Here is a 72,089-nt window from a genome sequence, read left to right on the forward strand (position 1 = left end):
TTACCTAGTATTCTCTTCCACACAGAGCAGTGGAGATTCAGTCATTTAATGTCTTCAAGGCTGAGCTAGACAGATTTTCGATCTAAAGCAACATCAAGTGTTCACGGGATCAGGAAGAAAAATTGAGTTAAAGCCACAATCAAATCAGTCATGACTTTAGTGAATGGTGGATAATGCTTGATGGACCGAACGGCTCACTCCTGCTCTATTTCTTATAATTTCATGATCCAGGACACCAGTTATAGATGCCCAACCCTTTCACAAAATTGCTCCATGGGATATTTTATGGCCTGCTGAGAGGGCAGACCAGGCCTTACTTTAAAGTCTCATCCAAACAGGCACCATTGACAACAAACGTTCCTTCTAAGCTGCATGGTTGCATCTGGGCAGGCACGCCAGTGTTCCATCCACAGCGATTGCCACTGGCACACTAATCATGGTTTTGACTTCCGGTTCCAGAATTTGCTGCCATACACGGGCCTCAGAGATGTGTACAGCCAGGAAGAAAATTAGAGGAAATGCTGTTGACAGTCCAGTGCTTGAGAGTGAGATTTGATTTTTTGTTTAAGGCTCTGAAATGATTTCAGAAGCCCCAGTCATCTGGCTGCCAGGTGGGCATGCTACCAAATGATCCACAGCTGCTGCAAAGGAAAATATGGCCTAGAAATTTGCATCTGCTCCTATTGAGTTAAAATAGGTGTGTAAACATCAAAATACGCTTCTGGATTTTTGCTCTATATGATACACTAGAGGCAGTGGCATGGTGGCTCAGTGGTTAGCACTGCTGCCTCACAGTGCCAGGGACCTGGGTTTCATTCTTGCCTGTCTGTGTGGAGTTTGCACATTCTCCCTGTGTCTGTGTGCGTTTCCTCCAGGTGCTCCAGTTTCTTCCCACAGTCCAAAGATGAGCAGGTTAGGTGAACTGGCCATGCTAAATTGCCAATAGTGTTAGGCGCATCAGTCAGGAGTAAATATAGGGGAATGAATCTGGGTGGGTTATTCTTCAGAGGGTCAGTGGGGACTTGTTCAGCCAAAAGGCCTGTTTCCATACTGTAGGAAATCTAATCTAAACCCCTGGTCCACTGCTTACTTATGCCAAGCTAAAAGTGAGAACTTCTTGCATGTTTTCAGTGAGCAGCTGCTGCATTAAAACAAGTAAATGGATTTGACACACACAAACAATAAAATTCAAGTCACCCGCTTATACATCTGTGCAGCATTTAAGCAATTCTGAGTTTAGTTATGATTAATTAATCATTCCCTCTGGAAAACAAACTTCTGGTAATTCAGGAAATTCAAATATATGTACAAGGAACAAGAGCATGTCACACGGCCCTTTGAGCATGCTCTGACATTCGATAAGATCACGGCTGATCTGATTTTAACCTCCACTTTACATTCCTGCATATTCCTGATAATCTTTCATCCCTATGGCCATCAAGAATCTATCTAACTCTGTAGTAAAAAAATATAATTAAAGATTCTGCATCTGCTGTGGTTTAAGGAAGGGAATTCCGAAGACTCACAACCATCTGAGAGAAAAAAAACAATGCTGCCCCATCTCTGTTTTAAATGGGCGCTCCCTTATTTTCAGAAGTTGATCCCTAAGTTCAGATTCTTCCAGCAGAGGAAACATCCTTTCACCATTTACCTGGTTAAGTCCCCTCAGGATTTTATATGTTTCAATTAAGTCACCTCTGTTTGCTCTAAACACCACAGGAGCTAGGGCTTTTGCCCGAAACGTCAATTTCAAAGCTACTTGGATGCTGCCTGAACTGCTGTGCTCTTCCAGCACCACTAATCCAGAATCTGGTTTCCAGCATCTGCAGTCATTGTTTTTACCAGAGGAGCTAGGCCTAGCCTGTCTAGCTTTTCATCCTAAGGTAATTCCAGGTCTGATAAATTTTTTCTGAACTGCTTCCAAAGCATTAATATTCTCCGTTAAGTTTGGTGATCATTACTATTCACAGTCCTCCAGGTATGGTCTTACCATTGCCCTGTATAACAGGAACACAACTTCCTTACTCATGTATTCAAATCCCCTCTCAATAAGCCATAAGGTTCAATAGTTCTCCTGATTACTTGTTGTACTTACATGCTAATCTTCTGTGATTTGAGTACTAGGACACCAGATCTCTCTACATCTCAGAGTTCTGCAGCCTCTCACCATTTGAATAACATGCTTTTCATTTTTTCTACCATTTTCACACTTCCCCACATTGGACTCAATTTGCCAGATCTTTCTCTACTCACTCAGAGATAGGTAGGGGGTAAGTCTGGGTCGGGTGCCCCTCAGAGTGTCAGTGTAGACTCAATGGGCTGCTTCAAGTTGCAGGGATTCTATAACTCTGTAACTGCTGACAACATGACAAGCTTCCTGGCTTTGTGCCTGTGCTAAATGGGACAGAGGTAATATAAGCCATCTGAGGAGGCAAAGTACAAAAAACCAAGACAAGACATGGATGTTGTGATATGGATCTTGGTTAGTTTGGAATGAATGAGCACTATGATAGTGAGTGAGTTGCATACATGTCCCTATGCACTCAATGTCCTTACAGCAGCTTCACAATAATTGCTGATGCAATCTGTGATACAGTATTGAAATCTAAGACATCTAGCTGGTTTGGCATGTTGGTAAAGAAGGAATCTAAATATTAATGACATGAGTTGCAACATTAATAAGCCATTTAACTAGCAGTAATCTTCTTTAATTGGCTACTCACCAAACTTCTCATTTGACTCTGCCACAAATCCCATTTTAAGATTCTGCCCAAAATGCTCTTTAAACGAGCAGTTGAGTTTTAAAAGACTATTTGAGAGCATTTCAGTTAAGACAGCAGCTTCTAAGAAGGCTGAATTTTCAGAGCTGTAGCCTGCAAATTACAAGGTCATTGTGAGAGTTAGTCTCCCTAGAAGAAGTTATTGGAGGCAAATACCTTAGCAGAATATAAGCAGCCCCTTTCCTGACCTCTCCACAAAATATTCAGGCAACCTGAGTATTCAACTATATGTGGAACATGCCACTTGACTCAACTACTTTAAACAATGGAACCTGGCTGAGAAAGAACTCAATTAGCCATAATCTCTAAACCTTGGAAATGGAGTCAACTTGGGATGACAAGGCAGCTGGTCTGTTGATGAGAAAGGATCATGTGATGAGCCAACTTACTCACCTATTTTAGGTTTTAAGAAATTAATTTTCTTCAGACCGCGTAGAAAAAGAATGGCGTGGGAGAACTAGGTTCTCAAAGTTGGTGCGAAGATTTGTAGCTCGGGTGTTCGTTGTTGTGGTTCTGTTCGCCGAGCTAGGTTCTCTCTCTCTCACTCTCTCTCTTTCCATTCATCGTGCAAGCTTGAGTCCTGCCAGTTGTTTGACAATCCACACACCACAGGCAGCATTTTAAAAATGAATCAAGCATCTGCTGTCTTTAGAAGAAAGAAAAAATTGTCCTTCGACATCTTTAAATCATCTTGATGCAGAATCCAGAAAGATTACCAGGCCCATTCTGAAACTATCCAAAACCTCAGTCCGGCATGATTCTTATACAACTGGCCTTTACTGAACTTTAAAACTAATTAATCAATCCCCCACTTTGTAACTTAATTGTAGAGGTATGTCTGAAACCTTGAATACATGTATTTATAAGAGTTGGAACATTTTAGTTATATTTAATTAGATCAGGAGTTAAGCACGACAAAGACTATTTCATTACTTTAAAAATTTAAGTAACGATATCCATGTGTCTTTTACAGTCTGAATAAGTTAAATGCTCACTGAATGCACAAGCATATTTTTAAAAATACCTGTTGCAGTCAAAATTGGAGGGGTAAAACAGCAAAGTCATTCTATCCCTTCCATTTGGCCATAACACTGTCTCCAAGTTAAGGTAATTACTCAGGTATTATGCAAAAGTTTCTGTTGACTGGAAAGGCATCAAGAAGCATTGCACATGCACCAGCGATCACTGTGTGGACCAAGTATATAATGTGTAACAATTCCTAATATGGTATATAAATTAGTATGAAAGAGCAGCAAGCAAAGGAAAAAAAATGGCGTGTTAACTTTTAATACAAATGGATTGGAGTTCAAAATTAAGGAAGCCTTACCACAGAGTTTGGTGAGACCATTCCTGGAGACTGGGCTCTGTCGTATCCATAGTTTTAGTACTGCAGGTTCCAAATTGATATCTATCCCACACATGTAATAATGAACATAATCTTGTTGAGAACATTAATGTTAGCTGGACCCCTCACCCCACAGAAGGAGAATGGGAGGTAGGAAGGATCTATAAACTCGGGCATCAATCCAATGGTGCCTGTCCACTACTTACCTGCCTCCCACCTGCCACACTACAGTTTTATCAGCGGTAGTAGTGACTATTAAAAGAGCACTCACCCATGGACCAGTTTAGGCTGTGGCCACTTAATACCATTGATATTTTACCTACAATGGGGAGTTTAGCACCACATGTATGACTTGCCCACAGAGATCTGAGAAAGGGTAGCTACCTCCTTTTCAGACTGCTTCTGCCCATCAGAGTCACACCCCCAATGTATTTCCTACCACCCCTCTGCCTGCCCATCCCAGCCTTCTAGCTGGCCCTGATGTGGTGACACACTTACCTTTGTGCATTCTTTATTGTTTGTCATTTTCAATGGTTCCTTAGCATTAAGTGCCTGGGATGGCCTCAGTTCCAAGAGAATGCTGGCAATTTGATTGGAGTTCCAAACAGATCTTTTGCTTCTAGCCATGGGTATTGTTGTTATAATTCCTTTTTGACCACAGCATGAAAAAGTGATGGTGCAGACTTAACAGACAAACTGCTCATAGAAGGAGGAGGAGGAGTGCTCTCAGCAAGAGATCTTATCAAACCAGGATCTTCCAGGAGCAATCCCTTACCTCCAGGTAAGCCAGGAACAATGTATATGTATTGCCTCCATTGTACATGGGAGGCACACACAGAACTCTGCCACTTTTGTGCCACAAAGTGATCATGGCCCGATACATTGGGATTCATCCAGCTGAGAATCAGCAACCAATATACTGTCTCTTAGTTTTTTTTTTTATTTCAAAAATATACTTTATTCATAAATGATTTGATGGTCTGTACATTGGATCATGCCATACATATGTCCATATTTACAAACACAGATTCGACTTTATTCTTGTCCTTTACAATCCTGTGCATTTTTTCAATCTTGTATATATACATATATTTGGCTGAGGCATCAGCAGAGCCCAAAAAAACGTCTGTATGGGCCCCCTGTTCTTCTTTCGGCAGGCCGATCTTACACAGTGGTCTTTCCCCACCGCGCCTTGGCGGCAGCTGCCCCAAGCTTCAGCGCGTCCCTCAACACGTAGTCTTGGACCTTGGAATGTGCCAGTCTGCAACACTCGGTCGGGGTCAACTCCTTCAGCTGGAAGATCAACAGGTTTCGGACCGCCCAGAGAGCGTCCTTCACCGAGTTGATGATCCTCCAGGCGCAGTTAATGTTCGTCTCGGTGTGAGTCCCGGGGAACAGGCCGTAGAGCACGGAGTCCCGCGTCACGGCGCTGCTCGGGACGAACCTCGACAAGCACCACTGCATTCCTCTCCAGACTTCCTCTGCATAGGCACATTCCAGAAGGAGGTGTGTGACAGTCTCGTCCCCCCCGCAGCCACTTCGAGGGCAGCGTGCGGTGCGGCAGAGAGTCCGGGCGTGCATAAAGGATCTCACAGGCAGAGCCCTTCTCACCACCAGCCAAGCCACGTCTTGGTGCTTGTTGGAAAGTTCTGGCGATGAGGCATTCTGCCAAATGGCTTTGACAGTCTGCTCAGGGAACCGCTCAACAGGATCCGCCCTCTCCTTTTCCCGAAGGGTCTCAAGGACGCTACGTGCTGACCACTTCCTGATGGACTTGTGGTCAAAGGTGTTTTTCCTCATAAATTTCTCCACGAAGGACAGGTGATACGGAACGGTCCAACTACTCGGAGCGTTCCGCGGCAGCGAGGCCAGGCCCATCCTTCGCAACACCGGGGACAGGTAGAACCTCAGTACGTAGTGACACTTGGTGTTTGCGTACCGGGGATCCACGCACAGCTTGATGCAGCCACACACAAAGGTGGCCATCAGGGTGAGGGTGGCATTGGGCGTGTTTTTTCCCCCATTGCACCGGTCTTTGTACATTGAGTCTCTTCGGACCCGGTCCATCTTTGATCTCCAAATGAATTGGAAGATGGCCCGGGTGACTGCGGCGGCACAGGTCCTGGGGATAGGCAGCATAGCCAGTTCACCTACCTACATAGCTCAATGGGCAACTTAACTTGGTGAATCCACCTAACTTACACATCTTTGGATTGTGCGAGGAAATCGGACCACCTGGAGGAAACGCACGCAGACACGGAGAATGTGCAAACTCCACACAGACCGCCACCAGAGGCTGGAATTGAACCCTGGCACTAGAACAAGTTATTCGGAGGCCAGAGAACATTTCTGCTCCTGGACTATGCTTGATGAACTCTGCAGTCCTCAGTAGAGTACAGGGAGGGCAGAAATCTGATTCAATGTAACTTGCTGTATCCTCTACTTCCTGGTGATCATGTGAGAAACAGGAGCATGAGGAAGGAAGCAGCAACATATCTCATTTCCAGCCAAACCATGTGTAATAACCTCGTCTGTCATGGGGTCCGTTGAATATCAACCAAAATGCCCTTACTGCAAAGGCAGATTCTCAATTAATTTGTTTCTGGGATGTAAGTATTACTGGCAATTTATTTATTGCCCTTTTTACCCACTGTAATCCATGTGGTGTATGTGCACTTATAGCACTGAGATGATTTTAATGCAAGAAAATTTCTCTGTCAATGCGTATTACAGTGTACTTTCAATTATAATGTTAAAGTGAACACCATCATAAAACAACTAACTTTACCAAAGAAAACTGAGACTTCGCAGAATAGTCAATTAATCACAGTGCTTTCCCACCACTGTTTTGCCCAGCCTATTGTGCTTTTTAAAGTTCATTCACCGGATCTGGTGCACTGGCCAAACCAGCAGTTATTATCCATCCCTAATTGCCCATTTGGAAGTTAAGTGTCAACCACGTTGTTGTGGGTCTGGAGTCACATGTAGGCCAGACCAGGTATGGACTGCAGTTTCCTTCCCTCAAGGACATTAGTGAACCCGATGGGTTTTTCTACCAATTGTTTCATGGTCACTATTAGATTCCTAATTCCAGGTTTTACTGAATTCAAACTCCACTATCTGCCATGGCAGGATTCAAACCCAGGCCTCCAGAACATCACGTGGGTCTTTGGATTAATAGTTTATCAATAATAGCACTAGGCATCACTTCCCCTAACACTGTGCAATCCCACAGCTATGATTGTGAATGAGGAATTGACAGGGAATCATAATTCGATTTAAGGGAAGGCATTGCACACCTTCAGGGCCAATGAGAAGGAAGTCAGTAAGATTTGAGAGCAAAGCCATAAGCCAATCTCATTCAGATTTTGGACACAAAAATTTGATCTAATAATTTTCTTCCTTAATGCTTCCAAAAATGTTCCTGAGATTATAGAGAATGGTCAGTTAAAATGTGGACAGAACCACATGTGGAGACTGTCAAATGCACTCAGAATAGACTGCTGTGAATTGTTTAAAGAAAAATCTCAAATAACTTGCAAAACATTTGAGATGTTTTTTCATTCCAATACCTTTGTAAATATTATTAAATGAGTAGAAAGAATAATTATTTTGCTAATCTTTAATCTTTCAAATATTCCTCTGTACATTCATAACAGTTCATTTATATATGCTGTGAATTTTTTGAAAATATCATTTTAAAAATATTGCAATTAATGCTCTAGAAAAAGCAAAGAACAAATGTAATATTATCACAGAATATTTACTATATTTAATATTTACTCTTTACTATAAGGCTAAGAATTAGCCTATTCCTCTAAAGAAGTCAGATATAAAATGAAGAGACAAAAGCATTCCAGGAGAGTAATATTGATCATATTACTCGTCCAATGATTCTAAAATCTAGACAAATAATCCAGAGCTGTGAGTTCAAATACTACTTCGGCAGTTTGTGAATTTGAATTCAATTAATGTAACGTTATGAAGGGTAGGTGTGTACTGTACTTTTAACAGAGTTGAAAAGCCTGCAAGGACTGACTGCGAGTGCTGAAGAATTTAAAATGGAACATTTGACTGTGAAACCAATAGTGCAGCTGAGATTCCATGGTACAAAACCAATTCAAATTTGGCCAATCAGTTTAAATAATGCCCCAGATACCAAACTCCAATCGAATTTGAATTTTACTGTTTGGGATGATATCAAACCAGTGAAATGATCTGATGTTTTAGAGTATAAAATTGGACGTTTTGAACAGTTAGGGGAGGAACAACAAAAAGTGCCACAAACAGACTGCTAGCCATGTAGCTTTCTGAAAGGTATCTGTCTATAAGAAATTTGTTCAGCAGAACACCAAAGTTGACCTAGAGGAATCTACAGAGAAAGTTCGACATCCGAAGACTATACCTGGGTTTGAAATTGCTTTTGCTGTACATTCAAGAGGGAATTTATCAGACCAGTATTGTAGAGTGGGAGGAAAAGGATAGGTTTAAGAGAAAGGAGTTGTAAATAGTTATTGGTTTTAGTATTCTCTGTTGGATGTAAAGAATTAAAAGGTTAATTTTTACTTTAAATGGTGACCTCTGGCATGGTTCTTTGCCTCTAGAAATGTAACAGATTAGGGCGCGAGGTGAGCTTCGGTTTTCAAATTAGCAGAGGGGTTTACTCGTGTCGTAGCAGTCATAAATCTGGAATGGTAAAGCAAACTATTGGACTGTTATTAAAAACACAATTGCATCACTAATATTTTGTGGACAAGGAAATCAGCCTGTACTATATATGATTCCAGATACACAATGGAGGTGAATTCTTAACTAGCCTCTGAAATGGCTGAGCCAACCATTCAAGCCACTGCAAAAAGTAAACTAAGAAATAAAATGGACGGACAACCCAGCATTGACTGAGGCATCAGATTTGGCCATGAAAAAGGCAGACCTTGTTCCATCAATTCTACAAATTCCTTCTCATTTGAGGACTTCTACTAAAATTGAGGGATTAGTCCCATAGGCTAGTCAAGCTATAGTTACAGAATCGCATCAGTCAACCAAGGTCCCACATTTCACAATTTTGAAAGCAGGACAGGCCCAAAGGAACAGGGTTTATTTAGAATTTGTGCCAGTGGTACATAATTGGAAGCAAATGTCTCAAAGTACCTCATTATTGAATCCAGGCCCCATGAAGTTTCATTGCATTAGATCAAACATAGACAGGGAAACTGCCTGCTGATAACCATCTCCCCTTGACCGTCATTAGGATTATGGAGATTAACATTAACAAGAAACTGAATAAGACCAACACCATAAATACTGAGGCTACAGCAGGTCAGAGGCTGACATTCTGCAGTAGGTAATTCACCTCCTGATTCTCCAAGAGTTTTCACCGCTGACAAGGCATAAGACACAAATGTGACAAAATACTCTCTGCTTTCTTGGAGGAGCATAATTTTAACTACACTCTTCAATGTTGACAACATACAATACAATGCAGATCACATCAGTAATACCCTTCACCACATTCACCCTTTCCAACATCAGTGCACATTGGCAGTGGTATGTATCAGCTATAAGATGCATTGCAGCAACTCATCAATGTTTCTTCAATAGCATCTTTCAAACCCATATACTCTAACACCATCTTGGCACATACTGTTCCTTCTGAAGGCTGGATTAAAATCTCACAGCTCCCAATGTAATAGGACTGTGGGAATACGTTCTTCATGCACACTGCAGCAGACAGGCAATGAGATTTAATAGCATTTTCTTTTTAATTATGAAATATTTTGATATTACTATTTAAAATTGATTGAGGTATCCATGAGCACAGTGATCACTTTAAATTGTCTGTGAATAAACCATTCTTCTATCGTCATAATGAACAAGCTACAGTTAGTGTATTACCTCAACACTAACATAGCAATACTGCAAACACTTTAGATAACATGACAACTCTTATTATATTCAGTTCCATTTCATTTGGAAGTGTTGGAGTATTTGGCACATTAATTGGACTGCTTCATCACTAGTGTTATTTGTAATGATAGTCTTCATGTACGGATGACATGTTTGAAATTATTTTCTGGGAAGTGGTTTCACCTTTATTCCCTGCAGCTCACGATTTTCCTGCTCTTCAGATGAATGGGAGCAGGGTGAGGATAAATTGCAGGGGCTGAAGCTTGTCATTAATGTTATGTACAACTGGGCTGATGGAGTCACCAAGTGTATTTGTTTAAATGTCTTCAGATACAATTTTGAAGTTGTGTATTTTGTGAGGTGGAGATAAAGAAACCACCAGCTAATAAGGAGCACCTCTTGTGACAAGAGTTTATAATTAAACTCAAAACCAGCATGAGACTTTGGTCAGAAGATTGTGGGTTCAACCTGCACTCCTGGGATTTACAAACAGAAACTGAGCTGAAAATTCAAGTGTAATACTGGAGAAGTGCAGAAGTTGGAGTTGCTGTCTTTTGGATAAGATCAAGGTCCTATCCATGCTCTCTGGTGGACAAAACTGATCTTTTGTTACTAAAAAATAGCAGTCCTATCCAAACCAACATTTATCCTAAAGTCAACATCACCGAAACAGAGGTTTGATCATAGAGGGTGAGGGCCTGAGCGAAATAATGAGGTTGGTGTTAGAATTGCAGGAGAATTCTGGTGAGGCTTATCCAGACATTGGGATCTTGCTGCATATTGTATGCAACCAGTGAACAGCAATGTGAGTTTTAACACTAGATAGCAGATATTTGCCAATTAAAGAGGATTACTGCTTGTTAAGCCTGCTATTAATACCACAAATCAACTTATTAATGTCCACTTTCTTTCTTTTCAATTGTGTTGAACAGGCTAGACATTGATCATTTTTCAACATGGAAGTCACAGCAAGTATCTGATAACTTCAGCTTTCTGCTTTCTCTGAACCTCCATGTTCTACACCAAGCACTCAAATCTTGGGATATGTTGCATGCACTCCATATTCATGAACATTGGCATCCAACATATGGCAGCCTTTGACAACCCTCACAACATATCTTTGATCCATTTACTGTACACTTCTCTACTTCAATCCTGCACAGGCAACTACTATTCTAATGATGCTGCAAGGACACTGCAGTCAGGGAGACACACCCAGCTCATGGATTGGACCAGGCTGCATCTCCAGACTCTTCATTCATTGTCAGATTGGTTGCTCACTCTAAGCCTACCTCAATGCTCACATCATCCCTGCCTTGCATCACCTTGCCTTGCCTTTTTGCACTTTGCCCCCTCAGCCCGAGAACCCAGGCTCATATTACTTCTATCCTGCCATATGATTCAGCACAGACACAAAACAAGGAGGCTTGTCGTGGTTGTCAACAGGTCTCAGACAAGTCAAGGTGGATAGCCTTGATAGCTCAGAAGGTTCCCAATACAGTCAGCCTCTGAATCAAGGGCAGCCTCTGAAACCTGGGCAGCCAGTCCCACTGGGCAGTCAGAGTCAGGTTGCTCTCCACCTAAGAATTGAAGAGCTGAATGTAATGCATGCTTACCGACCATCTTCAGTCTTTCTACCCAATAGGCAGGCTGTTTCCTTCCTGGTATGAAAGACAGGCAAGTATTAAGGGAGATGCAAGTGGGTGGCAAGACTGTTACTCTTGGTGCAGCTGTGGGAGGGTGTTCTGGGTTGGTGAGAAGGCATGGCAGAAGGCATGCAGGATAAATGGTTTCAGGGGTTGGATGGGTGACAGCGAATGAGGGAAGATGTTGCAGGGACTAGCGAGTTTGGTTGGACATGAGCCTCGGTGGGAGGTGGCTACTGTAGCAGAGATAGAATGAGGTTTCAGAGAGAAGATAGTGATACTTAAGCTGATGGAACAGGGAAAGTCTCTGACATTCCTAAAGTGCCAGGCATTCCTCCAGACAAGATTAGAATGGTGCTGAAAAAGCACAGCAGGTCAGGCAGAATCCAAGAAGTAGGAAAATCGACGTTTCAGGCAAAAGCCCTTCATCAGACATAGTCTGATATTGTGGCCTCCACGAATGGTCCTGGGGAAAGACAACTCCCAGCATCTACAACATCTGGCCAGCAGGACCTCCAAGTCCCTGCTCACAAGCTGGGGTGCCAATTTCTCCTTGCCTGCCTTATTCAAGGCTAAATGTCAGGAACTTGTAGGGCATTTCTGGACTGACAATGCTTGGCCAAGTGCACAATGTGTTTCTAAAGATGGTACAGGCACAAGGGACTTTCTGACAATAGACAATAGAGAATAGACAATAGGTGCAGGAGTAGGCTATTCTGCCCTTTGAGCCTGCACCACCATTCAATATGATCATGGTTGATCATCCTTAATCAGTATCCTGTTCCTGTCTTATCTCCATAACCCTTGATTCAACAATCCTTGAGAGCTCTATCCAACTCTTTCTTAAATGAATCCAGAGACTGGGCCTCCACTGCCCTCTGGGGCAGAGCATTCCACACAGCCACCACTCTCTGGGTGAAGAAGTTTCTCCTCATCTCTGTCCTAAATGGTCTACCCGGTATTTTTAAGCTGTGTCCTCTGGTTCGGCACTCACCCATCAGCGGAAACATGTTTCCTGCCTCCATAGTGTCCAATCCTTTAATAATCTTATATATCTCAATCAGATCCCCTCTCAGTCTTCTAAACTCAAGGGTATACAAGCCCAGTTGCTCCAGTCTTTCAGCGTAAGGTAGTCCTGCCATTCCAGGAATTGACCTCATGAACCTACGCTGCACTCCCTCAATAGCCAGAATGTCTTTCCTCAAATTTGGAGACCAGAACTGCACACAATGCTCCAGGTGTGGTCTCACCAGGACCCTGTAAAACTGCAGAAGAACCTCTTTGCTTCTATACTCAATCCCTCTTGTTATGAAGGCCAACATGCTATCAGCCTTGCCTGCCTTGAAGAAGTTTTCCTCCTCTCTCTAAAAGAATCTCAGGGAGTCCCTCTCCCACTGCAACTCTGCCCTGAAGCTCTTCAACCATGTCGTGACTCTATGCTTCTTTCTCCCCACCCCCACCATCCTCTAGCTTATCTCTCCACGCTTCAGGCTCACTGCCTTTATTCCTGATGAAGGGCTTTTGCCCAAAACGTCGATTTCGAAGCTACTTGGATGCTGCCTGAACTGCTGTGCTCTTCCAGCACCACTAATCCAGAATCTGGTTTCCAGCATCTGCAGTCATTGTTTTTACTGAGTTGATTTTAACCCTACTGCGAATTGTCTTGCAAGGATGCCTGCCTTGAAGAAGTTTTCCTCCTCTCTCTACAAGAATCTCAGGGAGTCCCTCTCCCACTGCAACTCCCAGGTCATTTCCTCTGCCCTGAAGCTCTTCAACCATGTCGTGACTCTATGCTACTTTCTCCCCACTCCCACCCTCCTCTAGCTTATCTCTCCACGCTTTAGGCTCACTGCCTTTATTCCTGATGAAGGGCTTTTGCCCGAAACGTCGATTTCGAAGCTACTTGGATGCTGCCTGAACTGCTGTGATCTTCCAGTACCACTAATCCAGAATCTGGTTTCCAGCATCTGCAGTCATTGTTTTTACCTTCTTCACTACCTACTGTACCTGCATGCTTACCTTCATTGACTGTTGTACAAGAACGCCAAGATCTCTTTGTATTGCCCCTTTACCTAAATTGATTCCATTTAGGTAGTAATCTGCCTTCCTGTTCTTGCCACCAAAGTGGATAACCATACATTTATCCACATTAAACTGCATCTGCCATGTATCTGACCACTCACCTAACCTGTCCGGGTCACCCTGTAATCTCCTAACATCCTCCTCACATTTCACCCTGCCACCCAGCTTAGTATCATCATTTGCTAATGTTATTACTAATACATCATGAAAAATCCTTTGTAAAAGTTTTTTTCAAATTCAGAAATTCATAAAAGTTCAAGTCATGACGTTGAACTTGATAGCTAAAATCCAAATATATGAAGACACTGTTCATAGCTGTTTCAAGAGTTCAAGGTTATAACTAACTTAGCAGAGTAAGGGTTAACAGGCACACATTTAATTGAAGCACACTTGAAGGAAATGAACCAGAATCCAAAGGAAAATGTGCTTCAGGAAGGGATGTATGACACAGAAAAAGGCTTCAAAACCTAATGTTTCTTTATTTTTCTATTGTTTCCTTCTGCTTTTGCAGCTTTCCACTTAGCAGTTACAAATATTTCCCCTTACTTACGGCACAGCAGATTTGGAGGCCCCCTTTATGTATCCCAGTTCCTGAATGCATTTGTCATTAAAAGGAGGTGGAGAGAATGGGAGGGGTCAGTCAATAATTCAGTATATAATACCCATTCTCAAAGAGACCACACCAAAGCAGACTGTGTAATACTGAGCATTGAATTTACAGTGGAATCCACAAGAATCTACAACAAGAATTTAGCTTTTAAACTAAAATGTCTATCACGTGGAATTTGATTAACATTTCAAAAGGACAGCAGTTCTCCCTAATGTTGTGTGTGTTATATTTGATTGGTAAGTAAAAGTATGGAAATAATTGTTATTCAGTTGCTCCTGAGGAAATATGTGGTATTCATTCTCAAATATGATATGGATTATACTTTTTAAAAATATATTTCTCAAGTATTTCCTTTCTTCTAAATATAAAAATTTATTTTAGAAAGGGGAGAAAGGCAAATGCTAGATTTTTGAAAATCTATAAGAAATCTTTCTTACAAGAAAGTCTATTGTATTCATAACTAAATTAAAATAAATTTGATCATTAAGAGAATTAATGTATTGAAATTGCCACTTTTACAGCAAACTTTAAGCAGTTACTGATAAGATTTCTGCCCTAAAATTTGTACACCTTTTAAACATAGTAATCTAGAATATTGATGATAATTAATACAAACTTCATGTTGAAATTATGTGAAACGTTTATATATTCCCATATTTCTGTCAATTGCTCTATCCTTTTAAAACTATTTCAAGAAACCAAAACAACACTGGCCACTTCAACTGTAATACTTTTCTAGCAGGTATTGTGACAAAGTGATAAAAATTATTTCTGAAGATATTAATAAGTTAAATTGTTACACTCAACTATATCATTGATCACAAAGCCTTGACAGTATGCAAGAATGCGTACAAAAGACAAGTAAACAAATTGCAAGATTTAGATAACTGCGAAAATCTAAAAAAAGATTATGTATGGTAAAAAGAATGTGTTGCGATAGAGGAGATGGTGGATGTGGATAAATAGCAAATACTGAGGAAGATTACTGAATGAATGGACAAATTAATGAATGAACAATTGCAAGTGTGATACGTAGGAAACTGTCCGTGGAATCTATACTTCAGTTCTCATGTGTGAATAATTAAGAATTGCTGTTTTCAACTGAGTGGAAATAAAACAAAATTCTCTTACGCCCTCAGCTCCACCCTCAACAAGAACAGCCAAACTTAGGCATATTTTAATGGGGCTTTAAACTTGAAATTATGATATTGAGACATGGGAGAATTTGGTCTGGAGGCGGTGCAAGGTGATTTTTGCTTTCACACTTGGCTTCCCTCGGGCCAAAATAATTTGCAAGCACTAATATATAAGCATAGTTTGAATTTATTATTGCCTGAGTCTTAGCTAATTATTTTTTGTTAGTCACTTAGGCTTGTGATGAGGTATTGGACTCTCTAAACCTTCCAATTGAGAAATCCAAACAAGCAGAGTTTCTGCTTTCCCAATATAAATGTACAATCTCTCCCCGCAGTGTCATATTCCAGTTGTTGAGAGTCCTGGGGAATCATTGGCAGAGCTAAATCTCAGTTGATTTAACATGATAAATTAGCAGATCATGCCAAACAAACCACTGAGAGACATTCAGCTGTCTCTACAGCAGGAACCACAGTACTGTACCAACTTCTTTGCATATTTGGAACTGAATGGGAAGCATTCCAATAATAGGTAACTAGCCCACCACACAATCTTCCAGATTTCATTAGTGAAATAAGCAGGCAGGTCATTCATAAAAAGTATTTGATTCAAAAATCGGCTCTGAAAGTTTATTTGGTCATGAACGTCCACGGCCATGAAATCTTTGATCTACTCAAAACCTAAGGAACCTCAATCAGACAGTTCATCACCATCACTGGTTGGCCCTTCCTCAACTGATGAACAATGGTTTGAGCCCTAACATAACAGGCAGCCAGTGTCAAGAGATTCTTCTGAGCAGAAGTTGGAACAGAGTAAATTTAGGGTTTCAAATGTTTGACAACCCAATCATTGTAAAGCACCCTGTTCTGGATATAAAAGTCATCTTCATAGTATCTCAATTATCTGATTATGTCATGATTCACTGGAAACAGTGAAGAGGCAGGATCCAAGTATATCTCAGTTGGAATTGAATTGAACTGCATGTTGCCAACAATATTCTGAAATACAGTCTAGCCAATTGTATTGATGCTCCAGCTGTAAGATTACATACTCTTATAACCACCAAGCCCTAAAGTTTCCTCAGGGAAGAAATGGAATATAGAAAATCAAATCCCTACAGTGTGGAAACAGGCCCTTCAGCCCAACAAGTCCACACCGACCCTCCAAAGAGTAACCCACCCAGACCCATTCCTCGACCCTATATTTACCCCTTACTAAGACACACACTCCTAAACACCATGGGCAATTTAGTATGGCCAATCCACCTGACCTGCACATCTTTGGACTACGGGAGGAAACTGGAGCACCTGGAGGAAACCCACACAGACACAGGGAGAATGTGCAAAGTCTACATAGCCTGAGTCTGGAATCGAACCCGAGTCCCTGGCACTGTGTGGCATCAGTGCTAATCACTGAGCTACCATGCCACCCAGATGTATGTCCACAAGGTGGATGTAGTGTTCAATGGTTTGATTGATCTGTATTGAATTATATTCTTCATTTCTTTGAGGAGCTCAAGGAGTAAACCAATGGACTATTATTCTCAAACCACAGCTTGTGATTGTCAGTTCTTTAAGTTGCCAAATAAAATCCATATAATTTTTGATTCAGCTCCTGATGAGTAGTGGTGTTGCTATGCTGCTCATGGCAACTTCTTGATACTTTTTCTCCAAGTAGTCATGGCTCAAATCCAAATGCAGTACAATTTCCAAAAAGGCTCAGCTTTACAGGAAACTACATTCAAGTAGTGTAAAGGTAACAACATTTTGTGATAATGGTGAGGGAATCAGAGGGGAGATGACAAGAATTTATTTTACACAATGAATGGTTATGATCTAGAATGCACTGCCTGAAATCAGATTCAATAGCAATTCTGAAAAGGAAACATTTACAGGGTGACCAGAAAAGAATAGAGAGTGGGCCTAATTAGAGAGCTCTTTGACAGAGCCAAGGCAGGAACATTGGGCCAGATTACTTCTCTTTGTGCTGAATGGCTATGTCTTTACAATTAAATGAAGCCTTCACAAACCCCTGGAAACTATTTACAAATACTTTAAGTAAATGCAACTTTGAACTCCTGTTAATGGTCAGAAGATTCATGATCAGTGTAGCAGATGCTGACTGTTGGTGGTGAAAATTTGTTTCATGACTTGTCCGGTGCTATACCATCTTCCAGTTTTACACACAGTTTGAAGAAGAATATCATTCCAATGTTTGCCAGATTAATGATGTTGCTTCAATATTATATTCATCACTGGTTGGCCCTTCCTCAACTGATGAACAATGGCTTGAACCCTAACATAACAGTCAGCCAGTGTCAAGAGATTCTATTATAAACTGCACAACATTGCTTCCTTTGCCAGTATATCTAATCACATCAGTGACTTGTGTCTGAAATTTTCATACCTATTTTCTAGTTGAAACTTTATACTATGTTAAATATTTAGGAAATATGTGTTGTCACCCATCTGAGAGCCTATCAGAAAGTCAGATTTTACAGGTATTTGAACCTGCATTAATTTATTCGTACAGTGAGTTCTGTACAAATATGGGATCATGCAGAATGTTCAGAGATTACTGCGTTCTGTTTAAGATATAGTCTTTGCGATGCATTCAATGTTGTAGCTTTGTAACAGAGAAATATGATACAGGACCCCTTTATTCTAAAATGCAATAGTTTTATTTTGTATATTTATAAAAGCACAATTGATTAATCATTTTTCATTTTATTGACATTGAAAAGGCACTTGCCTGACATATCAACTGTTAGGCAGAGGACATTTGGAATTTAGCAGCAATGTGCAACTGAAGCACTTAAGCTAAATAGAGAACTAGATGATTCAAGGAGATAAAATGCTTGTCTCCATGGGTTGGAGGTGCCAGTGTCGGACTGGGGTGGACAATGTTAAAAATCTCACAACACCAGGATATAGTCCAACAGATGTATTTGGAGGCACTAGCTTTTGAAGCACTGCTCCACAACCACCTGATGAAGAAGCAGTGCTTTGAAAGCTAGAGCTTCCAAATAAACCTGTTGGACTAAAACCTGATTTTGTGTGATTTTTAATACTGTCTCCCTGGGAGCATAGTTAGAATTCAGCTCAGATTGATGAGTCTCATCTCTCTGTAATAATAAATGCAATAAGATCAGCATGAAACGGTCCTGCACTTTCTTATGCCCATGCATGACACCACAGCATAAGAATGTTCACATTTTGTACAGCTTTAATCAATAGCTGAGCTGGCCTAATTGCAGCACTGTATGGAATTGGTTCATGCAGCCAACCTCTGTTCCCTGTGTTTTAATTGCATGAAATCAGAGCAGCATCTATAGTTTCACAATTGACCTCAGTATTGCTGAGTGAGGTGGGTGTTGATTAGGGCTGCTCTAATCAGTGGCTCATGTGTCAGCACTGCTGCCTCACAGTACCAGGGACCCAGGTTCGATTTCAATCTCAAGTGACCATGTGGAGTTTGCACATCCTCCATATATCCGTTTGAGTCTGCTCCGAGTGCTCTAATTTCCTCCCATAATTCGAAGATGTGCAGGTTAGGTGGATTGGCCACAGGAGATGCAGAGTTACAGGGACAGGGTAGGAGGGTAGGTCTGGGTGGTATGCTCAGCTGAGAGTTAGTATGGACTTGATGGACAGAATGGCCTGCTTCCACATAGTAGGGATTCTCCGATTCTTGGTCACAATGAATCATGCTGAAAATGCATACTGGTGGATATTATGGGAGAATTGGATTGACAGCAGTTGAAATGTTACACGTTGGGCCAACATCTGCTGTGCAGGTTCACATGCACTGTACTATGGCTATCTCTTTGAGGTAAGATATATCAATCAATGCCAATGAATCAATGCTAATGGGAAAGAGGTAAATGACAAGAAAATAAGTATCAAACTTTGAGCATGATTTTAGCTCTACTTCCCTGCCTGCCTTGCTGAGGTCAAGGGAGTGGGCATTTAGAACTGCCCAAAATATTTACACACACTTGAGAGCTAATTGGTTCTGAATCTCTCTCAACACCAGAACATTGACACGGACATCTGCCCAAAGTTGGCGGTGTCTTTTTAATATCCTCCCATTGACTCCCAGTGACGATATTCAGGCAAACACCATATTTAATTGACAGCTTCAACAGAAATCAGCAATATGTTTCCTGTAAGCCTAATCCTGTGTTGAGTAATTATCAAAGTTAGAAGATGTTCAAAAATCAAGTTTTCAAATTTGATCTTGTTTTCCTTTAACTATGCCAAATGTGTTGTGAGAGTGAACAATATCATCCTATGTGGGTTCAAGGGTGAAACCACAGGCTACATCTGAATAAACATCACCTAACTGCTGTAATTTCTTAGTCTTATTAATCATGGTTTAAATGACACATTTATAGGTAGAAACTCAGTTCAGCCAGATTTTAAAGTGCATCCTGCCACCTCTTCATAACTAATGATCAAAGTTATTTCGTTCAGTCAAATATAAATTGTTTGTTTCCTTAGAGAGATTTTGTTTTTTAAGAGGCCAACAGAAAATTCTGGTCGAATGCTTCTGTCCCTTTGTGTATAGATTTGACACTAAAAGAGGTTATAATGTCACAACAGCCACTGCTAAAATGCTGAATCTTCAACACAATTACCTCCTTTCCAAAGTATTGGCAGTATCTTATTGAAATGAGGCTTTCATGGCATGTTCCAGTAACAAAGCTTTTCTGTACCAATCAGCTCAAAGAATGATTGTAACTTAAAGTACGTCTCCGCAACGTAAAAGATGTGATGACTGAGAACGAAAGAGGAACGAAGGAGAAGAAGTGTGAATTAGGTTCAAAGCATGTACAGCAGGAGAAATCAAAAGAGCCAAAGAAGTGTTAGACTAAGAGAAAAAGGAAAAAAGCAACGTTAAGTTAGATAAGGAAAGGAAGTTAAGATTTTACACATATAGGTCTCTTCCAATAATTTATTTTATTAAGCATTTAGGCTGCACAGTTTAAGTTGTTCTCTTTCTGATTTAGAGAACATATTGGCATTTTCTTAGCAATTACAATGTTGTTTAAAAAGTGCTTAGACTTTTACTTACCAGGCTTGACATTGTGCAGTACTTAATATCAATTAATAATGCACAATTTTAGTAAGGTTTTAAAAATAACAGAGGAGCTAAGGGAAGCATATTGCTTCTGAGAAGTAAACAGTTTGGAAGGGCATAAATTGACTGCCAAGTTCTGAAAATTTGTAGTTCCTAACACCTTTCTTAACTTGTTAGCTGGATTGTGTAACAATAATAAAGTGGTACTATTGTTTTTCAATATGATCTGACCCATCGTCACACAAACAGATCATGATATAACTTCTGCAGTGGTTTGTTACCATCTTCTGTTATTTAATTTACTGTTAACGCTGGAAAGGAGTGTTTGTTGTTCTGATGGATTCTACAGTTTAGGGCACTGTGTATTGGTAGTATCCCTACTTTTGGCTTAGGGGGCCTGAGTTTAAGTTTTACCTGCTCCCGAGATGTTCAATAACATCTCAAAATAGTTGATTAAAAGTACATATAACTTCTTTAGAGTTGTAGAATTCTCTGATTAGTCATAAAACCAGGCAATCACAAACTAAAGGATTCGTTTTACTTACAAAATTCATACATGCAAGGTTTTCATATGAAATTGTGTAAATTACCGACTAGAAAGTGGGGTCAGAATGTTACTGTTGTAATGGCCACTGCTCCTGGTGACACAGTTGGGACCAGTGTGCTGCTGGCCACTTTATTGACCAGCTTCTCTTTCAGATGAGGACAGAAGGCTTGATTCTAAACAAAATGCCCCAAGAACCATTAAATAACTACGGAGAAAAATTGACAAAGTGGGAGCGGTCTTTTTTTGGAGTCAAGGATGGGAAGTGTCAAGAGGGCTGGAGTTAGGTATTTTGGTGTTGTAATGTCCAGCTAAGGGCACCATTGCAAACTTGCATCAAGCACCTTCTGTCACTTCCTCAGCTCTTTTCCAAAATAGTATTCATGTCCGTGTTTCATATTCTATTCCCTTTACGTGCCAACTTGAGGGATTTCACTAAATTCTAGACATTGCATGTACTTGAGTTGTTGTCACAGAGAGCTTCAAACTTTATAATATGTCACCATTTCCTAACATTGGAAGAAGGTACTTTAGAAAACCTCAGCTTCCTCATACAAACTCAAGAGGAAGATCACATTTTAAATATAGCAATTAAGCATGGAATCTCTACTGTGCAGAAAGAGGCCATTCAGCCCATTTAGTCTGCACTGAGCCTACAAACAGCATCCCACCCAGACCCAGTCCCTCACCCATCCCAGTAACCCTGTATTTACCATGGCTAACTCACCTAATCTGCACATCTTTGGATACCATGGGACAATTTAGCATGGAAAATCCACCTAATCTGCAAGTTTTTGGACTGTGGGAGGAAGCCCATACAGACACAGGGAGAATGTACCATCTCCACACAGACAGGCACCCAAAGCTGGAATCGAACCATGGTCCCTGGTCGTGTGAGGTAGCAGTGTTAACATTAGCCACTGTGCCACCCATATTTTACTTGTTTAACATGTGATAACATGAATATTTCACAAAAAATGCTTTGTAGATGCAGAATTTTTTCATAAGTTCAGTTACGTTGTAGTTCATTTTGAAGTAGGAAAAATGTTCAATAATTTGAGAGTCAGTAACTGCATTTTTATGTAATCAAAGTCCCGTAATGTGATCAACCATTTCCTAGCTGTAATCCTACAGACCATGAAGTTATTGCTGTAGATTCAGTGTACAAAAGAAGTGCATGGGAACAAATTAATATGGAATACAGATGAGAGATGGATTGCTGCACAAAAATACAACAATTACACAAACCTCTAAATTGCAGTCTTCAATTTTGGATAATTGGTTACATCTGTAATTTATAAAGCAGATGTACTATACAAACATACCAGCCTTCAACATTTTCCACAACCCACTGTTTACCTTTCCCAAATTACTTGGACGTACTTGCACACACAAAGTAAAATATTAGCTTAAAGTAAGCCACCCGGACATCATAACTTCTGAAAGCATCTTCAGTATTTCTATATGCAAAAAATAATTAGGCTTGTCATTTATAGGAGCACAGTGCCAAGTCTGAATCGTTGATTAATACGCTGTCCATATTTCAGTTGTAAGAAATATAAACAACACACTTGATATCTTTCCCAATCTTCAGATCACATCGCTAATGACTCAGTGGCTGAAGAGCATAGTTTACATCTCCATATCCATTTTCCAGCTCTGTAATGTTAATGAGGGAGTGCTTGTGGAACCTGTGGATTACCCATTTTACTGATATTATCAGAATACTTCTAATTTCAGGATTTCAAATGTACTTTGCTTCTAACTGATTGTCCCCTATTAATAAAATAAATCAATTTGGCTCTTTGCCACTTTGTCCTGACTGTGCCAAATCATCGGTCGTGGTTCAACACAGATCATTTTCACCTGACAACTGGTGTAAACAAACTTTTGATGCCAGCTTTGTAATCAGCCTTCTCGTATCTATTCTTTCTGCAACCAATCTGCTCCATCCCACTAGCCAGATTACCAAATGAACCTTCCTGCTCCCCATTCCACAGCTATGATTCCATATTCAATCCAGCCACAGTACCCGTCCTCACCTTAAACCTATCAGCATTCCTTTACATTGGGGAAACAGACTGTAGACTGGGTGACCACGTGGCAGAAAACCTACATTCTGTCCACAAAAAAAGACCCTGAGCTTCCAGTTGCCTGTCACTTCATCTTGTTCCCTGCCCAACATCTCTGCCTGAGGCTCGCTGCAGTGCTCTAGTGAAGCTCAGAACAAGCTGGAAGAACAGCCCCTCACTTTCTGCTTGGGAACTCTATAGCCTTCTGGACTCAATATCAAGCTCAACAATTTTAGAGCTTGAAGCACCTTCTACCGTGTCCTTACTCCAATCTACACACACACACACACACGCCTTGTTGTCACATGGTCTGCTATTACTCACAACCCATTGTTAGCACTAATAGTCCCCATTTGGAGCAACTCATTCTGCTAGGATGATCGTTATCCACACTTTTATTGTCCAATTGTTTCTCTCACTCCTTGGACTCTGTCTCCAACTATTGTTTATTCCTTAACCCCTTGCCCAGCCCACCACCCTACCTTCTGCGTAAATACCTTTTTCTAGCTAACATAAGTTCTGAGACCCAAAACATTAACTCTGATTTCTTTCCACAGATGCTGCCAGATCTGCTGAGCCTTTCTAGCAATTTCAGTTTTGTTTCTAACATTTTCTGACCTCTCTCATAAACACCAGATGATTTTACATGGAACCTCCCATTAACTGATTTTGGCATAATTATTTTGCCTGTAGTCAGCCAAGTCTTTCTGTCACCAAGTAATCAATCATCTTTACTTTTCACCCTCCAACTCAGGCAGAATTCTAACAGGTAAACAAACACTGTGTGGAAACCATACCTTGAAAAACCTGTGAAAACAACTGAAGTACAGTGAATGTTCATTACACAGGCTGAAATATCAAGGTATATTTCCTTCAAACCGGCTATATCTAATAACAGATGTCTGCACTTGTTAACAACAATAAGGTGCACTTATATAGCACCTTTAATGTAGCAAATTGTCCCAAGATATTTCATGCTAATATTATCCTTGAAAATTTACCACTGGCAAGTAGCCAAACTCTTGGGCAAAATTTCTGAAATCCCCTCATAACATTATGATGTTCCCTAAAACCTGAGTAGCTGAAGCACAAATTATGAAGTGAAAAATGAGTATCCCTGCCAATCAATTGCTGAATTTAGGTCTATCTAGACTAGCTCTATCTACCAAAATAAACATTATCCTCACTTTAAAATTTTTTATTGATACTTAACCCTTGTCGTCAAGTGACAATGGGCTGAAAACAGAACGTTCTCATTTGTCCCACAGCCGGAGAAATCAACAGAAAATCAGCCAAACTAAATTAAACAGCAGCCTGCAGTTATGGGTTAAGACGAACAGTGAAGACCAAGGAGAAAGTTTAAAGGGAACCAGTTACAACCATTCCAAGGGTTGTGTATTGGAGAAGTGTCAATCAGATATTCTAGCATGGTGCCTGCCTGAGTATACGCGTGTCACACCTCCCTGCATGGCAACAGTGAAGGGTTTTGCTGTAATCCCTTTGGATGATTTGAACCCAGCTCTTGACCTCATTAGCTAAAGGCCAGAAGATCCTGGAAGGCCCAGTGTAAGGGCGGATGAGATCACATACATAGATGTCACCCCCTTGGTGAGGATGTAGTGAAGATCTGGCCAAGATTCACAGAGAAGACTTATAGCAGCAAACCATTCAGCAACCCAAGGAGATCCAGGCTGACCTGTGAGACCTATCTTTGTAAAAGAGGGTCAGCTTTAAAACATAAACTGGTCAAACTGTCTAAAACACAGACAACATCTATGTATTTCTATTTCCAAAGTGAAAGACCATATAAGGCAATTGAGATATTGGATGTATTAAATTCTATCCCTCAGGGCATAGTGAGTCTACCTACAGCATGTAGTCTGCAGTAGTTTAGGAAGTCATCTCACCACTATCTTCCCATCAGCAACTAGGGACAAGCAGGCTAGCCAGTGATGCCTATGTCCCATAAGTGAATAAACAAAAGTTGCCAAAGGCATTTGATATCTGTATGCACTGAAGATTGATAATGTTGGTGCATCAAAGGATGCCAAGGGAAGTAAGAATGTAAATTATATGAGCTACAATCTTCCAATTCATCTTAGGTATGGGAGTGTGCCAGAATATTGGAGAATTTCAAATGTTACACTCTTGTCTGAATGAGAATTGAATCATTATACAATGTGAAAAAATGCAGGGCTGTAGGGAAGCAGCATGGGAATGGGAGTAAGTGAATTGTTCTTACAGAGAGCAGGCATGGATTTGAGGATTCAAATTGCCTTTCTGTGCTGTGTCTATTCTATGATTTAATGAAATATATTTATTTACAGCTTAATATTTTATCTTGCAATCAAATATGAATAATTTCAAATTGTCATTGGAAAATTCAATTAATTTATCTACTGCACTGATTTATACAATGCACCATGCATTGTAGCTTTTCGATACTTATAATGATCACCTAATCCATTTCTAATAATTTTGTAAAAGAACACAGCTATTTTAAAGGCACATATTGAATTTTGTCTCTGGAGTTCGTGTACGATACAAAGATATTTATTTATCTCAGTGCAATGAGTGAGTCGTTTGTTTATTTCTATGTTTCATTTGTCATTCTAAAAAATCACAAACACCTTGTAAGATCTGTTCAATTTTTCATAAAATGCTTCAAATAGAGTAGTGCAAAATTCTTAATTATTTGCAGTTTTCAAAAAGTATTTACCAGATACCATCAGCAATTAAAGAACATTGTCTCTTGGAAAGTAGCCTAAGGCCAGAATTATATCCACTGGGGGCCTGAATGTGTAGTGAAGTAGAAACTGGCATTTCAATGCTGATGTTTACGTTTAAATCTCATCCAAAGGAATGAAAGGTTCCTCTGCTGTTGCATCTAACAATTCCATGCGATTTGTACTTGGCCATTGTTCAACCAGTTCCTATGGGGACATGGCAGAGTTTCCATAGCCTAGAGCTTTCCTTAATGACAACACATTTGGCATTCATATTGGGAGGGCACAAGAAAGCTGGTGTAAGAAATGGAAAACGTCACTTGCTGCCGTAGTAGAACAGAGCAAAGAGACCAGTCAATTTGGAACCTACCCAGTTTACATTCCATTGCAATCAATGGACTGGTGATGATCAACTCTGCCAGGTTACTGCTACGTAGTGAAGTAACAGACCTGTTCCATTGACTAGATAAAGCTTTAAAAACAAAACCCTGAAAAGACAGCATGGGACATTGATAGATGAAAACTAAGACTTTTTCCTGAAATTATCCACCTACTTCTGCTGATAATAAGAGTCCAAGAATCTTCCTGCAGTGAAGAAAAAGTGTCATTGTGTTGTAAACTGGGACCTTGTGTTCCTCTGTACAAGTTAATTATTCATTACTTTCCTTTTTCCCATGAGCTTAATATAAATTTCATTGGTTTTCATGCTTAATTGTATTTTTTTTAATTTGTCTACCCACCTTAAAAATTAGTTAAGATGACAGGAATGTACTATATACTGTATTTCAATCTTGAAATATTTGCTTGACCAACATTTGATACTCAGTCAATGAAATGTTACTTTATTATAACAATGATTTAACATTTGAATATTAGAAGGCCGATCAACCTGAAATGATAAAATGGAAACACTGATTTTCTCTCTAGATTTTCTCCAGCTAGTTGTTTCATGCAGAACTATACAATTTATTCCAGGGACATCTGTAACTTTATTATATCTCATCAATGGATTAAGATTTGCCAAGTATTTCCTGAGTACATTTGTTAAACATATTAAACACATTACATCAGTGCAATTAGGTAAGATTTTCCAGATTGCAGCTGGAAAACATAACAATCAAACCACTCTTAAGAGGCTTCTTCAATCCCAGTTGCAACATGTTAACTCTGTTTGGAATATAATGATATATTTTTCTTAAAAGAAGCATGCATCGTTCAAACAGAATCCTGAGGCCCTCAACAGTCCCTAACTTTTGGATCAGTAGCTATGTGTTTTGTTACATTGATTACCAAAGGTTTAGGGGGTTGGTTAACTGAGTTGTCTGGACAGCTGGTGAGTGAAGCCAATAACAAGGGTTCAATTCCCACACTGGCTGACATTGCCATGACAGACTCTCCTTTGCAGCCTCTCATCTCACCAGAGGTGTGGTGACCCTCAGGTCAAACTGCCACCAGCCATCTTTCTCTAATGAGCGAGCACCCTATGGTCCAGTAGGACTATGACAACCTGCCTTTAATCAAAGAGTTATCTGAAATGAAAACTGTTGCTATTTTACTATTGCATTGACAAGCAAATTCATTTACCTATTTTAACTATTATTTACTTATAATTATTTCTTCCAAGGAGTTAGATTCCGGTCGTGAGCCATGAAAATGTTAGGGTCTTGATTTTAAAAACTGGATGAGGGAGAACATTATAAATAAGAAGAGTAGGCATTAGTTTCTCAAGCCTGCTCACCCATTCAATAAGATCACGGCTTATTTGATTGTATCCCTAACTCCACTTTCTTGCTAGTCCCTCATAACATTTGACTTCTTAAATCGATCAAAATCTGTCTAATGCTGATTGGAAATAATCAATGACCCAGCTTCCTTTACTATTAAACATGGGACAACAACATATCCCCTATGATTCCACTATCTAATAATTTTGCCCTGATGTTAAAACTTTTCTTTTTAAGCAGAGGAGCAGGTCACATATTAGGAAAACAGCAGTATCCTCTTTTTAAAGAAGTGAATTAACATCATGAAGACCCACAGGCTGTTTAATTGGTGCTTGAGTGAGGAGTAATAGTCCTCAAATGTCCAGAAGAGGTGGGAGTTGGATTGGATCAGAACAGGCAGAGAGAGGTATATTATTAGATTTTATTTTAGGTTTCCTTGTAGGCAAGATGGAGCAAGACCGATCCCAAACCTCATAAGGGAGAGTTGGCCCTTTCCTTTCCTGGGTTCCCCCATTTCCCTCTCCATTTCCCCTTACTAACTTTTCCCCAAGTCCTCCTTCCCCTTTGACTGCCAAATATCATTCCCAGAGGCCTCTGGCTGCAACTTACTCTGACCAAATGCCTGTTCTTAATTAGCATTTAGTGAACTGGGTCCAACAAAATTTAAATAAATGAGACCCAGCCATTAGGTTTGGGCCTGGCCTTGATCTCTCAATTACCTTCAAGTATACTGTCTTTTCAGGGCTGACACACTCTATACATTCCATTGAAGTCAGGGCCCTGAATTAGTTAGTAAAGATTATTCGACCGATGATTTTCACCCATGTGTAATTTATTCTGTTATGCACCATGACCCACTTTAATTCCCTCAGTTCGCACTGGGACATGTTCCAATATTTTTCATGGTAACAGCAAAAGTGCAGAAAGAAACCTGAGTTGCCTTTGAAACCAAAGTTTTGCTGTTGAGCTGGAAAGAAATATATTTATTGAGCAGGAACTTGCTGGAAAAATAATGGGGTGTTAACAATGCATGTGTTACTAATGTGAAAATCTGCTGGAAAATTCAGGGGATTAAGAGATTGTCATGAGTTGCGAATCTCCAGAATTACTGTCCAATGTACACTGCTCTGCTGTTTGCTGTGTAAAAACATCTGACCCTTAACCTCACCATTATTAAGAAATTAATAAAGTTGCACATTGGCTAACAGACTTTGCCACAGAAAGTTAAACCTGATAATTAACAGCATAAATATCTTGTAAAATATGAATATCCCCTAAAGCAATGTCAAACAACTTCTCTGGCCCAGACAGAGAATAGCTTAAAATGTTCAATTATATTCTTACACGCAGTCAATTGTTAAAGATTTCATCAATGTCACATTTTGAATTTTATGTTTTTCTTTCTTATTCTGTTTCTTCTCCCACTCCTAATCCAATTATTTGTTTTTCTTTATTTCCTTTCTGGACTTGATTTGATTCTATTTCATCATCTTTCTCCATTGTTTCTCTGATTCTTTCTTAACCTTTATATCCATTGGTTAAGGAGATACATTATTGATCTTGCCATTCATTGAACTCTCAGATGTCCTGTTTGCTCATTGACTCATTATTAGCTTACACTCTCAGTTACAACGCAAAAACAGCATCAACTGAAAGGTGAAAATAAATATAACTGAGATAGCATAAATACCCTGTTACAACAAGATTCAGCCCATTATATTGGGGAATGGCTAAGTTTAATGAAATTTGCTGGACTCCACTGCTGCTAGGTCATTTGCCACTTTCTTTTGCACAAGATCATGAAATATTGCAGAATTGCTTGTGAGAGAAAGGTAGGACAAGTCCTAGTTTCAGGACTTTGTGTCATTTACAATTTCCAAACAACTCTTTGTATTATGTTTTACTGATATAAAAATATGAAGTGTGATTGAAACATGATGGCGTTTATACAACATAGAACATAGAAAAATACAGCGCAGTACAGGCCCTTCGGCCCTCGATGTTGCACCGACCGAAGTCTACCTAACCTACACTAGTCCAATAACCTCCATATGCTTGTCCAATGCCCGCTTAAATGACCATAAAGAGGGAGAGTCCATCACTGCTACTGGCAGGGCATTCCATGAACTCACAACCCGCTGAGTAAAAAAATCTACCCCTAACATCTGTCCTATACCTACCACCCCTTAATTTAAAGCTGTATCTCCTAGTAACAGCTGACTTCATTAGCGGAAAAAGGTTCTCACTGTCAACCCTATCTAAACCCCTAATCATCTTGTACACCTCTATCAAATCTCCCCTAAACCTTCTTTTCTCCATTGAGAAAAGCCCCAAGTGCCTCAGCTTTTCCTCATACGATCTTCCTACCATGCCAGGCAACATCCTGGTAAACCTCCTCTGCACTCGTTCCAATGCCTCCACATCCTTCCTATAGTATGGCGACCAAAACTGCACACAATACTCCAGATGAGGCCGCACCAGAGTCTTATACAACTGCAACATGACCTCAGAACTCCGGAACTCAATTCCTCTACCAATAAAGCCCAGTACACCATATGCCTTCTTCACAGCACTATTTACCTGGGTGGCAACTTTCAAAGATCTGTGTACATGGACACCAAGATCCCTCTGCTTAAAGATGTTGTTGGACATCTCCTTTTAATTGCTCCAAAGGCATATGATGTTCAGGACGAGGAATAACAGTGTTCAAAAATGTAAAAATTGTATCGGTCATCAGGCACTCAGATTTACTTATAAAACCTGAGAGAATTTCTCCTGTAAAATCTGCCTAAACTATTCTCAAGCTACCTACAGCAGTATATCATTTCAATATTTTCACATCAAGAGTGCTGAAATAATTTACTATCATTTGGTGATTTGAAAGAGACATTTCATGACAAGAATATTGTCATTTGAGAATTTAGTCCAAACCAGTTAGTACAATGAATGAAATTAAACTTGTTATCAGGAACAGTGGGCATAGTCTTGTAGGATTTTTAAAGATCTGGGTTAGGTGGATTTGTGTGAGAATCCTAAGATGTCTGCTGAGGCTTATCTCAACAATAGGGGTATCTCACGTGATCTTTTATGCTTTTGACAAGTTGCAACATGATGAGTTTCTCATTAGGCAGCAGTGAGTTGCCCATTAAGAGGTAATATGGCTTGCTAAGCACCTTATTAATGGTCCAATTCACCTCATTAACATTCAGCTTATGTGCAGTAGGATGCAAGTTGGAACAGGTATCTGGCAAATGAAGCTTGCCACTTGCTCAGAAAAACCTTCATGTTGGACACTGAGCACCGATATCTCAGGGTTTAGATCAGAGTGGTGGTGGAAAAGCCCAGCAGGTCAGGCAGCATCCGAAGAGTAGGAAAATCGATGTTTTGGGCAAAAGCCTTTCATCAGGAATAGAGACAGGAAGCCTCCAGGATTATCTCTCCACTCTGGAGGCTCTTTGCCTCAATTCCTGATGGAGGACTTTTGCCCGAAACGTTGATTTTCCTGCTCCTCGAATGCTGCCTGACCTGCTGGGCTTTTCCACCACCACTCTGATCTAAACTCTGGTTTCCAGCATCTGCAGTCCTCACTTTTGCCTACCAATATCTCAGGGTACATTCCATGGCCACAGGCCACATAGACATTTGATATGTGTCAGCCTCTAAGAACCCTCACACTACATCACCGATCCTGCACTGTACACTTCTGCACTTCAGTGCTGCACCAGCAAGTATTGTTGCAATGCTGCATGAGGAACACAGTCAATTAAAACTGTAAACCCAGCTCATGGACTTAACCAGGCTGCACCTTTGGCCTTATTGCTCGCTGTCACAGTGCTCACTCAAGCTTGAGCCTACCTGGATGCTCCAGGCATCTCTGCCTTGCATTGTATGGCCTTGCCTCTTCACTTTTCCCCCTCAATCATAGCTACCAGACTTATTTGACTTCAACCTTATTCTCCCATTTTGCACAGACACAGAGACACGATGCATGTCATAGTTGTCAGTAGGCCTCAGTCAACTAAAGGAGGATAGTCTTTACTGAGGGAGTCCTGGAACAGTAAGTCAAAGGGCAGCCTCACGTATGAGTCCAGAGGCTTGGAAATGGCCAGTCAAGGCACTCAGGTGAGTCAGGATGTTCTTTACATCAAGGGCAAGGAACTAAATATAGGGCAACCCCACCAACTGTCTTGACTCTCTACCCTATTGAAGATAGATTTGCACCTGGAATGAAAAGCAAACATGAAGGGAGATGACAGCTGGTACTTTTGGTCCAAGTAGGGAGGTTTCCTATGAGTAGCAAGTGGGTAGGCTGTGCAGATGGCATACAGGATCAGTGGTGTTGGATGTTGGGGTGGGCAATAGTATGCTAGCTAAGACGATGCAGCAAAGTAATAGGGCCTGAGGCTTTGTGGGAGATGGGTAAAGCAGCAGAGACAGAGTGAGTGTAAGATAACAAAGAGACTATATAGTACTTGCACTGGCAGAGTGGAGAAGGATATTGACCTTCTGTCTACAGTTTTGTGTTTTTCCCATATGCTTGACACTGTTCTAACCCAAATTCCAGCCTTGGACTAGTCTGGCATTATCTGGTTGCATGCCATCCACTTTCCACTGCTGGGGAAAGAGGAGGTCTGACCCCTACACCATTCCATCTAGTAGTAGCTCCAGTTCCCTGCCCTCTAACCAGGTGCTGATCTCCCTCGGCCTACCATATCCAGGACAAATGTCAGGAACTGTAGAGGGCAGTTTCAGAGCTTGTATGTGGACAACCCAGATGTTTCAAGGGTCTTCCCACTGGAAGCAAGTTGAACTTTCTCATTGGGAAGATCCAAGGGGTGGAGGAGGACAGGCAGGGTGGGCTGGAAGGTCCCACCACCACTGGGTTAGAGAGGAGATCTGCGGGTAGTCTCTCCTCCATCTGGCTACCTCCTGGCACCAGCTTGCCCTCTTGTGGTGAGCTTATCCAGGTGCTTGACAGCCTTTTCAAGCTGGCATGGGTACTAGTTAATTCCAAGATATCCCGGCAGTAACAAATTGTTCGGGAATAGCATGTGGTGAGATGTGGCTGGAATCAGATGTGGGATCCAGTCGGGGCAGGTAGGTAGTTAATGCAATATGGTTGGTAAAACACAGTGAGGGCGCTGACAAGACATCAAAACAAAGAAATCCTCCAAAAGACTTGACACAATTCACACTTTGCCATAGTCTCCTCTTCAGATATCCTACTATGGTATATCCACTATCTGATCACTAGGTAAGTCCAAGACAGAGCAAAAACATAAGTGGACTGACAGTGGTGTAGCATAACTCTTATCCAGTACTACAACTGGTAGAGATGGCAAATTATATTTGGGATGATAATTTGGGAAAATACCACACGTCTAACCCATTTGACAGTAGACTAATATTCTTGGGAGATTTATATATCACTTGCTCTCAAAAGATGTTAATCCCAGATCCCATGGAATTCACTGCCTGAGAGATAAATCTCAAAATGTAGAAGCCTCCAACAAAAGTCCTACTGTAGACAATAATCGTCATTCATCACATTCCTGCTGTGAGTACCGCAGTGAGACACAGAATCTGTATGAGCAACTTATAAAAGCACTAGAGAAATTTAGTGTGCCTCCAACATTTACTCTTGCATTACATAGGACAACTGTTGAAACATTGATGTCCTTCTGAAAGCAGTTTTACAAACATTCTGCCAAAACTCCTGGAAAAATGAGCCTCAATGGCTTTAACAATATATCTGGATGACCTAAAAATGTCTCCACAATCAAGTCCTGCTTCTTGAGCTCAAAGGGCCAACTTATGGGCAAACAAAGAAAACACTTCAAAGACACTCTAAAGCTGTACTTAAAGTATAGTGAGATTAATATGAATGGCTAGGAAGAACTAAATTGTGCATCAACTTTCATCACACTTCACGATGTTGTGACTTAATGATGAAGCAAAGTGATGGCACAAAAGGAAGCAAATCCTGCATTCCTGATTGTCATGGACCAATCCAGACCCCTTCAAAACATTTCTAGAAAGTAGCCTGGACCCTAATGTTGCTACTTGTTTTAAGCAGGTGTAACACAGATATTCGAGGAAGGATGCAGCTGATCAAACCACTTAGTTTTAAACAAACAGAATTTATCTACAAGATTACCAAATGAAACACAAACAAAAGAGAACAGAATAACCTAAATTATCCAAAAACCCAACAGATTATCCCAACTTCATGATGCTGTTCTAAATATTACAACAATCCCCATATACACTCCTTGGCACAAAAGGTAAAATCAAGCATAGGACCTCACAGGAGAGATGTCAGAGAGAGAGGACAATCAGCCTGTACCTGCTTCTTTGAATCCAGCAGCATCAAAAACAGCTAGGCTAAAACCAAACCAAACCAGAGAAAAGCTGAGCTGGGAGCACTGGCCACTCTGCTTTCATTGCACAAGTATTTTTTCAACTTGAAAGCCTTTTGCTTGAGGCACTATCTGTTAGTTATAATCAAACTGGCCCTAAAACTTATCCAAACCCAAAAGAGTCTGTATCTTTTACAAACGCTCTGTAAAAAAGGACAACATAACCTTATTAAAGGAGCAGCATTGTCACAAGGTTGTAATGTCTCATGGGACAGCCTGTCACATGTGCCCTAAGATCTATAGGTTGACTCACTCACTTGAAGACCCATAGCAGAAACTTGCAATCCCAAGTAGATGTCATTCTCAAATGACATCTGCCTGGAAGTCTGTGGTGAGTGGTGTTCCACAGGGCTCTGTCCTTGGGCCTCTACTATTTGTAATTTTTATTAATGACTTGGATGAGGGGATTGAAGGATGGGTCAGCAAGTTTGCAGACGACACAAAGGTTGGAGGTGTCGTTGACAGTATAGAGGGCTGTTGTAGGCTGCAGCGGGACATTGACAGGATGCAAAGATGGGCTGAGAGTTCAACCTGGATAAATGCGAGGTGATGCATTTTGAAAGGTCGAATTTGAAAGCTGAGTACAGGATTAAGGACAGGATTCTTGGCAGTGTAGAGGAACAGAGGGATCTTGGTATGCAGATACATAGATCCCTTAAAATGGCCACCCAAGTGGACAGGGTTGTTAAGAAAGCATATGGTGTTTTGGCTTTCATTAACAGGGGAATTGAGTTTAAGAGTCGTGAGATCTTGTTGCAGCTCTATAAAACTTTGGTTAGACCGCACTTGGAACACTATGTCCAGTTCTGGTCACCCTATTATAGGAAAGATATGGATGCTTTGGAGAGGGTTCAGAGGAGGTTTATCAGGATGCTGCCTGGACTGGAAGGTTTATCTTATGAAGAGAGGTTGACTGAGCTCGGACGTTTTTCGTTGGAGAAAAGAAGGAGGAGAGAGGGCCTAATTGAGGTATACAAGATAATGAGAGGCATAGATAGAGTCGATAGCCAGAAACTATTTCCCAGGGCAGAAATTACTAACACGAGGGGTCATAGTTTTAAGCTGGTTGGAGGAAAGGATAGAGGGGATGTCAGAGGCGGGTTCTTTACACAGAGAGTTGTGAGAGCATGGAATGTGTTGCCAGCAGCAGTTGTGGAAGCAAGGTCATTGGGGACATTGAAGAGACTCCTGGACATGCATATGGTCACAGAAATTTGAGGGTGCATACATGAGGATCAGTGGTCGGCACAACATCGTGGGCTGAAGGGCCTGTTCTGTGCTGTACTGTTCAATGTTCTATGTTCTATGAAAGGACATTTAATGACTATAACAGCTCTCAAGCAATTAAATCTCCATACATGATAGAAATTTTCATCTATACATTGTATATGTTGCATTACGTGATAAAAATGAGGGTGTCTTATTAAACAGTGGTAGCATTCCCACGTCTGGGCCACAGATGTTGATTCAAAACCTTATTTCAGGGCTTTCATGGAAGATGACATGTTGATCAAACAGGTTCATTCATTTCTTCCAATATTTCTGTTATCAGTCTGTAAGAATGGGAGTATCTGCTGATTAGCTAATTGCACTGAAAAAAGCAACACCAAAATTATTGTTACAATTTGCCAACTATGATTGAGTACAAATCCAGTGGAGGTTTACGGTCAGAAATATTTTCCTAGGCTATGATGCCTGAGGAGAGAAAGAAGTGAAGTAGCTCATATATAATGCCTAATGTAATGTAGCAACTGAAAAATTATACATCAGAAATTGCAGTACACAGATTGTCTGTTGAGATGAAGTAATCTCCTGAAATATCAATAACAATTTGTCTTTTATGAGTTTCAGCTTGCACCTTTTTGCAAAACTCTCCATATTTCTTGCATCTTTTCCATTACCTTAAATATTGCAATAAGGTCACCTCTCCTCTGAAGGTTGGAAAGCCCTGTTGTTTTCTAGTATTGCTTCACAACTTGGTCCTCTAACATGAGGATTCATGGACATGTTTTGTAGTCTTCAGGCACCATGGAAAGGAAAAAGGATGGAATTTACATTTTTCTAGAAATTTGAGGTAATAGCAATAAAATTCAAGTTTGATCACAATGTAAAACTTGTAATGTTTTAGCCAGGTTTTTCTATCTGCTGTAATTAGTTTTGCCCATTTGTACTCCTATCAAAGGCTGACTTTCACTGTGGAAAAGAAAGTGAAATGCAAAGGTAGTTTCAGTTTAATTAGCAGACCAAGGGCTATGACTTAACTAATGCCAGCTTGTTAACCAATTTTTGATGTTTCTTTTTTCAACGTAGTCCAATGGAATTGTCAATGTTCAGCAGAAGACAAAGTCACACAACCAACCATCACTGAAGCAATGAACAATAATGTAACAGGTGAGGTAAACATCAGCTTCATATGTATTTTATTGCATTGAATTTGCAATGCAATTAAACCAACTCAAAAGTTCTATATCTGAGCTAAATGACTCATTAATTGTTAAAGATATAGAGAGTAATTTTGTCACCAAAAGAGCAACTGGGCAAATTTTCAACTTATTATTAGTTATATGTTATAGGAACTGCCCTTCTACTGATTTTGACACCATGGCATAGCCCAGGTGCTAGAAGTGTAGAATCACTACAGTGCAGAAAGAGGCCACTCATTACATCAAGCCTGCACTGACCCTCCGGAGGGCATGCCACCCAGACACAGCCTCCACCCTATCTCTGTAACCCCACATTTACCATGGCTTACCCACATAATCTACACATCTCTGTTGGAGGACCCAGCAGAAATCCATACAGATACAGGGAGAATGTGCAAACTCCACACAGACACTCACCCAAAGTTGGAATCAAACCCAGGTCTCTGGCAGTAAGAGGCAGCAGTTCTAACCACTGAGCCACTGTGCTACCATCACGCTGATTTGTAAATCTGCTCCAAAGTCTTCAGGTTTAATTTCTGATGCCATCGCATTCTTACTGCCTTACACAAATAAAAACAGAAATTGCTCGAGAAACTTAGTAGGTCTGCAGCATCTATGGAGAGAAAGCAGAATTAATATTTCGGGTCCAGTCACCATTCTTTAGAACTGGCAAAATTTAAATGATAGAGTCACAGAGTTATACAGTACGGAAACAGACCCTGAGGTCCAACTAATCTGCACTGACCAGATATCCTAATCTGACCTAGTCCCATTTGCCAACATTTGACCCATATCTCTCTAAACCCTTCCTATTTATATATCCATCCAGATGCCTTTTAAATGTTGTAATTGTATCAACCTCCACCACTTGCTCTGGCAGTTCATCCCATACATACACCACCCTTTGCATGAAAATATTGTCCCTCAGTTCCCTTTTAAATCTTTACTCTTTCACCTTAAACCTATTCTCTCTAGTTTTGGACTCCGCTACCCTGAGAAAGAAATTTTGTCTATTCACCTTATCCGTGCCCCTCATCATTTTATAAATTTCTATAAGGTCACTCCTCATCCTCCAAAGCTGCAGGGACATAGAAGAAGGTAATCAGGCCCTTAAATTATTGAACTCGATCTTAAGTACTGAAGACTGCAGGGTCGCAAAGCGGAAAATGAAATGTTTATTTCCTTACTTCTTGTCTGTCAATGTTGCCATCTAGTTCAGTGGTAAACCTTTCCTTGAAATGAATGAACTGCTTTAATTTTATATCTGCAGGGTGTTAAACCTCAGCATAGACTTTTTTGATGATAAATTGGAAGTGAAAGATTGGATTGTGAGTGCGTTCCTTGGTTTTTATCTCTCACCCAATGCTCAGGGTTAGCATGAAAGTAGTTAAGATGACGCCTCTCCCCACAATGCCACCTCAAAACTTCCCATGTCATTCAGTAATAGTTTCAATCTGTCTGACTTTTTCCAAAGATCACCAGCCAAGGTACTGCTCAATGTACTTGTCTCACTTTGTCCAGTCTCAACAGTTCTGATTATCAAGAATTCCAGAGATTGCCATATCCAACCCCACCCCAGACATTTTAATTGGCGCTGTTAAAATCTATTTCCTCTTTAAAGAGCTTTATTTATACTCCCAGTACTTTTTACAACCTCCAAGCAAAGTTTCAATCTATCCCCTGCCTGCATCTCCCCAAGTGTGCTTTGTTCTGTGAGATACTTTGAAAGGTGCTGAAATTGTCACTTGACTCCTCCATAAGTTTCTGTTTGTGATTCTCTTTCTAATGGCAACATGATTACATGGTCATTCTTCTAAGCTGAGGTGTTAATTAGGTATTCCCCCTTTCCTCTTTAGCAGAACATACTACTCAACTTAGTTAAAGAGACATGTTGAAGCATCTTCATCTTGAAAAGTTCAATATCCATAACAGCAGATATTCACACAAGCACACACACCTCTTTTCCCACATACAGTCTCACACACATATTCCACCACAAACACATGTACTCTGATTTTTAATTTTAAAAAAAGGGTGTTGAAAGCCACATGAGCAGAAAGCAAAGTGGAATTGAGACCATAAATTGAACAGTCATGATTTTATTGAATAGCAGATTAGACTGAAAATGCCCAATGGCCTAGTCCTAGGGCATACATTTTTGTGTATGTCTCTCTGCCATTGTCCACGCATATACACAAACATGCACATTAACTCATTCATAGAATTCGTACAGTGTGGAAGCAAACCATTCGGAGTCCACACCAACCCTCCAAAGAACATCCTTCCCAGACCCACCTCATCCCTACAAACCTGCATTTCCCAGTCAGCTGAGGCTGGAATTGAATCCAGGTCCCTGGCTACCCAATACACAGGCAAGTATTTGCACCAAGGCACCATTCATACCCTGAGAGCTCATAACTTTCAAAAATAGAAAGGTTAACTTAGAAGACAACCAGAGTAAAATACTGATACAAAACATCATTTCAAAACTGAGATTTCATACTCTCTGATGCTTAATTTTCAATCAGATTTGTGATAGTAATTGTAGTCTGTGAATACTGGAAATCCCAGAGAAGTGGTGAGTTTTAGCCTTATAATGATTCAGCCCATTTGTATGCTCACAGATGTTCCTTCAACAAATGCAAGTGCACCGAATACTTCCACTGAAAGTTCAACAGGCAGATTAATAACAAATAGTCCGGTCAATGATAATGTGACACCAGATAGACCTGATCACGCTGAAACTACTGCAAGTCATTCAACAATTCTTTCCACTACGAAAAATGGATCAGAAAAAAGAAAGCAGGTAAACAGATCAAGTTGTAAACATTCTGTGAATGTGAAAAAATCTTATGTTGTAAATAAGACTATAATAATTGTTAAAACAGTAATATTTCCCTTTTTGTCCCTGTCTAGTGTGCTACTTTAGTAAGAAAGTTGAGTAATAGAGATTACAGCACAGAAACAGACACTTCAGTCCAACTCGTCCATGCCGACCAGTTATCCCAACCCAATCTAGTCCCACCTGCCAGCACTCGGCCTATATTCTTCCAAACCCTTCTTATTCACGTACCCATCCAGATGCCTTTTCAAATGTTGCAATTGTACCAGCCTCTACCACTTCTTCTGGCAGCTCTTTCTATACACGTACTACCCTCTGCGTGAAAAACTTGCCCGTTAAGTCTCCTTTATATTTTTCCCCTGTCACACTAAACCTATGCCATCTAGTTCTGGACTCCCCCACCCCAGAGAAAAAAAACTTTGTTTATTTATCCTATCCATGCCCCACATGATTTTATAAACCTCTATAAGGTCACCCTCAACCTCCGATGCTCCAGGGAAAACAGCCCTAGCCTATTCAACATCTCTGTTTAGTTCAAATCCTCCAACTTTCACAACATCTTTTCAAATCTTTTCTGAACCCTTTCAAGTTTCACAACATCCTTCCAATAGGCAGGAGAGTAGAATTGAATGCAATATTCCAAAAGTGGCCTAACTAGTGTCCTGCACAGCAGCAACAAGACCTCCCAATGCCTGAACTCAATACTCTCACCAATAAAGGAAAGCATACCAACACCTTCTATCTACTTGCGGCTCTACTTTCAAGGAGCTATGAACCTGCATTCCAATATATAATTAAAGTAAATCTAATAATGGTGTACAAACTTTATTTTCATTTTCCATTTATAGTCTGAAGATCCATTTGCATTAAAAGAATTGCAATGTAATATCAGAATTCAGCAGAATAAGAAGTGGGAAGCTTAATGATGGAAATAGTGTTTTGAACAAATCTATATTTCTAAAAGCTTACAAATTTAAAGAGCACCTTTCCAGCTTTGCTAAACCAAGTCTTGGATCAGACATTCTGCTATGAGCTTCAGATTTCAATATGTTTGCTTCAAAAACAGGAAGCATGCTTCCCTCCTTCTGTTTCCTCACCTCCCACACACTAACAATAGATCTATGGAACATTTGCATCCACTGATGTCTTACAAGAAGTAAATTGTTAACATCCTTTCCCAACAGAAAAGCAGTGTTTCCTGTGGCATTGATGATTTGCTTTTAAAACACATTTTGAAACAAAATGAATTACCCTCATTGTGAAAGTCCAGGAGCTGGTCACCGATCCATCCAAAAGACTCTAAACATTTCCCCTTTCTGTCCCTGTCTACTGTGCTATTTTAATGAGTGCCCCTAATGTCAATAACAACTTCAGCTGTAGCACTTTTACATAATTAAGTCAGTATACCTAGTTCCACCAGCACAAGTAGCCACCCTGGTAGGTAATGGACTGTTACAGCAGAACATAACAGGCCAGTTCTTCTATGTGTAGAACAAGTTCTCTTACATTAACAGAATATTTACTGTGTGTTATCAGTTTCATCATGGTGACTGAGTGGTTGGGTTGTGTGAAGGAGAGATAGGCTTTTAATTTCTGAAGGTGTGAGCTTCAAAGAATTGGTAGACAGCTGTGCAGGCTGCTTAGAAATGCTTTCTAAACTGCTAAGAGTAGCTATACAACATTTAAGTTCATTACTGAATAACATGGGCTCATGTTGAACATGACATTGGCCATCAGAAAGAGGTCACAAATATGGATTCTAGAATAAGTCTTCACTAAGAATATATCATAAAATGTTGCTGTAGGGGAATTTAAAACCAAATATAATCAGGAGAAAATGGAATATAATTAACACATTTTGACAAAATGAAGATCATATAGAACCTTGCAGTATAACTGTAGCTCATCGAGACTGCTAGCATTTTGTTGAAATATGCTGAATTCTTCTTTGTTTTAATTGGAAAGAGGTTTCTTATTACAAGCTTGGCAGAGGGATTTGTGCCCCAGTTGGTGTTCTGCCAATTAAAACTGTAGCACAATGTTTAGCGGTCTGATGGTTTTACAGCAGAATCTTTGCACAACAAACATTGTTGCTTTAGATATAGTCCAAAGCTGATTTTAATGTATTTCAGCACTGAAGGCCAGCATGGTGGCACAGTGGTTAGCACTGCTGCCTCACAGCACCAGAGACCCCGGGTTCAATTACTACCTCAGGCAACAGTCTGTGAGGAGTTTGCACATTCTCCCCGTGTCTGTGTGGGTTTCCTCCGGGTGCTCCAGTTTCCTCCCACAGTCCAAAATAAATGAGCAGGTTAGGTGAATTGGCCATGCTAAATTGCCCTCAGTGTTAGGTGAAGGGGTAAATGTAGGGGTGGGTTGCTCTTTGGAGGGTCGGTGTGGACTAGTTGGGACGAAGGGCCTTTTTCCACAATGTAAGTAATCTAATCTAATCTATGACCAAATAATACTGATTTCCTGAGGTTTCAATCACTAATCATGCATTGTGTTCTACATAAGCATACAAAAATCCATAATCAACTTGAAAATATCAAGATGTAAGCAGAAAGTTCTATAAATATTCAGTAGGTCTGGCAGCACCTTTGGAGAGAGAAACAGAGTGAATCTTTCAAGTCCAAAGTTCCAAAGAACTGTCATATCTAATTTAACATGTTAACTCAGTCGTTCTTTCTCCACAGATGCATCAGACCTGCTAAGTTTCGCCGGCAGCTTGTTTTTATTTGTTTCCACAAAATGCAAATTCTTCCTGCATCATTTTACTTGAGTATTAAGATGCCAAGCATTAAAGAAGTATATTCAATGTGTAAATTTCATTAGAAATCCTCTTTGTATATGTATATGTTTATACTCGGAGCACTTTTATCATGATATTTTTTGTTTTACTATTTCTGTTTGGCCCATCTGCCACTTTCATATGCCTCACTTTTCTTCAGAAGACTTAACGCATCGGTTTACAAATCTCATCATTCCCTAATACCCCTCTCCACTCCTAATCAAATCCTCTTATCCCCTTCCCTATTCTGCCAAGCAGAATCACAATGCATCCATCACAAGGCCACAATCCCATTTCCAGCTCTTCCATACCAATGCCCATATCAATCCTAAACCCTAGAATCACCCTCTTGATGCTACTAATCCTAATGCCTACCTGAATCCCCTGAATTACAACAAAAGGTTTATATCTGCAAGTTTGAAACACTGTCCTTTGTATTCTTTGGCTTTCAGAAAAGGTAAAATAAACTTTAGCTAATAGCAATTAGTATTAGTCATTGATTTATAATTTGTGTATAAATGCACACACGACCATGTAACTGCATCTTGAAAGCATAATTGACAGTGTTAGAGAAAACTAAAGAAGTCAAATTATGTGTTATTGCAATCATTACAAATCAGTGGCCCTAATAATGTATCTTGTTCCAGATTTTGAAGTCACTGTGAACATCACCAGGGGAAATACGCTTGTATTACATTCAATATCGATTTTTTATCTGTGAAATTAAGTCTGTATTTTGAGTTTAACCTTTTGAACATCAAATATTATTATGGGAAGAATTTTATCACTGTCATGTCATTCCCACATTTCCATTCTCTTGCTTTTTCGCCTTTTTTCCATTCCCCATGCACAAACAAAGGAACCTTGAAGTGCAGGTTCATAGTTTCTTGCAAATAGAGTTGCAGGTAGATAAGGCAGTAAGGAAGGCATTTAGTATGCTTGCCTTTATTGGTCAGTGCATTGAGGAGTTGGGAAGTCATGTTGTGGCCGTTCAGGGCATTGGATGGCCACTTTTGGAATACTGCATTCTGGTCTCCTTGCTATGGGAAAGATGTTGTGAAATTTGAAAGGGTTCAGAAAAGCTTTACATAGATGTTGCCAGAGTTGGAGAGTTTGAGCTATAGGTAGAGGCTGAATAAGCTGGGGCTATTTTCTCTGGAGCATTGGAGGCTGAGGGATGACTTTATAGAGGTTTATTAAAATAATGAGGGGCGTGGATAGAGTAGATAATCAAGGTCTTTTTCCCAAGGTGTGGAAGTCCAAAACTAAAGGGCACAGATTTAAAGTGAGAGGGGACAATTTAAAAGAGACCTAAGGGGCAACTTTTTCACACAGAGGGTGGTGCCAGAGGAAGTGGTGGAGGCTAGTGCAATTACAACATTTAAAAGGCATCTGGATGGGTACATGAATAGGAAGAGTTGAGAGGGATATGGGACAAATGCTGGCAAATGGGACCAAATTAATTTAGGATATCTGGTCAGCATGAACAAGTTGACTGAAGGGTCCTTTTTCCATGCTGTACATCTCTATAACTCTAATTGCAATTAAAAATGAAAGTGTGCACATGGTGGGCCATGCAGTTTGTTAGTGAAATCTGTTATCAGCTAACAATGCAGCAGATACAGGTGGGATATAAAATGTTTCTTGATTTGCATCACTGCTAAAATGTTTCTTCCCAACTCTATTGCCATTAATTCTTGAGAATGGACCCCACTCTCTGTCTTCACTTGGATCTCTCATTTACACTTTTGTGCATCGGTCAAGCTCCACCCATCCACCACTAATTCACACTTGCCAGCCCACGTTCCCAGGCAAATTTCCAGAATGCTCCCTGGTCTTGGACTGGAGAGCTCAACAAGGGAAACTGCTGACCTCAGACCCAATAGCACTAAGCTGATTGGTGCAATTCACCTTTAAGCAAACATGAACCACATGCAAAGAGATTCTCAAGCACCTCTGACTTTATATCGAAGGTAGAACTTCATTAAACAAAATGGCTTATCACAATTAAGTACTCAATGCCTGAAAATGTACTCGAGGCACAAACCTGTGACAGGCCTATAGGAGGCCCAATACAGCGCAAATGCCCTGCTGCCTTTATCTGTACATCGCAATTCGCCAACAAATCAAGATTTTACATCCCATCTAAGTCAGCAGTCCATGCTTAATGTAAAGCAATGCTACATTTCCCATTTTTGTATGATCCATAAAATCCCTCTTGTATTCCTCCAGTTCTTGGTCTTTATAACTTTGAATTTCTCAGTGTTCTTCAGTCTCATCAGTGTGTTGCAAATAGATGGACATACTTACAAGTTTTCATTTATAATATTCTTCAGATTAAATGGCAATTATATATTTTAGTGGAATACAGATATTTGAAGAGCAACGTTTGACTGCATTTGATGTGATATATCTAGCTGATTTCTGATGAATATATTTTGTGTTCTCAACATTTTATGAATACAGCAAAGAATGTAAGGACTGTTGTCTTTATTCCAAAGTACAAAAGATCACTTTTATTTATTCTTGTTAAGGGAAAGCAATCTGAGTGTTAATTCAGATTGAAGGAATATTTAAGTAAGCTGAAGTGCAACTATTATGAATTGACTGTTGTTCTGCGGCCTCATACAAAGATAATTAATCCTGACCTAGATGTAAAACCTCTTGGAACACATGTCCAAAGTTTGTCATGCTTCAAGTTCTGGGTATCTGTAAAGGAAATACTCTAAATGACAAGAGTTTCCACTGTGTAAAAATATTTACGTGGGTTAAAATATTCAGATCATATCCTGTTTGCTGGGCTTCTCATTATTTTCCCTGAAATAATTCATTTTCCATTAGTAGTTTGAGGTAAGATTTGCTATTATTCCTTGCAGTTTTCCCATAGACATTTCAACATTTTTAGTCCAAAAATGAAATAAATTTCGGATTTGCATTAATTCTTGGTGCCAAAAATTTTCTCTTGGCAGTCGCATTCTCTGCATGGTTCCTGACTAACTTTTACCTGGCTATAAAAACTGTAATTACTCAAAACTTATTCCAGTGACTTATTGACAAAAGGGATATCATAGTTGGTAGTGGATGCAGTGATGACATTACTGAAATAATTTATTCCACATTTTATTCTGAAAAAAGCCTTTGCCCTGAAGGTTTGTTGGCAGCAAAACAGGTTTGGGGAGAAGTGCAATAAAAGCTTCCAATGTTGTGTGTTGGGGATATTCAAAAGTTGATCATCTACCTGTTTTGCCACATTAAGAGCATACCTTCTTGGTACTTGGTCATCAAATTCTGGGCTGGGATTTAACCCTTCTGACTGAGAGGCAGGGATGCTACCAACTGGACCACAAAACCTCTTCCCATTGTTATGATTTAAACTCAACAAAAAATGTTTTGAATAAAAGACCAAAGTTGAAATACTTTGCCTCAACAAGGAGTTAAGTTGCTCTCTGTTGCCATATTCAGCCATTGTATAAAACAATTTACATAGCTTTGCTCTGGGCATTGAGTTTAGACTGTTAGAGCATAATACTAGTAGTACCACAATCATGAGCTCAATCCCCATGCTGGATGATTTGCTGATTGCCAACAGAAACTTCATTTCTTAAGCTGTTGTGAGGCAGTGGTTATGTCTCTATCTCTGAGCCAGGAGGCCTGTTTCAAGTCATGCCTGCTCCAGTGGTGTGTCATAACATCTCTGAACAGATTCATTAAAAATGTTTTTTTTTAAATATAAATTTACTGCAATCCATTCTATGTTACCATCCAATTTCATAGAAAATTGCTTTAGTTTATCTTGTATTTTTTAAAATTGGATTCTCCTTTTTTTTGCAGAAACACTTCTTAACATTAAGTTTCCCAACCCACTCCCCAACCACATTATACAGTTTTAAAAGATCCAGTGACAGATTTTTTCACCTGTTTCTCATATCCAGGAGATGTTTCATTCTAAGTGTTTGGTTCTCTTGGAACCTGGCAGACTTTGTGTAGCTTCTCCAGAATGGATGGCAAATAATAGATGACTATCGAAAATTCTTCACTGTTCTATCCCTTATCTTGTACTCTAAAAAGGTTATGCCCTGATGGGTAGCATAGAGCTAAAATTAAATATGTTCATCCTGTCTTTGTAGAGTGGGTTTAAACTGAACAGACGAAAGAAAATTAAAACTGCCTTGAATGTCCAATAATCTTAAAATAATCAATGCAGCAAAAAGCAAAATCCTTCAATTCCTGACCAAACAAAGTGATATTCGCAGGTCTTAATGCTGGACTTTTTATTGCTTTATCTTTCTAACTTTTCCTTAGAATTTGTACTTAAGAATCTGTACCTAGGTACGTTTGTACCTAAGATTGAGCCAAATGTGGCAACTTGTAAACTTTTCACTGTAGTCATGTGAATACATGTGACAATGAAGCTAATTCTAATCCTAAATCTAAAGCAACGGTTGTGAGTAGTACTTTAAATAAACTTTCTATTAATGTAAATTTGCAAAGGAAACCATTTTTTATTCTTGTCTAACTGCTGGGACTATATGGATCTAATCTCTCCCTTGTGTGTTCATTGAAAATAGTTGGCAAGAATGTGCATTTACCACAGACATTTTGATAGGCACCTCAGAGTTTTTCTGAAGTATTTATGACTGTTACTTATTCTAATCCTGTTCCTGAGGAGCCACTCATTTATGTTGTTAGTTTTCTGCCAATAGACATGCAATATTTGTTGTATTAGGTAACAGCCTTGGCTCAATCCTAACACTTTCACCACCAAGTCAAAAAATTGTAGTTTCAAACCCCATTCTGTCAAAATTAAGCATATAATCCAGGTTGACACATCAGTGCTGTACCAAGGAAGTAATGCACTGTCAGATATGTTCAGTTTTAAATGAAATGTGACATTGACATCCTGTTTACTCTCTTAGGATGGCATAAAAATAACTTGTAACTGTTGAAAGAAAAGCAAGCTTTCCTAGAGTAATATTTAATATTTATCTATCAGCAAACATCAATAGAATAGCTTTCTGATTATGGATCTCACTGCAGCTTGTCAAAACATGTTGTTCACAAATTATTTTCAGTGTTTTCCTATGTTTATATGTTGACTACAATTCAAAAGTACTGCCACTATTTGAATGTAAGGGAACATGGCACAAGAGTCATTGAGTCATAGAGATGTACAGCTTGGAAACAGACCCTTCGGTCCAACCCATCCATGTCGACCAGATATCCCAACCCAATCTAGTCCCACCTGCCAGCACCTGGCCCACATCCCTCCAAACCCTTCCTATTCAGATACCCATCCAGATGCCTTTTAAATGTTGCAATTGTACCAGCCTCCACCATTTCCTCTGGCAGCTCATTCCATACACATACCATCCTCTGTATGAAAAAGTTACCCCTTAGGTCTCTTTTATATCTTTCCCATCTCACTGAAAACCTATGCCATCTAATTCTGGATTCCCCCACCCAAGGGAAAAGACTTTGTCTATTTATCCTATCCATACCCCTCATAATTTTGTAAACCTCTATAAGGTCACCTTTCAGCCTCCGACGCTCCAGGGAAAACAGCCCCAGCCTGTTTAGCCTCTCCCTATAACTCAAATCCTCCAATCCTGGCACATCCTTGTAAATCTTTTCTGAACCCTTTCAAGTTTCACAACATCTTTCCGATAGGAAGGAGACCAGAATTGCACGCAATAGTCCAACAGTGGCCTAACCAATGTCCTGTACAGCCGCAACAGGACCCCCCCAACTCCTGTACTCAATACTCTGACCAATAAAGGAAAGCATACCAAACGCCTTCTTCACTATCCTATCTACCTGCGACTCCACTTTCAAGGAGTTATGAACCTGCACTCCAAGGTCTCTTTGTTCAGCAACACTCCCTAAAACTGTGAAAGGTATTTTTTTTTCTTGTAGTGGATGTGAGCAATGTTGCCCACCCCTAACTGGCATGAGCAGATGGTGCTGAACTAGCTTTTGAATCATCAAAGCCTATCGGGTAATCTATTGGTTATTTAGGTTTGTTCAAATTCAACAGTTAGAGTCTGAAACATGGATTTTGTTGTGTCAAATGTAGTTTTGAATTTAACAGACCACTTCACTTTGGGTAAAATTAAGTGCCTAAAAACAACCAAAAATGCTTTTTCCATCTATTCCATCATCAGCATTCTGCCTGCATCTTTTAAGGTATTGAATAATCCATCCTTATCTCACCTGTAGAGTTGACTATTTCAAAGCATTTCTTGCCAACATCCTGCATTCTACTCTGACTTGAGCTGACCAAATATCCTGCTGCCCACGTCCTTCCTTTCACAAGTCCCATTCACCCATCATTGCGCTTGCTAAACCACAGTGAAACGTTGCCTAAGCTGGAGCCAATTTTAAATTCCTTTACTTTGTTTTTAAACACATCCATGGCCTCAACTCTTCCTTTCTCTGTAATTTCCTCTAGCCCCACAAATACCTTCAAGATACCTTTCTTCACTTAATTCTCCCATCTTGAAAAGCTCCAGTTTGTATTGTTGCACTATTGGTGGCCATGTTTTGAGCTGTCTTGGTTCAAAGCTCTGGAATTTCCTCCCAAAATATCTCAACCTTACTTATAAGATGCTCCTTAAAACCTGTCATTTAGAGCAATGCTTGGCCTTCTGCTCTAATATGGCTTGGAGTCCAATTTTGTTGCATATAGCTGTCGAGAAGCACCTTGCTAAAGGCACTACTTAAATATGCAATGTTGCTGTTGTAGCAATGTATCCACCCATTCCCACTTGCTCCACTGATGAATTGAAACTTTACTGCCCAACCGTGTGTCTTGATGGCAGGACAAAACCTGAGGTTTCTGAGGACTACAAAGGTGGCTTCTCGTGATTAGAGGTTGAACATTCCAAAGGCTGCATCAGAGCCATGATAGTGATTGCTGTTGTCAAGACACCACTCCTGAAAGGAAATTCCCCACACCCTCACCCACCCTTCCCCTTCAGAGGGTATGGATACTGTGGATTTTCCATTCCAGCTGGCAAGCATATCACCCCATGGGTGAACCATTGCAATGTCCAGTGAAATCATGAAGTAGACATCAAAAGGACAGTTACTTGGATTATATGAATCTTATCTCTGGTCGGCATGTGGCTGAGGTGCTACCGTTCCTGCCTTTGGATATATTCTTTAACAACAGGATCATACCAGGTTACCATCCGTATTCCCAATGCCATTTTACCAACTGCCTCACCTCCCAGCCTGTCTCCAGAAGGCTGGTCAAATTCAGTCTTTCTTTAATAACAGTCATAAATTTGACAGTGCTTGGATACATTTATGGCAGTAAATATCCAAGGCACTTACTGCAACATAGATATATAAAGTCTCTTAATGCCACCATTAGTACTTAGTAATTGAAAATTTTTGATAGCTCATTGCTACTCTTTGTAGAAAATTCATGCAAGTTGTATCACAAACAAATGATATTTCTTTCTTTCCAGCCTGCTGAGAAACATTCGAAAACTGGCTCCCCGAAGGTGTTGATCTCATTACTTGTCTGTGGATTGCTTCTTGCTGGAATAATTACAACTGCATACTATCGGATGAACAAACAGACTTGGAGCCCACAGAGCAAGAGACTGGTAATTGTCTAAACTACAGACCTTTACTGACATTCTGTAAAAATAAAATTGGAATCATTATAAGAGAACATATCTATTGATGTCAGGGTGTCTTGCTTTTGATAAGAGTGTATATGTGCACAGAAAAGTGTGTGTGGCATGTGTGGGCAGACAACAATTTGTGAAAAATTCATAATTTCCTAACTTGTCAGTGTACCCAGGGGAGATTCATCTGCTGAGTGTCAGCCTCACTCAAAGCTTTGTTTTATATTATGGTTTTTTAGGGCTTGTGTTGGTTGCATGTAAACCTATCAATACGAACAGAGCTATTAAACAAAATCAATTGTTAAGCGCCAGCTAGCTGCAAACTTGTTAAAATGTGAGACAAGAAATTGGTACAGAAGCAAATTTTCCCTTTAAAAGACGATCGACCAGATATCTACTAATTATGGCATCAGGCACTCCCTTCAATGAATCAACAAATTTAGCTCAAAACAATTTGAGACTTGAATTATTTATTGCACATTACATGAGCCACAAAATTGAGATTTTATAGACAGACAGAGAAGGAAATATTTGCTTTATTTGTGTTTTAATAATTGCAGATTCAATTTTAGTCTAGAAAAGTAAATCACAGATTGCTTTGCTTGGTAAATATAGAGTATGATTGGAAGGTACACGTTTTGGAAAATAGAGGTGTTTCTGAGGCAGCAGATGTGACTCCAGGTTGGTGTGTTGCCTGCCTGAGGCCAGAGTCAAGACATCTCTGAACAGCTGCAGGGCATTCTGTTGGAGGAAGGTTAAGTCAGAGGTCATGGTTCACATTGATGCCAATGATATGGGTAAAAAGAGAGATGAGGCTCTGTATTACAATCACATGCGCATGAGTATAAGAATAGGCAGATAGAGTGTATGAATGTGTGGTTGAAGAGGGGAGCATAGGAGGATTACCCAGTCTGTATTTGGGAAAGATGAGACTTGTACACTTCTGGTGGTTACAGCCGAACATTTTGTGGGGAGGGTTTACTATTGCTGTTGGTGTGGGTTTAAACTAATTTGCCAGGGGAATGGGACATGGAGTGGCAGTACAAAAGCAGGTGATACTAATTCAGGTACAGAAGAAAAACCAAGCCAACCTGGGAAGCAGAGCCAATACAGTAAGAGAATACAAGGGAGTGTGGCAAATTTCAGATGCATTCATTTTAATGCAAGGAGTCCAGTGAGTATGGCAAACAGGTTGAGGACGTTGAATAACTCATGGCATTACGAAATCATTGCTTCACGGAAATATGGTTGAGGAAGCATCAGGACTGGAAGTTCATGTTCCAGGGTGTAGATTCTTCAGGCAAGACAGGGTTAGGGTGTAAAAGAGGAAATGATGTTGCAATATTGATCAAGAAGTCAATTACTGCAATAAGAAGGATGACATCTTAGAAGGTTCTTCAAGAGTGAGGTTGTAAGGGTACACCATAAAATAAAAAAATCACATTTCTTTAAGTGTATTATAGACCCCCAAACTTTCATGGAGAGATAGCAGGATTGGTATACAGGAAATTTTCAGAGAAATGTCCTCACCTACACACCTAGTCACCTCTACAAAAAATTCAATCAAGTTGGTCAACCTTTTTCATCAAAATCATGCTAATTGTCCTTGATAAATGTCCACCTCTCCAAATGCAGATTTATTCTGTCAGAATTGCTTCCAATAGTTTCCTGGATACTGAGGAGGGAGGAAGTAGACAGGCAGGTATTACCCTTCTGTAGTTGCCAGGGAAGGGTGGCATGGGACTGTGGGGGTGAATGGAAGTGAAGGAAGAGTGGGCCAGGGGTGTCACAGAACGAACAGTCCTTGCAGAAGGCTGGCAAGGGAGGAGAGGGGAATAGGTGTCTGGTTGTATCTAAGGGCCCAAACAAACCTTCCAGATGAAGTAGCACTTTACCTGCACTTCACTCAATCTAGTCTACTGCATTCACTGCTCACAATGTGCCTCCTCTACATTGGAGAAACAAAACAAAGACTGGCTGACCGTTTCACTAATACCTATGTTCTGTCCACAATAAAGACTCTGAACTGCCACTTCAACACACTACCTTGTTCCTTGTCCAACATCTTTGTCTCAGGCTTGCTGTAGTGCTCCAGCAAGCTCAGCGCGAGCAGGAAGAATAACACCTCATCTTTTGCTTGGCAACTCTACAGGCTTCTGCACTCAATGTCAAGTTCAACACTTTTAGGGCTTGAGGCACCTTCTCCCATGTCCCTACCCTAACCCCCACACACCAGGCCTTGTTATCTCATGGTCTGCTATTACACACAGCCCATTGTTAGCCACTAATTGTCCCCATTAGGAGCTATTCATTATCTTATACTAGGCAAAGGTTTTATCCCTCCACCCTGGAGGCTTCCTGCCTCTATTCCTGATGAAGGGCTTTTGACCGAAATGTTGATTTTCCTGCTCCTCGGATGCTGCCTGACCTGCTGTGCTTTTCCAGCACCACTCTGATCTAAACCCATTACCTTACACTGATAATGATCTACTCCTTTGTCTGTCAAACTGTTTTTTTCTCTCTTTGGGCTCAATCTCCAACTATCATTTACTCCTCCCCCCCTCCCCCACCCTATCTTCAGAATAAAAAAGCAACCTTTTTCCTAGCTACCATCAGTTCTGAGAAAGGGTTACTCAACCTGAAACATTAATTCCAATTTCTCTCCACGGATGCTGCCTTGTCTAGCAATTCCTATTTATGTCCTAAGCAGGGCACTGCATTGGTCATTATCATTCCTGGATGTCAGAAAGTCAAATGAGACTGCTAAACCCATTGATTCACTTTGCTAAACAACATCATTACTAAGAATGCCATTGCTGATAGTGTTACAGCACTATTTGAAACTAATGTGGGTTAGTAACCTAGGAGAAAGTGAAGACTGCAGATGCATCGCAGGAGAATCAACGTTTCGGGCATAAACTCTTCATCAGGAATGTCAAAATGTCGCTTGTCCAGCTCATGGGATGCTGCCTGACTTGCTGTGCTTTTCCAGCACTACACTCTCTACTAGATTAGCCAAACCAAAATCATCATCATCTTTTGTTAAGTAACTTTTTTTTGACCAAACTCCATTAAGACTCCTCGACTGTTATTAACTGTTAGTCTGAAATCCATTAGGAAACCAAACGAAAAAGTGGGTGAAAGAAAACCAGAAACTGATGGAAAAGCTCAGTAGGTCTGGCGCCACCTGTGGAGAGAAATCAGAGTTACCTTTCGGGTGCAGGGACCCTTCCTCAGAACTGTTTTTGTTTCTGATTTCCAGCGTCCGCAGTTCTTTCGATTTTTATTAAGAATGTGAGAGACTCGGATTAGTCTTTAAACTAGGAGAAAGTGAGGACTGCAGATGCTGGAGATCAGAGCTGAAAAGTGTGTCGCTGGAAAAGCGCAGCCGGTCAGGCAGCATCCAGGAAACAGGAGAATCGACATTTCGGGCATAAGCCCTTCTTCAGGAATGTCCATTCTCCTGCTCCCTGGATGCTGCCTGACCGGCTGCGCTATTCCAACAACACATTTTTCAGCCTTAGTCTTTAAACTGTAAAAACTAATGAAGCAGAGGGAATCTTTGGTTAGTTTGCCCTATTCACATCCTGTCTCTATTCTAGCAATCCCAGTGTAGATATGATTTCTTTCAACATTAAATTGTGCGCACCAGTCTTAAGACTAAGGGTCGGTCGCCTGAACAGGGAGTGAGAGCCCTCTGGCGGCTTCCACTGAATTTGTAGATCACAGTCAACAACAATCAGTAAACGTTCGCTGTAAGGGTTCATTAACTGGAATGCACAGTTTTGACATTGATGCCCGTAAATTTGTGTAAAGTAAATTGGGGACCAAAAGTCCACTTTTAGAAAATTGCCAGATATTTATTTTTAAGAGGTCATTAGCCATTAAGGTCTAAAATGAAGTCGCATGATTGTCAGCGAGCGAAAGGCAACATTTCCTCCAACATTCTGCTTCCAAATTCTTGTCTTGGCGAAAGGCAAGAGCCCTTCAAAGTATAGCAGTCCACGCAAACACATTAAATTCCCTTTATAAGGTTACAGGTCACTAAAGTCCAATGGCTCAGTGTCAGCGATTTTGAGGCAGGGTGAATGTACAACCTGGGCTTGGCAGCTTTGTGCGCTGGCAACAAATTCAGCTTCTCCTTTCTCTTTTAAGGATGAGGAGCCCGATGCACAGGATCATGACAGCACAATGTTTTCTGTTGCTCCAGAGGACCAATCAGATGCGCATGAGAAGCCAAAACTGAATGGAGAGGCACAGGAGAATGGGGAGAGCCAAAAAGCTGCGGCAGGAGAGCCAACAGGGAATGGTCACCAGAGAAAAAAAACAGATGAAGCAGACACAGAACTCTAATGCACGATGGAAAGAAATGAAGGTGTCACTGTCCGATTCTCTAAATTATGACCCCATGCCAGGTACTATACATTTGGCTTACAGAACTGAAGATAAGTCTTCTAATTATAAAAGTAAATTAACAGTTGAACTCACAAAGAAAAATGCCAAGACTGTCCTTGTATTCTGTGACCTGGTTTACAATTGGCTGTCCATAAAAGTGACGTGCGAATTGACTTTTCAGTGATAGCTGGTGAATCCTGCAGTTTAAGATCAACTTGAGCCAAAGATAACATGCAATTAATGGTTTGCTGGTGGGTAATAAAAGGCAGGATATAATTAATTAGGGTAATGTGCAGGATGAATTTCTACATTGAGCACTGATTCAAAACAGTCACTAGATGTAAGTTCGTGAAATATTCTGTTTCCCCATCACCTAGATACCTGAAATTTATGAACATACAGCATTTCCAGTTGGAATAATGGCTTGTCAAATCACATTATGTGCATTCAGATACAAACATAAGTTAATCAGATATCCGTTCAATGCATTCAGTCAAATAACTGCTTCCCTGTTGTACTTGGAAGTCAAATCAATAACATTTCATTGTGGTTATCCAATGATATACTTCCCACAGATCCACACATTTTGAAAGGGCGGCCCCAAACCTCATCAATTTATTTTTCCTCCTTAACTCTTCCGATCTGATCACACAGTCCTTCGTAGTATCTGTACATAGGAAAGTTGCATTGGAGTGGTAGCCACGTTTTGTTATCTGTGAGGAGTCCGTTCCCGTAACCGCGGTAATGAGGATGAGTGTATTGAAATTGCCAAATAGACATTGTAAAGAAAAACGTTACTTCTTACAATCAATATAAGCATTAAAAAAGCATTTTATGGCTTAAAGTGTAATGTTATAGTTTCACCTTCACCCCCTCGCCCCTCAAGTACAGCATTCCCATCGTTGTCACCATTCCTGCAATAAAGTGTCGAAATTGTCTCTTGGTAGTCATAGCAAATTCACGGATTGTGTGGAAACATAAACAGTAGAGAAATGCAATTCTCTTAATTATATGGATAGGATAGGCTGAATGGCCTCCTCCCTGCTATAATGATTCAAAAGTTTTAAGTACTGTTTATTTGAAATGTTTGAGTAATGAGTCCGTTATTCATGGATGTAAGAGAAATTACATTAAGATCCAAGAAATTCTGCGAACACATAAAACCATTGGCTGCACCCTCATTCAAGTGACTCGATTCTGTAAAAAGGTTTCAAATGTCATAAAGAAAAAGATGCAAGAGATGAAAGTGAATGGAATACTGGCTGGATGACAACTGGAAATGAAATGGCTTAATGAGGAATTCACAATAGTCAACTAGGTACATTCTACATATTATTACGTGACATTTTACTGTGCACAGTGCGTTAACTAGATTTCAAATAACTTTGTCCCCAACAATCTTACATTAACTATGCCTTTTCAACAACTTCACTGCAAATATTATTTGAACATATCTGCCGTTCTGTAACATTGACAATTACAGGGAATCCGCCTGCTGTGTTTACAGTCTCACTTACACCATAAACTTTCAACTTAAATCTTCATTTATCCAAAGTGCTGGCAGCTTCAGGAAACTTGTAAAGGGTTCACCTCAGTTACTTCATTGCATTCTGCCAAAATATTTATGCATTAATGTCAGAGGATGTTTGTGCCATTTTTCTGGGTCCCCAAGTTGATGGACTCATTAACTAATTTCATTGGTTTACAGTACATTAAAGCTGCCTCCAACAGTGGGTGACCCATGCTTCTGGAAGTTGTGACACAAACTTTCCACTGTCACTAACACAAAGAAGGATTTAGAGAGACCTGTTAAATTTGTTTTTTGAGTAAAATGTTTTACCAAAAACTCATCTCATTCTGAGAGCTGACCTATAGTACCAGATCTTGTGACAATAAGTAGATTGGAACTGAATACTTTCTACATATAACTGTTCATCGTGGAGCCATAATTATGTGTTCTAATATACTGAAAAGTTAGATTCTAACCATCAATTTAGAATATTATAGATTAAGTATATAAGATAACTTAATGATCACAATATATTTTTCTTTACTATGTTAATACTACACAATGTGATCATGTAACCAATGGCATTAGTTATATTCAATCTGATCTAGGAGAAATAAATAAAACAGATGGTTAGTACCTGCATCAATTAACTATATTTTAAAATTGTGAATTTATTTTCCTGAGCAGATCTGAAGGGGAACTAAAATCCTAACATAACTGACTTCTTGTACAGGATTTTTAGTATCCCTCAAAACTGAAAAGTGGAATACAGTAAAGTGTTAGTACTTTTACACCTTGCTACTAACACCACATACTTTGGACTTTTCAGTAATATATCAATACGTGCCTCTAAAATTTGACTTTTAGACCAGATTTTGTAATTTTAACATATGAAATACCCTGTGGAAAATATTTCACTTGGTGCCTTTTTTTTAAAGCATATCACTTGCATGTTTTGATTAAAAATGGCAAAACATTGTTTAAGGAAAAATAGTGTGTAAAATCATGTTCATACGTTTTGCCTCAGCTTGCAGTTTTTTCTATGATTGCTGTGTTAAGATTACTAACATTACAGTTCACTGTGGTAAGATGTCCAAAATGTTAACATTTCTCTGATATTTATGATTTCTACTTCTAATCAAAAATAATAAAAATGGTTGAAACAATTTAAGTTTCTGGTCTCGCAAAGAACCTTTTTTTAACTATCCCAGCATATAGTAATATTTAATAAAGTCACTATGAGAAAAAAATTATCTTTAGCACTGCAACATAGGTATTTCACACCATTGTTTATTAAAATACTTAATAGATATTTTTCTGCAATGCCAGCACATTATTAATTGATGACCAGCCAAATATCTGCTTGGTTCCTATACCCTATTTACATTAGAGATGGCAAGCAGTGCGTTATGCATGAAAACACAGAACATGATGATCTTTTCCACTGCTAGCCAGTATGGATCTTCCCTGATAGTGTGGGCTGGGTCAGCAACCACTAAAATGAAAAAAAAAGTACTTGGAAACAATTGTCGGCATCAAATTGCTTCATCTGTTCAAATTACTATATGCAATATGAACAGGGTTAATTTCAGAGCACTAACAATAAGCACGTGGAATTACTAAGAGAAAGGGAATGAAATTGGGTAGCACATTGACTCAGTGGTTAGCACCACTGCTTCATAGCACCAGAGACCCGAGTTTGATTCCAGCTTCGGTTGACTGTGTGTGGAGTTTGCATATTCTCCCAATGTCTGCATGGGTTTCTGCCAGGTGCACCATTTCCTCCCAAAGTCTAAAGGAATGTTGGTTGGGTAGATAGCCATGCTAAATTGCTCCATCATGTCCAAGGACATGCAGCCTTGGTAGGTTAACCATGATGAATGTTGGGTTACAGGGATAAGATGGGATACTCTTCAGAGGGTCAGTGGGAACCTGATGAGCCAAATAACTTCTTTTTGTACTGTAGGGATTCTATGGAAGTGTTTTTAAAAAGTGTTTTAAATTAGCCATTGCTTTGGTTACTTTCTTTTCAACTCTGAAATGGCCATGAAATTCTTCTGGCTCTTAGTTAAGACTGCATATTATACATAAAAAAGGACTTGATGATTTCACTGAGGAGCAAGCCAAAAAAAAATCCAGTCAGATAGTATGTGAGTCCTCTCTCTGATGTTTATTATGTATCTTTAGTCAAACAAGTTTTCCAGTTCCAATCAACAACCATGATTCACAACGTAAAAATAGCCTTAAATGTTCCTCAAAGTGTTAATAATGATTTGGATTATACAATTTATGTATTAAAATAATTTTTAACATGACTCTTTGTCTGTTGTTATGCAGGCAAAGGGACTAAAGACTGCGTGGACTGATTCGCTGCAAGTGATTGTAAGCTCCAGAGATACTTCCACTTATGTGAATCAGTTTCTTAGCTTACAAGTTTTACAATTACAAAAAAATGCGATAGCTCAGCATATTCAGTAATTACACTTCCTTTGTTTAATTTAACAACACAGTTAACAATGCAGTCAATTTTTGTTTGCCGAATGTCTGTTAGTACTTCCAGATCCTGTGCAGGTTTTGCCAAGGATTTCCTGTGCAGGTTTACAATATTTCCTCTGGAATATCATAAATTAAAATACTTCAATGAAGTATGGAAACATTAACATTTTTGTGCTGCTCTGCCAATGTACGCACTGCATGTTTCTCAGTGCATAGGTAATTAAAGATAAGCCTTTGAAACTTGGTCTTTAACACACAAGACATTTGATGCTTTAGTTAATCTCAAATACAATGAATGTAAATGTCAAGATGTTTGCAGTTGTACTAAATGTTACTGTTTTATCTGCCTAAAGCCTTTCACCTTTTCACATTGCAATAGGAGAATCAAATGGATGGAGAAGTGGAATAAGTGAATTCATCTTTATGTTGGATTCCTTATTTAACAAAAATTTATTTAAGATTTTGTGAAACTTGAAAGGGTTCAGAAAAGATTTACAAGGATGTTGCCAGGGTTGGAGGATTTGAGCTATAAGGAGAGGTTGAATAGGCTAGAGCTGTTTTCCCTGGAACATCGGAGGCTGAGGGGTGACCTTATAGAGGTTTATAAAATCATGAGGGGCATGGATAGGATAATTAGACAAAGTCTTTTCCGTGGGGTGGGGGAATCCAGAACTAGAGGGCATAGGTTTTGGGAGAGAGAGGAAAGATATAATAGAGACCTAAGGGACAACTTTTTCACACAGAGGGTGGTACGTGTATGGACTTAGCTGCCAAAGGAAATGGTGGAAGCTAGTACAATTGCAACATTTAAAAGGCATCTGAGTGGGTATATGAATAGGAAGGGTTTGGAGGATGGGCCGGGTGCTGGCGGGTGGGACTAGATTGGGTTGGGATATCTGGTCGGCATGGACAGGTTGGACTGAAGGGTCTGTTTCCGTGCTGTACATCTCTCTGACTCTATAACTCTAATGAAAGGTGACATTAAGAACAGTGGTATTATGCTGTTAAGTTGCATCCGGTTTTAGCATGGAATAGACAATCAGTAAAACTGCAGCAGCTTGCCAGAAGATGCTAGTGCAGACAGTTGCAGATTTAGCATTGAAATGTGGACCAGATGCAATTTTCATGAAGCTGACTATGTGGGCTCCACTCACCCATTTCCATTGAAGATATGGAGAGCTTTGTCGAACACATTGCAAGTTCCAGAATAGATCAGAGACTGTGTGAATGGGTGCACAGGTTTCCAGACTTGTAAAACATGTTGTCATCATAGGAAAGACTCAGGGAAGGAAGTATCTTCCATACCCACAGGAAATATAGAGACTATCATACCCTCCTGTCTCCCTGCCCTGCCGCAACAGATCCCACTCCAATTTCCCCAAAATCTTCCTCCCTTACACAATGTCAATGACCAGACAGTTCCTTGCTCCTGTTAAGTGTTCAGTAAGATGGAGTAATGCAGAATTTTTGAAGGTGTTGTCCGAAAGAACATTTTAAAAATTAATTTAGATAGCATGTTGGTGATGTTTTATCAATGTTCCAGAACATTCCCCAATTATCTTTTCAAACCTCTACCAGAAATTGAGCAGTACCCTCTTACATGCCTCATAGAATCACTCAAAATCCTTTGCAATGATTTGCTCATTCTCAATCATCAGGTCACTCTTAGAAGGTGTCATGCCAAGTACTACCCACTAAAATCCCTCCGAAGAGTAACCCACCCAGACCCATTTCCCACTGACTAATGCAACTAGCACTTTGGGCAATTTAACTTGGCCAATTCACCTAATGCACATTTTTGGACTGTGGGAAGAAACCGGAGCACCTGGAGGAAATCCACGCAGACATGGGGAGAATGTGCAAACTCCACACAGACAGTCGCCTGAGGCTGGGATTGAACCTGGGACCCTGGTGCTGTGAGGCAGCAGTGCTAGCTACCATACCGCTGTAAAAAGCTCAGTAGGAATAGAACCTGAACCTAAACCAGGAGTCCATAAATCTAGCTCCTTAGTTTCAATTGGATATGATTAGGTATTTTGTCTAATCCATAAGATCAAGTACCATGTTTTCGTAGTAGCTCTGTCTCTCAGTAGACGAAAATTGTGTGCACTCCCAAACACTCTTCAAATGTATTGCTCTCACATAAAAACAGAAATTGCTAGTGAAACCCAACAGGTCTGGTGTCATCTATGGACAGAAAGCAGAGCTACCATTAACTCCAGAAACACTTCTTCAGAATTACTTTGTTAATTCTGCTTTGTCTCCACAGGGTATAGAGTCATGGAGTCATAGAGATGTACAGCATGGAAACAGACCTTTTGGTCCAACTGATCCATGCTGACCAGATATCCTAACCTAATGTAGTCCCGTTTGCCAGAACTTGGCCCATGTCCCTCTAAACCCTCCCTATTTATATACCCATCCAGCTGCCTTTTAAATGCTGCAATTGTACCACTACTTCCTCTGGCAGCTTATTCCATACACACATAATCCTCTGTGTGAAAAAGTTGCCCTTAGGTTCATTTATATCTTTCCCCTCTCACCCTAAATCTATGCCCTCTAGTTCTAGACACCCCCATCCCAGAAAAATACTTTCCCTAATTATCCCAACTCAAAGTTGAGTCCTCAGGACTGTAGGCTACCCAGGCGGAAGATGAGGTGTAGTTTGCTGTCTGATTCATTGTGGCAATGGAGGAGGACAAGGATGGTCATGTCAGAAGAGTAGTGAGAAGGGGAATTAAAATGGGAGGTGACTGGGAGATCAGGTCGGTTCTTATGGGCCTGGCTGTGATGCTTGGTGAAACATTCCCTTTGTTTATGTTTGGTTTCCTCAATGAAGGGAATTCCATATCGGGAGCACCAGATACTGTAAACAAGGTTGAAGGAGAGGCAGGTGAACCTCTGTCTCACCTGGAGGGTCTGTTTGGAAGGCTTGGATAGAGAAGAATTTGTTAAATGTGTACAAGAAAATTTTCTTATTCAATATGTGGATGTACCTACTAGAGAAGGAGAAAAACTTCACCTTCCCTTGGGAAATAGGGCAGGGCAAATGACTGAGGTGTCAGTGGAAAGGAACTCTGGGGCCAGTGGTCATAATTGTTTAAGTTTAAAATAGTTATGGAAAAGGATAGACCTGATTAAAAGTTAAACTCCTAAACTGGAATAAGACAAATTTTGATGGTATAAGGTAATTATTTTCAAATGTTGATTGGGAGACACTATTCGCAGAAAAGGGACAGTTGGAAAGTGGGACACCTTCTAAAATGAGATAACGAGAGTTCAGATGATATGTTCTTGTTAGTGCAAAGGACAAGGCTGATAGGTGTAGGGAATGCTGGACAACTAGAGAAATTAAAGCTGTGGTCAAGAAAAAGAAAGGCATATGTCAGGTGTAAACAGTTGGGATCAAATGAATCCTCAGAGGAGTATGATGGTCGTAGGAGTAAACTAAGGCAGGAAATCAGGAGGGTGAAAAAGAGACATGACATAGCTTTGGTAGATGGGATTAAGGAGAATCCAAAGAGATTCTACAAATACATTAAGAGCAAAAGTGTAACGAGGGAAAGAACAGGGCCCCTAAAAGATCAGCAAGGCCATTTATCTGTGAAACCACAAAAGAAGGGTGAGAACTAATTGAGTATTTTGGGCAGTATTTACCATGGAGAAGGATGTGGAAGCTAGAGAACTTGGAGAAATATATAGTGATATCTTGAAAAGATATTACAGAAGGAGGTGCTGGATGTCTTAAAATGCATAAAGGTGGATAAATCCTTGGGACCTTATCAGGTGTATCCTAGAACTTTGTGGGAAGCTAGAGAAGAGACTGCTGGGCCCTTTGCTGAGATAATCATTTCATGGATAGCCATGGATCAGCAGCTTGAAGACTGGAGGTTGACTAAGATGGTGCGATTATTTAAAAAAAGGTAGTAAGGAATGGTCAGGTAACTGTACACCAGTGAGCCTGACACCAGTGGTGGGTAAGTTCTTGGAGGGGATTTGGAGGACCAGGATTTACATGCATTTGAAAAGGCAAGGGCTGATTAGAAATAGTCAATACAGTTTTGTTCATGGGAAATCATGCATCACTAACTTGACTGAGTTTTTAGAAGTAGTAACAGAGAATTGATGAAGGCAGAGTGGTAGACATTGTCTATATGGACTTCAACAAGAGTACAACAAGGTTCCACGTGATAGAATGGTTAGCAAGGTTAGATTTTATGGAATCCGGGGGAGGCTAGCCAGCAGGATGCAAAATTGACTTGTAAGTGGGAAAAGAGTGTGGTGGTGGAAGGTTGTTACTCTTTTGCCCTTAATGTATTTATAGAATCTGTGTGGATTCTTCTAAATCCTATCTACCAAAACTATGTATACCTGGGATTTTGATGTTGTTGCCATTTCAGAGACATGGCTAGAGGAGGGACAGGAATGGACAGGAATGTTGCAGATTCTGGGATTTAGATGTTTCAGTAAGAACAGAGAAGATAGTAAAACTGGGGTCGCATTGTTAATCAAGTGTAGTATTACAGCAGCTGAGATAATGTTTGAGGACTCATCCATTGAGGTAGTTTGGGCTAATGTTAGAAACAGGAAAGGAGAGGTCACCCTGTAGGGAGTTTTCTATAGGCTTCCGAATTTTCCAGGGACGTAGAGGAAAGGATAGCAAAGGTGGTTCTTGATAAGAGCGAGAATAACAGGGTAATTGTTATGGGGGACTTTAAATTCCCCAATATTGACTGGAAATACTATAGTTCAAGTAATTTAGATGTGTCAGTTTTTGTTCAATGTGTGCAGGAGAGTTATCTGACAGAAAGTAGACAGGCCAACAAGGGGCGATGCCATTTTGGAATTGGTACTGGGGAATGAACCTGGCCAGGTGTTAGATTTGGAGGCAGGTGAGCACTTTGGTCATAGTGACCACAATGCGGTTATGCTTACAATAGCAATGGGCAGGGATAGGTGTATACTGCAGGGAAAGAGGTATAACTGGGGAAAGGCAATTATGATGCGATTAGACAAGATTTAGGATGCATAGGATGGGGAAAGAAACTGCAGGGGATGGACACACTTGAAATGTGGAGCTTATTCAAGGAACACCTACTGCGGGTCTTTGATAAGTATATACCTATCAGGGAGGGAGGTAGTTGTCGAGAGAGGGAGCCATGGTTTACTAAAGAAGTTGAAGCTCTTGTCAAGAGGAGGAAGAAGGCTTATGTGAGGATGAAACGTGAAGGCTCAGTTAGGATGCTTGAGTGTTATAAGTTAGCCAGAAAAGATCTAAAGAGAGGGCTAAGAATTGCCAGGAGGGAACATGAGAAGCTGTTGGCGATAGGATCAAGGAAAGCCTTAAGGCCTTCTATAGGTATATCAGGAATAAAAGACTGATTAGAGAAAGATTAGGGCCAATCAAAGAGAGTAGTGGGAAGTTGTGTGTGGAATCTGCGGACATAGGGGAAGCGCTTAATTAATACTTTTCATCAGTATTCACATTGGGAAAGGGCAATGTTAGTAAGAATATGGAGATACAGGCTGCTGGATTAGATAGGATTGCGGTTGACAAGGAGGAGGTTTTAGCAATTTTGGAACATCTGAAAATAGATAAGATCCCTGGGCCAGATGGGATTTATCCTCAAATTCTTTGGGAAGCCAGGGAGCAGACTGTAGAGCCTTTGGCTTTGCTCTTTATGTCATAATTGTCAACAGGAGTAGTGCCAGATAGCAAATGTTGTTCCCTTGTTTAAGAAGGGGAGTCGGGACAACCCTGGTAATTATAGGCCAGTGAGCCTTAGTTTGGTTGTGAGTAAGGCATTGGAAAAAGTTATAAGAGATAGGATTTATAATCATCTGGAAGGGACTAATTTGATTAGGGATAGTCAACACAGTTTTGTGAAGTGTAGGTCATGTCTCACTAACCTTATTGAGTTCTTCAAGAAGGTGACAAAACAGGTGGATGAAGGCAAAACATATGATGTGGTGTATATGGATTTCAGTAAGGCATTTGATAAGGTGTCACATGGTAGGTTATTGCACAAAACACAGAGTTTCAGGATTGAAGGTGATTTAGCGGTTTGGATCAGAAATTGGATAGCTGAAAGAAGACAGAGAGTGGTGGTTGATGGGAAATGTTTATTCTGGAGCTCAGTTATCAGTGGTGTGCCACAAGAATCTGTTTTGGGGTCACTGCTGTTTGTCATTTTTATAAATAATCTGGATGTGTGCACCATGGGTTAGTAAATTTGCAGATGACACTAAGGTAGGCAGAGTTGTGGATAGTGCCGAAGGATGTTATGGGTTACAGAGGGTCATAGATAAGATGCAGAGCTGGGCTGAGAAGTGGCAAATGGAGTTTAATGCGGAAAAGAGTGAGGTAGTTCACTTTGGAAGAAGTAACAGGAATGCAGAGTACTGGACTAATGGTAAAATTATTGGCAGTGTAGATGAACAGAGAGATCTCGGTGTCCAAGTGCATAAATCCCTGAAAGTTGCCATCCAGGTAGATAGAGTTGTTAAGAAGCATATGGTGTGTTGGCATTTATTGGTAGGGGGATTGAGTTTTGGAGCCACGAGGTCATGCTTCAGCTGTACAAGACACTGGTAAGGCCACATTTGGAGTATTGTGTTCAGTTCTGGTCACTGCATTATGGCAAGGATGTGGAATCTTTGAAAAGGGTTCAGAGCAGATTTACTGGGATGTTGCCTGGTATGGAGGGGAGGCCTTATGAGGAAAGTGTTGGTAAAGTTGGTAAAGTGTTGGTAACGTGTTGGTAACAGTTCATCTACTTTACCAACACCTTCCACCCCGACCTCAAATTCACCCTTGGACCATCTCAGACTCGTCCCTCCCCTTCCTAGACCTTTCCATTTCTATCTCGGGCGACCGAATCAACACGGACATTTACTATAAACCGACTGACTCCCACAGCTACCTAGACTACACCTCTTCCCACCCTACCCCCTGTAAAAAACGCCATTCCATATTCCCAATTCCTTCGTCTCCGCCGCATCTGCTCCCAGGAGGACCAGTTCCAATACCGTACAACCCAGATGGCATCCTTCTTCAAAGACTGCAATTTCCCCCCAGACGTGGTTGACGATGCCCTCCACCGCATCTCCTCCACTTCCCGCTCCTCCGCCCTTGAGCCCTGCCCCTCCAACCGCCACCAGGACAGAACCCCACTGGTCCTCACCTACCACCCCACCAACCTCCATATACAGCGTATCATCCGCCGTCATTTCCGCCACCTCCAAACAGACCCCACCACCAGGGATTAATTTCCCTCCCCTCCCCTATCAGCGTTCTGAAAAGACCACTCCCTCCGTGACTCCCCCACCAACCCAACCTCCACTCCCGGCACCTTCCCCTGCAACCGCAAGAAATGCAAAACTTGCGCCCACACCTTCCCCTTTACTTCCCTCCAAGGCCCCAAGGGATACTTCCACATCCACCACAAATTCACCTGCACCTCCACACACATCATTTACTGCATCCGCTGCACCCGATGTGGCCTCCTCTATATTGGGGAGACAGGCCGCCTACTTGCGGAACGTTTCATAGAACACCTCTGGGACACCCGGACCAACTAACCCAACCACCCCGTAGCTCAACACTTCAACTCTCCCTCCCACTCCACCAAGGACATGCAGGTCCTTAGACTCCTCCATCGCCAGACCATAGCAACACGACGGTTGGAGGAAGAGCGCCTCAACTTCCGCCTAGGAACCCTCCAACCACAAGGGATGAACTCAGATTTCTCCAGTTTCCACATTTCCCCTCCCCCAACCTTGTCTCAGTCAAATCCCTCGAACTCAGCATACCTGCAATCTTCTTCCTGACCTCTCCGCCCCCACCCCACTCCGGCTTATCACCCTCACCTTGACCCCATTCCACCTATCGCATTTCCAACGCCCCTCCCCCAAGTCCCTCCTCCCTACCTTTTATCTTAGCCTGCTGGACACACTTTCCTCATTCCTGAAGAAGGGCTTATGCCCGAAACGCGATTCTCCTGTTCCTTGGATGCTGCCTGACCTGCTGCGCTTTTCCAGCAACACATTTTCAGCTCTGATCTCCAGCATCTGCAGTCCTCACTTTCTCCCCGTGGTGAAGAAGACGTATAGAATATTTATCTTCATTGGTCAGTGCATTTGGTGTAGGATTGGGAGATCATGTTGCAGCTGTACAAGACATTAGTGAGGCCACTTTTACAATATTGTGTTCAATTCTGGTCTCCCTGCCATAGGAAAGATGTTGTGAAACTTGAAAGGGTTCAGAAAAGATTTACAAGGATGTTGCTGGGATTGGAGGGTTTCAGCTATAGGTAGAGGCTGAATAGGCTGGAGCTATTTTTCCTGGAGTGTCAGAGGCTGAGGGGTGACCTTACTGAGGCTTACAAAATCATGAGGGGCATGAATAGAATGAATAGCCAAGGTCTTTTTCAAGGGGAGGAGAGTCCAAAGCTAGGGTGCATAGGTTTAAGGTGAGAGGAGAAAGATCTAACAATAATTTGTGGGGCAACTTTTTCAACAGAGGGTGGTGCATGTATGGAATGAGCTACCAGAGGAAGTAATGGAGGCAGATACAATTATGACATTTAAAGGCATATGGATGGGTACATGAATAGGAATGGTTTCAAGGGATATGGGCCAAATGCTGACAAATGGGATTAGTTCAGTTTAGGATACCTGGTCAGCATGAACAAGTTGGACTGAAGGGTTTGTTTCTGTGCTGTACAACTCAATGACTCTATGAGGTGAGATTGTGTGGCAATAGAGTAAGTAGGTCTCATGTATTACTTAGCATTTAAAATACAATAAATGCTTTGTGAAACATTTTATGAGTACAGGAGATTTTCTGGAATTATAGTTGATGACTAATTGTATTAATATGTATGATGGGCCTTTATGATATGAAAACTGAAGTATGCCACTTTACTAGAAGTCTTGCCGTCTGCATGCAATTGCTGCTGTCCCCTCACACAATTCCACTGCATGCAATCATATAGCATTCTCTATGGAAAGTTTGCAGGTGACTAAAAGCTGTTTTGTTCAACTCAACACTTTCTTGCTGTCAATCAACACTACTGAGCACTTTGAACAAGCAACTTAAATGAATACACAGTCCCTTGACATAATTATAGACCAAAAAACATTCTGTGGTAATCTTCCATCATTCTGAGCTACCAGAACAATACAGTTATAATGAGACATTGGGTCAAAAAAAACCTGTAGTAGTATTTGGCATCCTGCAATAAATGATCCAGAACATATAGGAATATATAAAAAAAGTTAATGAAGCTTGCTAAATGATCAACTACAATATCTGCCTCGATTTTATTTGTTGTTGTATACTGCCCATTCATTTAAAAGCAAGCCTTCTAAATCTCTTTGTTGAGATTAATCTGCAATGCTCCTTTAAAAGGGTTGATATCTGCTAGGTCTGAGTGGGCACTGCTGGGTTACTGCCCAGATTGGAGAGAACATTGGACCATCATCATCCCCCGGCAGAATGCACTGGCGCAACTCAAAATTAGTTTGATCACATAGCCCACCCTTTGGTCCCCACTAATCATAAGGATAAAAGCAAGGCAACAGTACCACCATCAAGTTGCAAGTCACCTTCACATAGAGGTATATCTCTACTGAGTTTATATCTTGGAATCCCCTAACTAAAACTGGTGTGGAAATATAATTTCCAAACAGGCTGCACCAGCTCAAAGAAGATGCATAGGATTAGCTTCTCAGGATAGTTGGTGTATAAAATGTGGCCTTTCGAACACCAACCACATCCTGAAAACAAATTTTAGAAAGTTGAAAGACATAGTAGCCTCACAATGTTTCAATAATTACAGGCATCAAGCAATTTAATACTAGCTATGCTGTGTGAAAAGTACATGTTCTGTATAGTTAACATGTTTCCAACTGGAGTAACAGCTGAAGCACCAAAGTTGGCTCAATACATTCAGATGAAGGAGCAGAAAAATAAATCAACTAGAGGTCCCTTTTCTGGACATGAGCATGTGTGTTATTTGCCTCATGTACCTCTAGATGCAGGAAGCCCTTCCAGGCGTTATTCATTGATCCCTGTTGAAGTATGTAAATGAAGTTTGAATAAGTATAGACTCAGTTTCATCTTTGATGATCTTTGTGTCGAAGAATCAACTTGCTCCCAGTTAATACGTGATGATGATTCACCATTCAGGTTGTTAAGTTTCTTTCGACAAATACAGAGGGCTGGATCAATCATACAGGTAGTTCAAAGTAGGACTCGAAATGTTAGCTTGCTCTCTCTTCACAGATGATGTCTGAGCCGCTGTGATCTCCAGCGTTGTTTGTTTCCACGCAGGTAGTTCAACAATGTAGCAGGCCAAGAATTGTTAGATTGGAATCTCCCAGGATGATTACATTGATTGAAGGGAATAGGAGCAATGTAAGAACCCATCAAATACTCCAAAACTGATGTCCACCAGCCCAGTTCAATCCACTCAACAAGACTTTGTTGAGAAAGCAAAAATGTCTTTCCATCAGTTGCTAGGGAGAAATGGACGTGACACCAGAGGAAGGGAAAATTAGGTTTAGTTCTTTTTCTCTGTTCTCAATAATCAACCTGGAGGGTTAATTACTAACACTAGCTTCCATCTACTCTGCCCCATGCCATTCTACAAAGCCAGAAGAAAAGGACACAGCACAAAGGAGGTGAGATCCCAAACTCAGTCACTATAGGAGAGGGTGATGATTAGAGTGGTGCTGGAAAAGCACAGCAGGTCAGGCAGCATCTGAGGAGTAGGAAAATTGACGTTTTGGGCAGGAGCCCTTCATCAGGCAATTATTGGAAAGGACCAGAGATTCTTGAAACTTAACTCCAGGATTGAGGGATTTCATTCTTGCGGTTCATTTCCTTGATCGCTTTCATTGCACCTTCTAGGTTTAAAATGTTGATATCTTATTCCTACACCTGACTATTGTATGCTTTACATTGGTGGAGGTGAGGTTGGAATTGGCAGATAATCTTCGATCCTGAGTCAGTCAGCACTTCAACAAGGTTAAATCTAATTCCCCTTCGGTGACAATAGAATGGGAACTGCCTAAACTAGTGCAGAAACAAAAACAGATGTTGCGAGAAAAACTCAGCACATTTGGCAGCATTTGTGAAAAGAAATCAGAGTTAATGTTTTGGGTCCAGTGACCCTCAGAACTTTTGACCTTAGCCAGATGTTCTGAAGAAGGTTCACTGGATCTGAAATGTTAACTCTGGTTTCTCTTCACTGGTGCTGCCAGACTGCTGAACTTCTGTTTTTGTTTCTGATTTACAGCACTCGCAGTTCTTTTAGGTTCTTAACTAGTGCAGACTGGGCTGTTACCCCTCTGGATTGGAAATCATAGTTCGGAGAGCTGCCAGATAATCTCAATGGCTGAGCAGCACTAGAAGAGAATAGTTGTCACCACTGGGACTACAGTAGGTCCCCACAAAGCAAAGATGGACATCTCAGTTATGTCCTTAAAATGCACAGCCTAGGTTGAGTGGAGGGTGCAGTTGGATGGATGGGGTTTCAGTTTAGAGAGGCTGATTGGGGTGAGGGCATGTGCAAGGAGCACAAAAAAAGGTATAATCAAGGAAGGAGGAGGCATAGGGTATGTGAAAACCCTTTCCAGAGAAGATACCTTCCTTTCTGTAGGACAGTAGGGCAAGCTGTCTGCCTATCTTCCCACTTGCTTCATTCTCCCTCTCACAGGTTGACTATATTTAGCTGAGGCAGGCTGAGGCCTTTAGTGACTGTTAAATGTTCATGTAAAGGCCTCAGCCTGCCTGACCAATCAACCTGATACCACCCATGTAATATGGGAGACAGGGAGATGGGTGCAGTTGGACGACCCTCTATTTTCCAAGCTCTATTGGTAGGAAGACAGTAAAATTCACCACATCCTTTTATTTCAATCCTTTAGTTCCTGCAATGGGACTTCCAAGTAAGACCCAGCCAAGGGTGGGGCTTGTAGATTGCTGTGGCTCCTTCCCAGTTCTCTTCTCCAATCCTTCTCCAAGCCTCAGGAACTGATGTCCAGTTCACTTACTGACCCATGCAGGATCTGTAACTGGAGACGTTTCCTTTGACAGGTTCAGCACAGCATTCCACCCTGCTCTCCAATTAATTGGGGAACCTGGGAGTATGACATTAATGATATTTCACAGGCGGCTGAGTCAAACACTTTGCAACCTGCTAGCATCCCTCTGGCAATGTATAGGTCCAATCCTCCTCGCAAGATGTCATCCATCCAACTGCACCCTCCACTCAACCTAGGCTGTGCATTTTAAGGACATAACTGAGATGTCCATCTTTGCTTTGTGGGTACCTACTGTAGTCCCAGTGGATCTGAAAGGAAAAGGCCTGGCAAATGAGATGCAGTAGGAGAAAGAGAGGATTGCAGATGCTGGAGATCAGAGTCAAGAGTATGGTGCTAGAAAACCACAGCAGGTCAGGCAGTATCTGAGGAGCAGGAGAATCAATGTTTTGGGCATAAACCCTTCATCAGGAATGAGGCTTGTGGGCTGGGGGCTGTGTTGGGGGGAAGGTAGCTGAGAATGCGACAGGTCGATGAAGGTGTGGGTGAAGGTGATAGGTCGGAGAGGAGGGTGGAGCGGATAGATGGGAAAAGTACTGGACAAGTCAGGAGGGCGGTGCTGAGTCAAAGGCAAGGGGATCGGGATAATGTGGGGGAGGGGAAATGAGGAAACTGGTGAAATCCACATTGATCCCATGTGGTTGCAGGGTCCCAAGGTGGAAAATGAGGTGTTCTTCCTCCAGGCGTCGGGTGGTAAGAGTTTGGCGCTGGAGGAGGCCCAGGACCTGCATGTCCTTAGCAGAGTGGGAGAGGGAGTTGAAGTGTTCAGCCACAGGGTGGTGGGGTTGGTAAGCACAGGTGTCCCAGAGGTGTTCTCTGAAATGATCCACAAGTAGTCATCCTGTCTCCCCGATGTAGAAGAGAGCACATTGGGTGCAACGGATACAGTAGATGACATTGGTGGAGGAACAGGTAAATTTTTGTCAAATGTGGAAGGAATATTTGAGGCCTTAGATGGAGGTGAGGGGAGTGGTGTGGACACAGGTTTTGCACTTCTTGCGTTGGCAGTGGAAGATGCCAAGAGTGGGGTATCGGCTGGTGGTGGTGGGGGGGGTTGGATCTGACAAGTAAGTCGCGGAGGGAATGCTTTCTCTGGAATGCTAATAGGGGTGGGGAGGGAAAAATATATCTGGTGGTCGGGTCTGTTTGTATGTGGCAGATGTGGCGGAGGATGATGCAATATATGTCGAGGTTGGTGGGGTGGAAGGTGAAGACCAGAGGTTTCTGTTCTTGTTACACTGGGAGGGGTGTGGTTCAAGGTAGAGGTGCGGGAAGTGAAGGAGATGTGCTGGAGGGTATTGTTGACCATGTGGGAAGGGAAATTGCGATCTTGGAAGAAGGAGACGATCTGGGATTTTCTAAGGTGGAATTGGTCAACCTGGGAAAAGGTGCAGTGGAGACAGAGGAATTGGGAATAATGGATGGCATTTTTACAAGAGGTATAGTGGGAGGAGGTGTAGTCTAGGTAGCTGTGAGAGTCAGATGTCCGTGGTTAGTCGGTTACCAGAGATGGAAATGGAGAGGACCAGGAAGGGGAGGGAGGTGTCCGAGATGGTCCAGGTGAATTTGAAGTTGGAGTGAAAGGTGTTAGTGAAGTTGATGAACTGTTCAACCTCCATGTGGGAGCATGAGGTAGCACCAATACAGTCATCGATGTAGTGAAGGAACAGGTGGGGGTTGGTGCTGGTGTAACTGCGATAGATGGACTGTTACATATACCCAACAAAGAGGCAGACATAGCTGGGTCCCATGCAGGTGCCCTTGGCTACTGTTTTGGTTTGGAGGAAGTGGGAGGATTGGAAAGAGAAGTTGTTAA

At 40.8% G+C, this 72,089-nt stretch overlaps 1 protein-coding gene across 2 annotated transcripts; it reads left to right on the forward strand.

Moving 5' to 3' along the window:
* Nucleotides 1-14,435: 14,435 nt before the first annotated feature.
* cd34 (CD34 molecule) lies at nt 14,436-56,840 on the forward strand. 2 transcript variants are annotated; one of them, XM_072563602.1, is made up of 5 exons: nt 14,436-14,606; nt 36,382-36,462; nt 39,119-39,300; nt 49,600-49,740; nt 53,920-56,840. In XM_072563602.1, exons 1-5 carry the CDS (start codon nt 14,528-14,530, stop codon nt 54,115-54,117), a joined length of 681 nt encoding a protein of 226 aa, XP_072419703.1. In that variant the 5' UTR covers nt 14,436-14,527; the 3' UTR covers nt 54,118-56,840. The 2 variants fall into 2 exon arrangements, with proteins under 2 accessions (XP_072419703.1, XP_072419704.1); XM_072563603.1 differs by having other exon boundaries at nt 53,975-54,127.
* Nucleotides 56,841-72,089: the final 15,249 nt, after the last annotated feature.

This window comes from Chiloscyllium punctatum, chromosome 45, assembly GCF_047496795.1.
Source record: "Chiloscyllium punctatum isolate Juve2018m chromosome 45, sChiPun1.3, whole genome shotgun sequence".
NCBI lineage: Eukaryota > Metazoa > Chordata > Chondrichthyes > Orectolobiformes > Hemiscylliidae > Chiloscyllium > Chiloscyllium punctatum.

Bases quoted from the DNA above. Each gene is read 5' to 3' on its own strand.
- cd34 (XM_072563602.1), top strand. From the start codon at position 14,528: ATGTCTATCACGTGGAATTTGATTAACATTTCAAAAGGACAGCAGTTC. The intron at 14,607-36,381 runs GTAAGTAAAAGT...TTTTCAACGTAG, and splicing joins GTGTGTGTTATATTTGATTG to TCCAATGGAATTGTCAATGT. The intron at 39,301-49,599 runs GTAAACAGATCA...CTTTCTTTCCAG, and splicing joins GATCAGAAAAAAGAAAGCAG to CCTGCTGAGAAACATTCGAA.